Below are 72,089 nucleotides of genomic sequence, written 5' to 3' on the forward strand. Positions count from 1 at the left end.
TGGTATGATTCAGAACATACATATCATATCCACAGAGAAATTTTCTAAGAGAATAAAATTACATTTCCACAAAATAGTGATATAAGGAGAAATTTTGTGGGGTAGAGCACTATGTACCACATCATCACTCCTCCGCATCACTTATAAAAGGATTACTCATATTTTACCCAACTGTAAGCAATTGTGTAAGGAAGCATGCATTGAACATGTATATAAATAAAATTAGATTCTCTATTGTAAAACAAGTATGTTTAAATATATCTTAATATTTACTATGAAAAAGTTCCCCCTCCCTTTTTGCTGGGATAAGTGGGGATTAAATCCAGGGGTACTTTACCATGGAGCTAAGTCTCCAGCCCTTTTTATTTTGAGACAGTGTTTTACCAAGTTGCTGAGGCTGGCCTCCTACTTGAGATCTGACTGCCTCAACCTCCCAAGTCACTTGAAATACAGGCATGCACCACCACATCTCTCTCTCTCTTTTTTTTTTTTTTTTTTTTTTTAAATCAGAGACATTATTGAGCCATTACATCACAGCCTTCTACTTCTCTTGGGGATGCTATTGACAGCTCTGAAGAAGTACCGGGAAGTAAATGGGAGAGAGAAAGCACCTAATATGGCATTTATTTCTTCAAGACTCAATGGAACTAAATAGTAGTAATTCCCCTGGACTGTTTTTGTTACATACACCCTAGAAGCTTCATACCTTACTTATTGATGTCAAAGTTTCCAAAGCAAATGTGAAATCATTACTAGGCTGTCTTTGTGCCACTTTTCTCTTAAAAAATAAGATGTTATTAACATGAGAAGGGCATCCCTACCCTAGGAAAAATAGCAAATGTTATGTTAAAAAATTAAAGATATCAATAGACGGTATAGCTCAGGATAGACTATCTGTGCTTAGCATGCACAAGGCCCTGGGTTCAATCCTCAACACCAAATAATAACAACATTTTAAAAGCTTGTACAGTTCTCACTGAAATATATAAGGATCTAATTGTTCAAATGATAAATAAATAGATTTTTTAAAATTAAGACTCTAAATTTTTCGAGAAGTCTTGTTAATAAAAAGAGTTTTGTTTTCTGTTTGGTTTTGATCCCTGGTTGTGCTCCTGATGGCCACAATAATGATATTTAGCTAGAATATAGTTAGTGCCATGTGCTATTTTATCACTTACATCTCTACAAATCTAATTTGCATAAGCAAATATAAAATCTCCAGGAATTGTAATATTTCCAAACCATACAGTCAAGAAAAACAAGTTTCCTCTTAAATACTTTTTTTAAAGAGCCAATTACAATAGGAAGATATCTTTAGAATACTCTACTGAAATACAACTATATGCACAGCTGAACTCCAATTGGTCCCTTTATGCAGATAAAACTAAAATTCCTTTTTTTTTTGCTTTCTCTCCCCAAATTGTTATTGTATTTGTGCTCAAGGACTAATTGTGGGAAAAACTGCATTTGCCACCATAAAAAATGAAAAGAAACTATAATAAAACAGTAATTGGTCAATGACAATTGAAGCAAAAACTTTACGGTCCCAGTCAGACATGCATCATGACTGATCTTTGTACTGTGTTCAAGGTATAGTGCTTTTCATAAAACAAATCCTAAACTATAAAGTTCTTATTTTATACCAGGTCTTTTTATCCTCAGGTATACAATACTGTAAGTTATATGGCTATTAAAGTTCCTCCTGTTCTATAATACTGCCATCAATAAAAGGTCACTGATAGTAAAGGTAAAAGTAGATTATCTTAGAAACAGAAAAGCAGTTGTTTGTCCCATGGTTTTCAATATAGAGAATTTACAGGCATGGATGTGATTAATAACTAGAACTGGATTCCAAAAAACAAAAGGCAGGACTGACTTGAAATTATATGCATAATTAAACTTTGCCAACTCAAAGCTAGTTAATTTGAGCCAGCATCCATAGATTTTGCCACTTAGCTCAGCTTTCTAGTTACTCTTTGTACAATCTTTTGAAGATTAATTAGGAATTATCACATATGTTATAATACCAAGCTCTAAAGGAAAGAGAGTTTAAGTCACCACAACTACAACTACTGGCCTATTTTACTGGTAGGTTATCTCTTAAAGTGTCTAAAAATTCCTCTGATAATTTTTTACTGCCTTTTATGCTTGAAAAAGAAAAATACACACTTGTGTTAAAAAATGGGGTAAATATAAATATTTGCTAAAGGGTTTTGAGGAGCTGCTAGTCTTAAAAACTTTTTGGGGTACCAACAACACACTAAATAGGCATTGTGAGTACTGAAAAAAATATATAACTACTTTATCAGTTTACCTTTGTGAAATAACCACTGAAGGAATATCTCTTATGGTCAATTTTCAATTTTTTTAATAATGACAAATTTGAAAATAAGTTCACTGCAGAAAGAGAAACACCACAAATTGATTGGTACATGTAAGTACATACGAAATTTTTCTTTAATAAATATTGCTAACTAGAAGCATTATAATTTTATCACCAAGTTAATGTTCATTTTTAGAAATCCGTTATTTTTATTTTGATCTTTCACACATTTACTCAATAATCATGTATTGAAAAGTACTAAGCTACAAATTCAGTGTTGAAAGAGGTAAATTCTGTAGTTAGACACCTAGGTTCAAATTCTAACTCTTCTGCTTGCTAGCTGTGAATATTTGGGCAAGTTATTTAGCATTTCTGTGCTTTGTTTTGGTAATATTAGTACTTATACCACAGCACTACAATAAAGAATTAAATGAGATAATATGAAAGCATGTAACAAAGTTCCCAGCAATAATTAGCCTCAACAACAGTAGCATTTACCATCAAGATTCAGGCTGATAGTAACTTTGATGAAGGTGATTATCTGTTAGGCAATGTACCAGATTCATTGGGAATCATAAAAGAGAAATTACAGTCTTTAATTTCAAATACCTCAAAGATATGTAGTTCTGTTGCAGTCATGAATCAACTGATAAAACATCATGTACAACCAGAAAAATGAGAAATTATACTCCATCTATGTATGATGTATCAAAGTACATTGTACTGCCATGTACAACTAATTAAAACAACTTAAAAAAAATGGTTGACCAATGAAGAGTACCTAAGGGAGGTATGTTGTTCAGTATCTTGTGAACATGATATAGTCTAAGCAGAGGTGAACTGAAAGGATTATAAGGCACACCACCCATTTCTACTCTAGAATTAAAACACAGTGTAGAGAATGTATTAAAAGAGAAAAAAAGAGGAGATTAGTAGAATATTGGAAATCTATTAGAGCCATGAAAGACAGAGTGGAAATTTAGTACACATAGAAGACATGAAGGAAAAGGACAGAAAGTATGCCAGCTGAGTTTGAGGAAAAATATAAGATGATCCTTTAATTCACAACTGGTTATAAGATAATTCACCTCACTAAAAGAGAAGCACAGAGATAGAGGCAAAATATGATTTTATTTTGTACATAAGACAGATGTCCAATGGATAGTGAAAGAAACAGAAAAGAGACAGAGATGGTTAGAGAGAGCAAGAGACTAAGAGATTCTAAATTGTAAACAATAAGTCCTTTCCACATATTATCTCACTTAACCTCACCCTAATCATGTAAAGTTGGCATTTATATCCTCATTATTAGATGAGAGCATCCAAGGTATCTATGACTCCAACTGTGGTCTTCATCATGATGCTACTACAATATTCTGAAATCAACTTGCAAGAATTGGAAAAATGAGTCTGAAGCTAAGGAAAAATGTTAGAGCTGATAACAAATTCCTAAGTAAATATGTAACATTACCTTAAAAGTACATGGTAAAAAGAGGAAGAAGAATGGCCAGAGGGGTAGGAGAAGACCCAGAAAATAAGTATTTGGGAAACTAAAGAGGAAGAGGAAGGGCAGACATTGCCCATGGGAGCAATTCAGATGAGGGACATTTGGCAAATAGCTCATCTATAGAAAACATTTAAAATGGGTTGAAGACTAGAAGAGGTTAAGGAAATGAGATTTACAAATGTAGGATATTTTTGATGAAATGTGGCAGGAGGGAAATGCAATAGTGGTTTGAGGGGGTCACCGGGTATAGCACAGAAAAAAACAAAACCACCACCAACAACAATGAAAACGGTTGACATCCTCTGTGCCACAAACTCTCCTATTGACTTAAAACTTGACTCCTTACAGCAATTTATAAAGTGAGCACAGAGGTCCCTTGACTTGCAACAGGGTTACACCCTGATAAACCTACTATAAGCTGAAAATATCATAAGTAAAAAATGTGTTTAATACACCAACCAAATATCCTGGCTTACAGCACACTGGAGAGAATCAGTTGTTTCCCCTCGTGACTGTGATGCTGACTGTGAGCTACGGACTGCTGCCGCTGTCCAGCATTATGAAAGAATATCATACTCTATATTCTAGCCCAGAAAAAGATCAAAATTCAAAATTTAAAGTATACATGATTTCTATATTATTTTTGTACTATCTTGAATTTTAAAAACTGTACATCAACAAATCTGTCAGCGACCACCTGTATAGCTCCATTTCACAAGTAAGTAAACTGAGATTCAATGATTAAAGTCAAGTAATTTACCCAAGAATAGGTAGAAAAATTTAGAACTGAGGAAATGAGAGCAGCCTTTCTGAAGGAGGTGACTTTACTGTGTTTCTCTTAGTTGAAAAGATCTTCAGCAAGTGAAGCTGAGGAGAAGGAAGGGTGTTAGCAAATCTAGAGGCCAGCAGAATGGTGCTGCCCATTGAAAGAATAGGGAAGGAAAGTACAGGATACAGAACCCGGAATGGTGGGGGTCTGGAAGAGTAGCAAATTTGTGTTTAGATTTGTGTTCAGTGCATTCATAGGTGGCAGGATGAAATTTACTTCTTCCAGGACTTGAACACCAATTCTATTGCAGAGTTCTGAGGAGCAAATTCACATAACATTATTTTATTCATAAAAGAGAGACTTTTGATTATGCTTAAACAGGATTTTTATTCTAGTGCAGAACTAAAATGAACCAGAAATTTTATTCTAGTCCAGAGCTAAAATGTCATGGAACAAATAAATTATTTTAGTCAGACAATTTAACCTTTAAACAATTTTAGATGCTTTTAACTATTTTATTTTTTAAACATTTTACCTTTAAAAAAGCACACTGAGTCCTTAAAAAATTAATATTTAATTTCCATAAGTGAATTAATAATGAGTGGAGCTCTATAGCTTCTATTTAGTGTTTTCCTGAAATAATGTTAACATTCATCATATAATTTCTGTATTCTTACATGTCACAATTTCCAATGAAATGCTTAGGACCCCAAAATTGATACGTCACTCTTGAGGTACCTATCTTTTGAGATCAAACAAAGAACAAGAAAAGGTTTCCATTGGGAAATACATTATTTTGAGGAGCTCCTTGACAGCATGTCCTTTGTGTCAGCTGGTATTCCCCATGATGCTCTGCACATGCCCTGGCACACAGTAAGTGCCTGGTGATGTACAAGAATTTGCAGCACAGTAATTTAATGCATGAATCTTCAGAAGAAGCTGCCTTCCTGTTACCACTATCTCTGCTTTCAGCCTTTAAACTCAGAACTTAAAGGGCAAAACATATAAATATATGCAAAGCTACTTGTGTTTTCATTTTACTAAAGGTATTTATATCATGAGGCATTTAGAGTCATCTGTAATGCTTTGTAAGACATTTAACTGGTACTGCCTTGATTTCTCACTAATTAAAAATCAAGTTATTAGAATATAAATCTACTGGCAGCATATTTCAACAAGTACAACACAGACATGGTATAAAATACAGGGAGGAGTCAGTGTTAAGTTTTATGACTTTGACACACTGAAAATGACTTCCTTATTAAGAAAACATCTTGCCTTAAAGTGCAGTGGCTAGACTTAGGGTTTGAGGATTCACAAAGTAATTGTCCCCATGGCCATTTTTTCCTATATAAAAATAACTCCCTATTTCTGAATATCCATGAAGCTAAGCCAGGGGCAAAAAACAAATACAAATGGTTTACTAACATAATAAACTATATGTTGTCATGGGTAGTATTTAAGAAACAGATGAATAATTAACACAGATTTTCTGCCCCCTACACCTTCCCTCCATTATAAGGAGGAAAAGTATCATTCATGGTCAGTAGGCTGAGATATAGGTTATCTTGGCCCACTCAGCAATCTATGATGTGACTTGTTAGGTAGTATTACTTTATGACAAACTCCTAAAGTCCATTTTGCCCAGTCATGATGCTGTACTAGACATTAACATGGATTCAGCTAAAATCAGGTATATATCTAGGTTGATATTTTCTTTCCAATCTAAGTCCATGCCACTAGGCTAAAAATAAATCAAACCTAAAAACAGATATAGAGTAGTTACCAAAGGATTTATTACCTCCAAAGGTGACTTCATAATGTGGTATATCTCATCATTCTAGGTCCTGGGAATACTGAAGTAAGTGCAAACTAGGACTTCTACATGCCATCTATTCACCTGTAGTTCTATTTATATAGGTGGAAGAATTACATACACTTACAGCTTTTATATTTTTTTTACAAGATAAGGTGTTAAATATCAATAATTCATTTCCTTAAGAAACAAGTTACTCAGAAATATCCATGTGATTCATGAACCCTGGAGGTAAAAAGTTAGGTAAAATTCCATTTGTGATGACAAAGCTCACAGCCAAGGCATACACAACTGCATCAGTGTGAAGAGGAACACCTAACTCACTGGGACTTGCTAGATAGAACACCACAGAGGAGATTTACCCAGAAATATTTAAAAAATGAGTAGGACATTGCAGCACAAAGGACAAGGGTCAACAACATTTTAGGCAAAAGAAACACTTACTGCTGAAGCACAAAGATAGGAGAAAGTATAGCATGTAGAGGAAACTGTAGCTTATTACAGCTGCCGCTCCTGGTGCCTTGTGCATGTGTGGGGTGGAGGAGTGATGGGAAAAGAGGTTGGATAGGAAGGATGAGTTCAGGCAATTCCATGCATAAAAATAAAACTTGAGTCTTACATTGGAAATGCTAGGAAACAACTGAAATATATGAAGTACCAAATTTTAGAAACATCACTCTATTTGTGGAGATTGAAAGAAATATATTCCTTTTCTATTTTTACCCATTTCAATAAATAGTAAAATTAGCCATCTAGATGTTCAGGTACCCAACCTAGGTGTCACTGTTTATTTCTATTTTTTTTCTTATTCCCAATATCTGAAATACATCCTAAATCTGGTTATGTTCATTTCAATTTCCATCACCCTAGGGCAAATCACCATCTTTTCTTACCTGTATTATTGCAGTGAACTCCTAACTTACTGTCAGGGTTTAGATCTTTAATATCCCTCCAAGAGTTCATGTGTTAGGCAATGCAGGAATGTTCAGAGGAAAAATTATTAGATTATGAGAGCTATAACCCAATAAGTGAAGTAACACATTTGATGGATTAATAATCTGAATGGACTACTGGGTGGTAACTGTAAGCAGGTAGAGTGTGCTAGCTGCTGAAATAGGCCACTGGGCATGTAGCCTGGACCTTGTTGCTTTTCATCATTTCACTTAAACATTACAAACTCAAAATGCCTCTCCTAAAAATGTATCTTCTCTTTATTCTAACCACCAATATGACATCATTCTCACCCACTCTGTAGTACTTAAAACAACCTGAAATCATTTTCTTTGTTTCCTTAATTATTATTATCTCTCGCTGAGCATTAGAAGGAGAGCAAAGATCTGATCTATATCCCGGATGCCTGGGAAATGCCAGGTGCATGGTTGGTACTCTTGAAATGTGTACTGATTTAATATAAAAAGTAGATGAAGAAAATCAATTTGGGGGAACTAAAAGCAAAAGATATGCTTTAGAAGACATGAGGGTTTTAATTTAGACAGTAAGACTAAAATTAGGAGTAAGTATGAGATAGATGGTAGATGGAATTGATAAAACTTGATAATCAGCTGGATGTGAAGTTAAAAAAGAAGAAGAAGAAGAAGAACCTATTTAGCATAAAAATGGATCATACATAAAGTGCTTTTGGGGTTCTACCCGCTTAAAGGTCTGGAGCATTTCTTTTTCTAAATAAAAGGATAAATAGCATGTTCTGTTGAATGAATGAAAGGACCATTCTAACGAAAGAGTTACTGAATTATTCATGTTACCTAGGAGAACTTAGAAAATAGTATTAAAATTACCATGAATGCCAGCACTGTGCAGGATATTAGAGGAGTTAAAACAGAGGTAAGAAGTGCTTCCTCTGCCCTTTCTAAATTTGGGACTACTCAGAGAAATGCAAATCAAAACCACCCTAAGATACCATCTTACTCCAGTAAGATTGGCAGCCATTATGAAGTCAAACAACAAGTGCTGGTGAGGATGTGGGGAAAGGGGTACACTTGTACATTGTTGGTGGGACTACAAATTGGTGCAGCCAATTTGGAAAGCAGTATGGAGATTTCTTGGAAAGCTGGGAATGGAACCACCATTTGACCCAGCTATTCCCCTTCTCGGTATATTCCCTAAAGACCTAAAAAGAGCATGCTACAGGGACACTGCTACATCGATGTTCATAACAGCACAATTCACAATAGCAAGACTGTGGAAGCAACCTAGATGCTCTTCAATAGACGAAAAAAATGTGGCATTTATACACAATGGAGTATTACTCTGCATTAAAAAATGACAAAATCATAGAATTTGGAGGGAAATGGATGGCATTAGAGCAGATTATGCTAAGTGAAGCTAGCCAATCCCTAAAAAACAAATGCCAAATGTTTTCTTTGATATAAGGAGAGTAACTAAGAACAGAGTAGGGACGAAGAGCATGAGAAGAAGATTAACATTAAACAGGGATGAGAGATGGGAGGGAAAGGGAGAGAGAAGGGAAATTGCATGGAAATGGAAGGAGACCCTCAGGGTTACACAAAATTACATACAAGAGGAAGTGAGGGGAAAGGGAAAAATAATACAAGGGGGAGAAATGAATTACAGTAGAGGGGGTAGAAAGAGAAGAGGGGAGGGGAGGGGAGGGGGGATAGTAGAGGATAGGAAAGGCAGCAGAATACAACAGACACTAGTATGGCAATATGTAAATCAATGGAAGTGTAACTGATGTGATTCTGCAATCTGTATACGGGGTAAAAATGGGAGTTCATAACCCACTTGAATCAAAGTGTGAAATATGATATATCAAGAACTATGAAATGTTTTGAACAACCAACAATAAAAAAATAAAAATTAATTAAATTAAATTAAATTAAAAATAAATAAATAAATTTGGGACTACTGAATGAAGAATCATAAAATAGAGACTATTCCAAGGTAACATATTATAAATTTTGAAAATGTGTAATGCACCAGGGCTTCAGGAATCAAAGTTCAGGCACATCTTGATTGGCATTCTAGGGTAGAAAATAGTTTTTCTGATTTCACCTCAAATCCTTTCTTATGGTCAAGAATGTCCCTAGCTTAAGCAAGCTATCTTTTGGGGGTTTAAAATAATTGGCATTTCAAGAATCAACTCATCAACATTCAAAAGGGGAGTAGCACAATTCATTCTTGTAAAAGTAAGTGGATTTAATATTTTTAGACAAATGCCAGATTGGCAAACATTGCTCTAATCTTCTATGGGAAGCACAGGCCCAGTTCTAATAGTACAGGTCAAGAAAAGACTAAAAGTCCATTACCTCTTAAGCTGTTTTGTTCTTCTCTGTGATATCTTCTTTAGTTTCTCAGTACTAGGCTGGAATCTCTCCCAGGATAAGCATGGTAGTGCTTTCATTTCTTAAAAGATGTTTCATGGCTCAGAATTTCACTCAACCAGGATTTGCTTATTGATAGATGAGAAAAATACATGTCATCAACCCAAAGGAGAGTGTATGAAGAATTTTTGTTTATTTTCATGTTAAAATTAAAGTACCTGGAAATAGAATGAAATAGACAAAATGATTTCTGAAGATCTTTCTGAAATTGATTAGACAAGGTAAAACACATTATCTGATTCATCATGTAACCTGTATCAGTGTGATAGCTTTGCATGAAAAACTACTGGATTCTTTTTTAAAAAAAATATTTATATATTAGGTGTATATGGACACAACACAATGCCTTTATTTTTAGGTGGTGCTGAGGATTGAACCTGGGTCCCGCCCGTGCTAGGGGAGCGCTCTACCGCTGAGCCACAATCCCATTCCAACTACTAGATTCTTTAAGTCAATTGCATGAAGACCTTTGCAATTGTATAATCATACTTTAGAACATTAATATTATTTCCATGTTACCTCACTTTTTCCCCCACTAACCCTGTAAGGTGGCTTTCTACCAGCAATGGTTTTCATTTAATATATAAGACTGTTAAAAGTTTATTTGGTTCATGGAGAATAATCATGAATCTTGGGTTAGGTGCTGGCCTCGTGGTTCCTCACATTTCCCATACTAGGAATTGTGGGCATTGTTATATATACAATAGTAATTTGGGGGCCTCAACAGCTTAGATTTAAAGGACCAACAGCCACTCCCAACACTTGCTGCTCTTCTAATATTTGGAATCATGAAAGTATTCCATAGAATTACTACTGACAGTCGGTATTATGAACACTTACTATACTGATAAAAATTTATATTTACTCTGTGCACTTGGCAGTCTCAGCCGTGAACACTTCTGTTTCAGAGCAATGCCAAAACACATAAAGTTTAAGGCTTGACCAAGCACTAAAGCAGAAGCTTTCACTCTTGAGACTACTGCAAGAGAGAATTAAATAAACACTCTCATGCTGTATCAAAAGCATCTCTCACCCTCCTAATGAAAATCAAACTGAAATAATAAACAAGCATATTAATGTTATCACCAATAATTGGAAGGTATATATTTTTAAATCAGAATTTGGGTTAATTTATCAGATCTTGGCTACAAAATCCTGCAAGGAATGAATGTCATTTAAAACCTAATATATAATTGATATTCTAAATAATCACATAAGTAATTCAAAAGCAGAGAACAAAGAGTTCCATATGTTTATGGTTTATACCATGCTGAATCCTTTATTAGTGATATCTAGTTTAATTCTTAAAACAACTCAGTGACATTGCTATTACCATCTACATTTTATGGATGAAAAACTAAGGTTTAAGGAAGCTTTAGAGAGTTAAATCAATGCTTCCCACCTCTGATATTGTAAGCTTTACATAAACGAGAAAATCCATACAGCTAGAGTTTGCTCTAGGGTATCAAAAGTACTACTATCAGTCACATTGAATGACTTTTAAGACAAAGACAAGAGAATAGGGCCTCTAAACTAACAAGAAATCTAGCAACAGAGAGTAAGAGTAAGCAACCAAAGCCTATAGAGTCTCTTCTATTTAACCGAAACAGAAGAATTAATGAGTAACCAATGAGTTTGAAGAAATCAAAAGACAGAGCAAAAAACCTAAATACTCTGCTGGGAAATTTCACTCAACTATATGTGAATGTTAAAAGTCATGCTCTAATCTGCGATTGTGAAACTCTGATCTAATGTTCCTCTTTTACCACAAATATTTTGTAAATTCATAAATAATATAGCAGAACTTTTTAAAATCATTATAATGTTCTAGCTATAATATAAGGAAAAAAGGAAAAAAGTGTAAAACTAAACAATGTATTTTAGTATGCAAATATTTGGAATGCCTCTTCTGTACTTCCACAATGTCCCTAGAGGTAGACCCCTATATCCTCAGGGTTAGATGTTTCCTGGCACATGGCATGGACTTTCTCCACTGATCTTACTCTGAGATAAATGGGAAGGAACAGGACTAAGGGCTGTCTGCCCTATCCCTTTATTTTCAAGGAAGTTACTGGTATTTCTAACACGAAAAGACATCTGGTTGAGAAATTAGTGGGAGAGAAGGTTACAGATCCCAAGATATCTCACACCTAATCTTCCGGGAAACTTGGGAAGCTTTTTTCAGGCAATAGGAAGGAACTTCCATGGGGTCTCCTGCCCTTTCTTAGATTCCTTTCCTGACAGAAAGAAGCAGAGGGTTTCGATGCAGGGGGAAATTCAGCACTTACATGGTACAGAAGATGGCTCTTCTGTAAGCTGATATACACTATACATCCCTTCACTAAAAGCTAGCTGTGATTAATACATCTTACACTGCGAAGAGTAAAGGGGGTGAAGGACCTCCCTGACCCTAGCACAGGCTTTCATTAATACCTAAAGCACAGGATTTTGTAACTCTTAAATCACCTCCACTTTGACTGGCTAGATATATATCCAATTGAGTCCTGTCAAATTCCTACCCAAAGCTGGCACTGTGTCAATGACCTCTTGGAAATGGTCTCAGTGGGGTGAAGTGCACAATGGAAGGAAGTATTTCCTTTTATTGGTTCTAAATTTACTAGCCTTTAGCTTCATTGAATTAAATTATGGCACAGGGTAAACATTATAGTTATAACTGACATTTATAAACTGCATTCCATCCATTAATCCTGAAATGCCATGCAAACTGAGTTAACAAAATTAAATATACAGATATGTGCTCCTTTGGGCTTTCTGATGGCTCTCCGGATACTTGTATGTCTTCTACAGTTTGAATGATGTAGAAGTTGCCTCTGTTGATCTAGTTTCTAATCTCCACTTTCCCACCAGAACAATTCTTGTTTGAAGTTGACAGAGTTTCTTAAAAGCTTCTAATTCTTTCTCTACTTGGGCAGAGGAATTATTTACCACTGATGATGTGGCTGGCCAATGATCCTGTGGGTTCCAACAATATTCTATCTCACCTGCACATGCTCTTTTCCTTCCTTTTGCCCTCCTTTCTTCTTTGTCTCTTTGCTCTTTCTCTCTCTTCTACTCCCCATTTGTTTGAGTGACTTTTCTTGTTCTATTCTCTGTTCTTTACTCATCTCTTGATTCACTAGGATTTCATCTCTAGTGTTAAGTTTCCAATTCCCTTTTCCTTACTTCTGAGAGATGAGTAAAAAAGTCAAGTGTGGTATACATTAATAGCTCTTTATTCTCTCCAAACCTCTGTGGTAAGAATAACAAGTTTTTAAAGTAAAGACTGAAGACTGACCCCTAAGTGACTTTCCCAATGCATCCCCACCTTAGGATGAATCTGAGGTAGCATAGAGGAAAGGCCAAAGGTGCTAGTATTAGTGTCAAGCTTCTGATACCTACTTCCTTTGTGGTTTGGGGTGCTTCACTTTACTACTCCAATCTGTACTTTCATTAATTACAAAATTCAAGACTTGGATGTGGCTTCTAAAGTTGCTTCAGTGTACTGTCAAAGTTTTATGCTACTTCATTTCTCAGATTGGGAGGCTTTTATGAAACATGCCTCTTCCAAATCACTCATGGTTTGGATTGTCTCTGAATAAAATCTTAAACCTAACAATATGCATCTCCTAGAACCAAGAGAATGGAAAAAATGTCACCATTTATACATAAGTGACAAACTACCAAGTTCTCCTTGGTTGTATAGCAGGTGAGTCTATGGACTATGTTATTATCTAGATGATGCTAGATAATCAATAAAGTTGCAAGCTATTTCACAACTGTCCTGGCATATGTTGATACCTTTGGATACTCAAGAGATACACATAAGGTACTAAGTGTTTTGTTTAACAGCCAAAGAATGCCACTGGGCTGTGACACGGACAAGCTGGACTAAATAATGAAGTACATGATCATTCCAGGTGCAAATTCCAGAAGTTAAACACTACCAGAAGAAAATGGTATTGCCTTATTGACCAGTAGACACACAGGATATCATGACTGTAATCCCTAATCTCCTCTCTATTATCATGAGGTCACATAGCCACACCTAGTTTCAGACTTGTAGAGGAAAAAAAAGAGAGGCTATCTGAAAGATTGTACATGTTTATATAAGAAAGTGATTTCTAAGTGGACTATTTAAATAATTGGATCTGACAAGACTTTAGGCTATACTTCTAGTTTTATTTCCTTTTACTTTCTGCTAATCAATGTATGAGAATTTGGAATAGGGGTGCTGTTAATTAATCAATTAGAGAATATTCTCATTCTTCAAATCCAAATTGAAGAGCAAGTTTAATTTTGTGACATTAAAAATAAACAGGAAAAGTAAAGATAATACTAGTACACTGATCTCATGAAACATTTTCAGATGTCAGAAAAAAAGAGAATGAAGACAGAACTCTGGTGGGTGGAAATGTGCAAATACACCATTAATTTTAGTGTAGGCTGAGTCCTAAAATCAGGAATAACAGCAATTATTATTCAAATTAATTCATTCATTTAGTTATATAGTTTTTAATGGTTACAATGTGCCAGGCACTACGTAAGGCCCTGGGGATGTAATAATGAGCAAAAAGGCATGGTCTCTGCCTTTGTGGGAAATTAGCTTTGTGGGATAGAGAGAGAGTAAACAGTCATATAAATGAATGGAAAATTGCAACAGTGATAAAGTGCCTCAAAGAAATTGGGCCATGATAATGCATAGTGCCAAAATTGACTATGGAGAGGGTAGACTCTGAAGAGAGAATGATTAGACTAAAACCCAAAGAGCTAATACTTGAAGGAAAGGCTGGATAGTATGGATCCAAGGGTGAATTCAGGGTAGAATGAGAAGGGTACACATAGTATCTACAGTTGGAGAACTGCCATGTAGTAGGGGACAGCCCAAGCCAGATGGGCCCTAAGAAAGGGACTGTGTCTAATCCTAAGAGGAATGCAAAGCCACTGAAATGGTTTAAATGGTGTGTGTGCACACACACTTGTGTTTCTTGAAAACATAAAAATTTCTATCACAATAGAATACTCCTATCCAGAAACATTTTGCTTTTAAGTGGGGTTAGGAAAAATTTTGCAGATATATGTAAGTATGAGTTCGTGATTATTCCTATTACTCAGTAAGTATCATCTAGCATCCCACAGAAAGAAAATATTTGTAGATTTTGAGATTTTACTTTATATCTAATGGTCTATACATCATATCATATATATTACGTTATACTTCTCTTAAAATTATAATGGTCATACTCATCTTTCAATTGACAGATTTGTGTTATTTAGTAATGGGCTTAAGCAACTGGATACCAAGTCTAGAGGATTTTGTTGTTTTTCTAAATATGTTATTCTCATTTTAACTAGGTATGTATTAAATACTACTCTCTATGCCTATGTGTCTCTGTGTTGGGGGTGTCAGACTAAGAAGACAAGGATCACTGAATGGTGACAAAATCTTTTATCCCTAGATCTCAACAACATAGAAAGCTTCAATTTTATTTCTAAGAGTTTCTAAGTTTTCAGGTTCTTAACATACTCAGATTCTAAATAATATGCATATATTACATTACTAAATGTGATATTACTCTTTTGATTTATGATAATTTGCAAATAAGCAACGAATCCTTAAGTCAATTATAGCGTCACCATTTTATATGTGTGTATGTGATTGTTGCTTTACATGATTATAAAAGAAAGATATAATATATATACACACACACACACACACACACACACACACACACACACATGCACACATCACATAAATATGCAGAACAAAACCAAAACAATGGTGGCAGTGAGTGGGAGGTAGAGACAGAGCATAGGCCACAGACACTGACTGTTTATAGCAAATGATAATAAACAAGGACGCCTTTAGATTTTTAATGCACCTTTTTTATTGACACAGATGCATTAAAATGGCCACATCAAAACAGCCAAATCTAAGTTTGCTGAAAAGTGTTCTTTGAGATAATGTAACAAATATATCCAATGGTCAATTTTTTCCATCTTTCAAAAAAGTGTTTTTCCCTTTCATTAGGTTTATTTTAATTTTGATATTTGTTGTTTATTTTATACTGTTTTTTTCTCATATGCTTAAAACAATTCTACTCCTAATCTAATAATATAAGTGCTGATCACTATATTTTAGGAGGTGAAGTTTTCTGACTTCTCTACTACCCAACTCAAGGACTTGGAAGGTCTGCTATTCTGAAGACGGTTTTGGAGTACAAATTCTACTTATGGTAGCACAGTAGACTCAATTCTCTGTGATATATGCGAACCATCTCTCTACCACCTATTTTATGTGGGCACCATAACCACCATATGCACATACACACACTGCTATTTTTTTCTAACCACGGAAAAAAATTATAAACCTTTATATATAGTAAACCACTTGAATTGTTGGTGATTGCTGTGTCCACATCAAGTGTATTTATTTCTTGGGTAATTCATGTGTCTTACTTTGAACAGGAAAAATAAATTAGAACAATTTCAATAAAGAAAAAAAACCCCAGGAAGCAAAAAGGTATGTTTATTTACTCTTATTTTATTTTAAAGTCTAGAAGGCTATATATGTGAGTAAATTATATGATTAATTATAATTCCTTTAAAGATGCATATCTGCTAGTACCAATATAAATATGAAATATTTTAATATTTTTGGTAAAAGAAAGAGAAGAAAGGAAATGGTGTTAGTAATTTTTTTTAATTGTCAAGTCAGGTTGGTATTCATTCAAGGAGGGTAGTAATTGTAAGCTTTTCAAAAGTGTAATTATTAATAATTAAAATACTTTTGAAAGAAAATATTTAAAATAAAATTTTATTTAAATTAAAAATTTTAATTCTCATTTGTGTTATGGCAGACTTTTTTAAAACTCCCATGTTCTTCCTCTCCAGTGTATGTCTTCCAGATAGCAGTTTCCTAACACATATAAAAAGGTGATAATAAATCCAGAACTCATCCTAGACAAAATGGTCATACCATTTCATTTTCTTTTCAGGTTCTTAACATACTCAGATTATAGCCTTTAAAACAGTCTTTATTCTCTGTTCAGATTAAAACTCTTGCATTTTGTCATGTCCTGATAGAAAGACACTGACATAGTCCTGTCTCTCAGTGGCCATATCTTTTCTACCACTCATCTTTCTGCTGGCAATGATAATGCTCCCTAGCCTCACTTGACCTAGGCTGGGCCACATGGTATCTACTTCAGTTACCTATTCCTACATAACAAACAACTCCATAACTTAGTGTCTGCCATTGCTGCAATTTGGTCTTAGAACAGCTTGTTTCTGCTCCAGGTTGTGTGGAAGGAGTTGACTGAGTCACTCATGGCTAAAGCATTCAGCTGTGTGATTAAGGGAAATAGAATATTTAAACTAGGCCTTCAGTCACATGATGCCTCAGCTGGGATGACTAGAAAGGCCAATATGCCCTGCTTTTCCTCTAAGTACTAATAGTCATTACTTACTACTCATCCAAGCTTCTTTACATGGGTAGGCTTTCAAGGAAACAAAAGAAGAAAAGTGCCAGTCCTCTTAAGACCTAGGTATACAAACGGCACAGCATCATTTCTATCATGTTCTACTGGTCACAACAGTATACAATACAGTGCAGATTCAACAAGGATGGGGAATAGGTGCACTCCTGACAAGGGGCACATTATGCAATGCACAGAGGTGAAGGGGATCATGGATACTTAAATATGTAAAGAGTCTGTGACAATCCTTAGTTAAGATGGTTGGTCATGCTGGTTGCCCTCCAAAGAGGTAAACTTCACTTAGAATCAGGCCAAGAAAGGGAAAGGGAGTACTGAATTCCTGCAGCTGGTACTTGAGACCAGCTGAATTTGTTTAAATTAAATTGAAATAGGATTCTATTATTTTCAATCCAGAGTTTTCCAAGAGAAAAATCTCTAAGAAAACTAAGTTACAAGGAGAACTATGTATCTTAGGAGAGGCACACAAAAACTGGGAAAATTTTGAAAAGAAAAATATCAATTTAAATAGAGCCCTAAAGGAAACTGTTTTTGGCTTTTTCACCCAGGTATCAACTTTTTGAAGGTAAAATTTACCACTTGAATTATGTGATTCTTTGCTCTCTAAACAATAATGTGAAAATACAAAACCAAAATTTCGTAACAGTGCTTTCAGACAACCTTAGCATTAGTAACATTGAATCATGCATTGTTTTCAAATGAAGTTATTCCAAGAACTATCCTCTCAACAGGGGTAAATAATACACAGGCACTGCACATTTATCTAGAATTCTAAAATTACAAATGTTAACAGAATTTTAGAGAACTATTTTATTTAATATTCTAATACTTTAATAGTAAGGGGAATAATGGATTATTAATCTATTAATGGGTTTTCCAGCTATGTAACTAATACCATGTAAATGTTGTGATAACAGCAGCTATGATTTGTTCATTATTTATTGTGGGCTAGGCACAATAATTGCTTTATATATGTAATAGAACATAAATTAGATCTTTCTTTTTGTACAAGAACTGTGGTTTAAAAAATCAATAGGGTTAAGATGTGTGTATGTACATACACACACACACACACACACACACACACACACCCCACACACACATAACACATATATAGATTTCTAGAGGGAAAACACTGCTACAAAATCATTGCTAACTGAAGTTATGAAAAAGACAAAAAATAAGTCCACATCATAGTCACTTAACCAGATATGGAATTATTTTTTAAATAAAACATGAAAATCCAAAAATAATATCAAGACTGGTGAAACTACTCTGGGATGTTATGAAAGACCCCGGGTCATCTTGTGTATGTAATATTGATTGTCATCTTTGAAGGATGCTTTCTCCTCTTTTCTGTATTCCATTCAAGAAGAAGAGGAATGAAGAGAGAAGATCATTATAATAATGGCCCCAAAGAGTCACTTTTTTCTAGGCTCCTTTGAGTGTGACACTGTCATTTTCCCTCAAAATGCAAGAGTTCCCTGGGAGTCTGAGCTGGCCTGTGAATTTATTTTATTTTTTATTTTTGCCAAGAGAAGGTGGCTAAAGTAACATTAAATGAGTTCTAGAACATAGACCTGAAGATACCCTTCAGCTTCTGCACTAATCCTCTTGAGACCTTTACAAATGAAGCCATTCCTAGGTCAAAAAACTGATTTTAGTCACAGAATATTCCCTGCACCTAGAGTAAGAGTAATTGGAAATGTGTGCTAGGCTGGATTTCAGAATTACTTTAGGCCACTTATCTGAGGAGATGAGTGTATACAGGGAGGACATGAATCATTGAGGTCAGAAGGCAACTGTGGTAGATAGTTAAAAATGGCTCCCTGTTGGTCAAATCTCCTTAAACTTGTGACCTTGGATACTCCTTCTCCCACCCTCTCACTAGGCTGTCTGGTTCCAAAGAATGTTGTATAAGTGATGCTGTGCTACTTTTAAACTCAGACCTTAGGAAGTCTTGCAGAGTCTCCTTTTGTTCTTTTTCCCTAGAAAACCAAGGAAGGAAGTCCAGACTAGGAAATGAGGGGTCATAGAGAGAGAGAAAAGCCCTAGAGAATAAATAACACACACAGAAACTCAGTCAAGATCTCATTGCAGTAATTTCCCTCAGATATCAAACATGGGAATAAGATTTCTAAATCCTCTAAAGTCATAACATCAGCTGATTGCAAACACACAGGTGAGCATAACAAACGGCACATGAAGCAGAGAGAAACTGCCTACCAGAGCCCAGCCCAGGTAGCAAAATTTTATCAAATAAATGGTAATTTAATTTTTTGTCTTTAATTTACGGAGATGTCTGTGAGATACTATAAGCTAAGCGGATCAGAATGGGAAACAGGTCAGCCATATCAACCTTTTAGCAGGCTTTCCATGAAACGTTGAGACCCTGTGAGCCATATCTTCTCATCTGGTACTAAGTTTTGCAGATACTCATGATTGCCATCCTGACAATAAGCAGAATTTTATAAAAGAAAACAAGGAAAAGAGAGATGAGGATTGTTTTCTCAGTAATCAGCACAAAGTATTGGCCACACTGCTACATTACCTAGAGGAACAAACGTCCCAGAAGTTATTGAGTTCTAGATGTTGAAGAATTTGGAAATGAAAAGTAGTAGAGAGAAATCAATACAAAAAAAGTATATAAAGACATCTTGTTCAGCACTGAACTTTGAATTAAACACAAGATTAAGAGATAGAAGTTTTAAAATCACAAAGAGTGAATCTTCTATGCTTGTTATTCTAAAATATCAAAATGTATGTCATTCTATAACTAAGTGACTTTAAAATTATGGAACGTGACCATGATAGTAAAGGAACTATCACAATTTAGGGCAAGATAATTATGGGAAAAAACTTAAAATTGTTTCATGCTCATAGACAAGTAAGTTAGGATACAATAAATGAGTTATGTACATGCTACCTTAGTATAATCTTTATAACAATCTGATGAGGCAAATATTATTACATCTATTTGACAGATGAGGAAAAGGAGGCTCAGATAGGCAAATCAAATAAATTATTTGAAGTTGCAAAGCTGAAATGTGAATTCAAATTTGTAAGATGCCAAGTGCAGGAATCCTTAAGTTCTAAACTACACTTGTAACTTGTCAGTCTTGCCAGTTGACTTTGTTACTAATATTGTATTTTGAATCTGTCCTTTCCCTGATAATTCCATTTTACTTTCCATATAATTATATAAATACTCAAGAGATGATCTCATTTTTTCTTACATGGCAATTGAAAGGGCAGGAATGATTTTGATAATTTCAACCAAACTTCTTAACAAATAGGGGAGAGATTTGTCAATACCAACCTTATTGGCAAAATTTAAGCAAGGATCCAAGAAGGCAGGGTCCTAATCTCATTTTTGCCCCAGTTCATGCATCTGGGGCAATTTCCTTAAACACTTTTGGTTTCAGTTCTTCATGTTTAAAATAAGATTTGACTTGATTCCTATTGTTTCTTTCAGTTTTAACTTTATAAATTGATATGTTAAGTTCTAATCTTCTTTCTACACAAGTGTGAACTGATTTTTTTCTTAAATTGCATACTTCTTTTCTACATTAAAAAAATGTCTTGAAAAAAGGAAAAGGATCAGATCACCTAGTCCTCAACTCCTACTTGAACCATTTGGGAAATGAAGTATCGGATGCAGAGAGGATAAGTGATTTTAAAATTACATTTAGACATTTTAATACTTCTCATATAGATTAAAATTATATTTAGATTTTTTAAAAATACTTCTCATAGTGAGTTAGAGCTTGGCTTTTTAAATGCTTTTTCTTATATCCTGCCATCAACACTGCTGAATGTCAAAGAAGCACAGTATCAGGTATAAAGTGTGTAAACTGCTAAAATTTAATTTTGTTCAAAGAGCATTTCATTGAAATGATTAAATCACTTTTCTAAAAAAAAAAATGACAGGATGCATCATCTGTCGTGGAAGGAAGTATGTTTTGGTTACCACTTCAGAACTTCTGTTAAGATTGTCCAAGGCATGTGTTATGAGAGGAAGAAGCACTTCCTAGGTCACTGAGCATTTGCTGCTGAACATATGCTATCTCACAATGGCATACATCCACAGCTTTTTATTACATAGTGATCTGAATATTTTATGGATATTCTGAATGGTAAGATAATTGATGATAGAACACTGGAGAAAAGAGCCGATAGCTTTTTTTTTTTTTTTTTTTGGTTGGTAACATTTATCAGATTGTCAATTAAATGCCTGTCATGTGGTAATGGAAAAATATTTATTGCTAAAGCAGACATTAAGACAGACCTTCAACCAAAAGTGTGGTACATGTGAGAAGGCACAGAGATATGCACCTCTTGGGATGATGGATTGCTCTTTTCTATTAACTAAAAGGACTATAGGGTTGAATTGAGGAACAAAGATTGGGGTTGCTTATCTTATTTAAAGTTTATTGGTAAGACACAGCAAAGTATTTGTGTTTGCTTTATAGATATTGTAGGACTAATTTGCTAACTAAAATATTAACTGCCTCAAATCATTTTGGGGATGAGGCAGGGTATAAAAATTTTAAAGCCTTTAAATATTTATGTGCTTTCTTACTGAAGGGAACTATGCACAAATCCAGTAAAACTGGTTTTAAGATGCTTCTCATCTACCCATATTATCTATTTTTATTAGCTGGAAATTGGCTAATTTCCTTGCTGCATGCTCCCACAGCACTCGGTGCTCAACCTTTTGTAAGTTTCTCAGCTTTCTTGTCATTACATTTTGCACATCCTCTTCAATAGATTAAAAACTTCATGGAAGCAAGGATCATGTCTTACACATGTCCAATGCCATGTATTGGGCTCGACACAGAATAAGTGTCCATTAATTTGAGGATTAATTAATAATAGCCTAAAAGGAAGTGTTCCAAGATAAGGATTTGAATGATAATGCAAATAAGTTGATATTTACCACTCACCTTGGTAAAAGTCTGCTCCAAAGTCTATTAACAGTACAAAGTACCTATATTTTTTAGCACAATATTTTATAATAATTAAAGCCTAAATCAAAGGCCTATTCAGTGCAAGAAAAAATTTTCTTTATTTCTTTATTTTCTTTATTTCTTCAGAACACAACATTAAATCATTTCATAATGACAAGCCTAGCTAGCATTAAAAATGATTAGGGAGGCTGGGTATAGTAGTGGTGGCACACTGCCTGTAATCCCAATGACTCAGGAGGCTGAAGCAGGAGGATTGCAAGTTCAGAGCCATCCACATCAGTGTAACTTAGTGAGACTCTTGTCTCAAAAAAAAAAAAAAAAAAAAAAAAAGAGCTAGGGATGTGTCTCAGTGGTTAAGCACCTCTGGGTTCAATCCCAGGTCCTCAAATAAAAATAAAAATAAGAAGTAGTAGTGATAATGTAACTAAAATTGCAACTAAAAAAACTTTTCCATGACATTGGAGAATAAACTTTTCCTTATTTTTTAAAAAATCATCTGGCCAATTGTTTTGATAATGCTCACATACCACAATTATATTTCTATTTTTGTGCTAATACTAATTTTATAAAGTATACAAATAATTAGTTTTTTTTAAATTTCAGGATCTAGGGGGCTGGGGAAGTGGCTCAAGTGGTAGCGCGCTTGCCTGGCCTGTGTGTGGCCCAGGTTCGATCCTCAGCACCACATACAAACAAAGATGTTGTGTCCGCCGAAAACTAAAAAATAAATATTAAAAAAAATTCTCTCTCTCTCTCTCTCTCTCTCTCTCTCTTTTTTTAAAAAAATTCAGGATCTATTTCTTTAATTTCTATATTTACTGGCCACTTTTTAATGATACTTTTGTAAATGTTGTGCTCACTAGAAAGTCTAATAACAACTCAAATTTTTATTGCTTTTTTAATGTCACATGAATAAAACAGGCTTACAATTACAGTTTGCTAAATAAATAAACTTTGAAAATAATCTATATAGAAGTAATCCACTGGGGCTGGGGATGTGGCTCAAGTGGTAGCATGTTCGCCTGGTCCAGGTTCGATCCTCAGCACCACATACAAACAAAGATGTTGCGTCCGCTGAGAACTAAAAAATAAATATTAAAAAATTCTCTCTCTCTCTCTCTCTTTCTCTCTCTCTCTCTCCCTCCCTCCCTCCCTCCCTCTCTCTCTCCCTCTCTCACTCTCTCTTTAAAAAAAAATAGAAGTAATCCACTAATGATATCCTGATATACAGCAGCTTTGCCTTTCATGTTGGCAGTCTTTCTATCACGTTCCACGGCACAAGGCTCTCACAAATGCCTAATATGGTTCTGAAAGCTAGGGCTGTGGTGGGTTTAATAAATCCCAGTCTCTTTAGAGAAACCAAATTCAAAGACATTGTCACGATTTCTGAAGCAGCAACTGAGTCACTTGGTAATAGAGAAAACTGGTTCCAGGGGACTAACTTCATTCCCTGAAGTCAACTAACAATTTTTAGTTTGTTTATTCTTTCCCAGCTACTCACCCTAAATTACAGAGCTTTCATTTCTTTGGTAACCACAAAAAAATGACATCAAACCAAGCAGAGGTCATTTAGTTCATACCTTCAAAGTGTTCTTACAAACCATATTTGAAGGGAAAAGGGCATCCTCAATTTTGTAGTTCTAAATCCAGAATACTTGAATGTGACAGTTTGCATTAATTTTACTGAGAAACTCTTAAATATTTGGTGTCATTTTCCAGATTTTTTTGTAACATACCAGAAACTGATAATTACAGCCGTAGTGAGAAATACGCATTATTTTTATTCTAAAATAATTACAAAAGAGGCAAAAAAATGCTAAAAACAAAATTTGCTTTTTAAATAATAATAGCATTATATTTTCCCTACTGAGAATAAATATTTGTTGAACACTCTTGAGTGCCAGCACCATGCTCATTGACTCTTTTCAGTGACTTCATGAGTTAACAGTACTCAAACCTCTCCTTTATAGATGTGGAAACTGAGGCTTAGAGAGACTAAGTATCATGCTTAAACTTTCACAACTGCAAACTGATGGAACAGAATTCAAACACTGCCAGTATGATGCAGGGATTAATTACTATACTGTAAAATTAAGATTCTATAGACATTGGGAGTTTATTTTAAAACATGTTAAATACAACAACCCATCCCAGTTTCAAAAAGTTAGTTGTTGATATTTCAAGTAGAAATTATTAAACCGTGAAGGCACAAGATAGAAAGTTGAGGACAGAATATTTTAAAATATTCATAAATATTATTTTATTTCTGCCATCAAAATCCTTACTTTAAGCCAAATATTTGCATATTTTAATATACAGACACAAAAACTAATAACATGAGTATATGTATTAAAGGTAATTTCAAATTTTGAGATATCAATATTATAGCTACACAAAAGGCATGATATTTGGTGTATCTGGGGGAAGGGAAAGGTAGAAAGCTATTGTTTGCATCAAAGAATGCACAGTAAGATTTTAAAAGTTAATCAAAAGAAGGTGCTATAGTTTGGATATAGTTTGAGTGTCCCCCAAGGTTTCATGTATTGAAACTTAATAGCCATTTTGAGATACTAAGAGAACAGAAACTTTAATCTGACTATGATGTTTTAGAGGCAGAGTCTACGGAAAGTGATTAGGATTTGATAAGGTCAGTAGAGGAGAGCCTCCACAATTGAATCCCAGTGGCTTTATAGAAGGAGGGAAGATCACACAGATGGACACAAAGATACATTCACACTCCCTATCTCTTTTCATGGATGCCCTGTGCCATCTCAGAACCCTGCCAGCAGGGATATCACCAGAAGAGGCCCCTAGACCTTGCACCTCCAAAGCTATCTGCCAAATAAACTTCTTTAGTTCTAAAATACTCTTCCAATATTTTGTTACAGCCAGGAAGAACAGACTAATGAGGAGATGCCTGTATTAAGTGATGACTACCATCTACAAACCAAGGCTGGGGATACAGAAACTATACCAGGTTATTCAGATGTTTGGAAATGGGAGTAAATGGAAAGCTGAGAAATTTATCTTTGTCAGGTGTAAGCACTACCTTTTTATTTGCTTTCCAGCCCTAAAGCTATGGTATGTACTATTGTCGGGGTTAGTAAGTATGCAATACATTTCCCAGATCCTCACTCTTCAGTGAAATTCTTTCCTGCTTTCCTGTTTAACTAAGGCAAGTGTTTCCAAACAGCCCTCACCAATCTGCAGAGAATCCTACCTCCCACCTTTTGAAGTCTTCCATCTTCTTCCTTTCCACTTAATTCTAAATGCCTTTATACAAGCATCATCTCATTCTTCCTTCCAGAATCTCTGCCTACCAGGGTGAGTGACCCAAGATCACTTTTCAGCCCTTTGGCTCTTTAGTGGCTCCTTCTTATTGTAGCACCCTCCTCTGGTTCTTCCCCAATGTGCCTGTGTATACAATCTTCCCAAAGTATTTCCATGATTTCGCTTCTAGTCACTGGATTTCTTAACTAAAATTAATCACAGGATGTCTCCACGTTCTACTCATCCTTCAGTGTTCAGGTGGTACGCACCATTCAGCCATCCTGGGGCTTCCAGCCAAGCCACTGGCTTCAGAGCTCCTCTCTACTGGCCTGCAAGTCTTTGTTGGTTTGTTTCCAGACTAACCAAAGGCTCTTTTATTACAGTACAAAGCTCGGACTCACAGGAGGGTGAAGACACGGCCAGCAACAAATGCCCTGGTTGGCATTACATACCCATCCCAAAGGCTATGGTCTCTGGCTCCAAAGTGTCCAAGGTGTCTTGAAAAATGCAGAAGGACGCCCCAACTTTCACACCCCTTGCTCAGCCCTTCACAAAACCCAAACTTACGCGGTTGAAGCAGCTGTGTTGGGCAGGCCTGCAAAGCCCAAGTGAAGGGCCCTCACTGCCTTAGAAATGCTTCCGGAGCGCCAGGCAGTACTTCCGGAGCCGGAGGCCAAGGATTGCAGGCTTTTGGGCAGGTGGTGGGCTTTGCTGCTGGAAACTTGCTTGTGAGAGCTGATGGGAAGTACAGGGGTTTGTCAGTCATGGCGACAACCGGCCAAAGTCCACTGGGAACTGCTCCTCCAACTGCTTCTCAGTTAAATCAAGCGCTTCCTCCTTCCCCAGTTCCCGTAGGCCTGGCTGTAAACTGATGTGATGGACCATACAGTCCTCTTCTCAAATCTCTCCTGATATTTTTCTGACACCTTATTTGGCTGTATTTAATTTATTATTAACCTGTCAGATTATCCATTCTTTTATTTAGCAAACACTTCCTAAATACCTACCTAGTGCACTTACAACTAGTGCCACTTTAGGAATTAAAGTCTTGTCTTCAAGCAGTAGACAAAAATGAAATAGTTATAAGAGGGTGTGATAATTGCTGTGGAAAGATAGTTGTGAGGTGAGAAAGAATGGCCTTCCATCAACTTAAGGGAGAAAGGAAGGCTTCGAAGAGGAGATGGTGGTCTGGTGTGATGAGCATCCTTCACTCCTGAAGAAGGGAAAAGAGTCACAAGGTCGTGCCAAAGGTGGCAGGTACACCAGTGTGATTGGCAGGCTGGCTGGGTGGTAGTCACAGGAGATGAAGCTGGCTGGAGATACTATCAGAACATAAATAGCATTTTATGGCAGGCTATAGAATTTGGAAATCATCCTGAAGCTAAAAAGAGTTTTGGCCAGTGAAGGTGACATGATCAATTTTTGTGGTTTAGAAATATTACTTTGGCATCAATGTGAAGAATAAATTGGAGGAAGACAACTTCCTTTATTTAACTTCCTCCTTCTGAAAGGAAATTCCTCTCTAAGCCTAATTTTCTATGCAGTTATTTTACACTTTATCTGGAAATACATATCCACTATCATATAATCAATTGCCATGATAATCAAACCACTCTCAAATGTTAATTCCTACCTCTGGCCTTGTTCCCAAATCAGGTAAATCCTAATTCTTCCTACTTTAAAGTCATTTCCTTTCTAACATGGCTATCTTTCAACATCACTGGTCTTCACAGCTTGGAGACAATTTAGATTGCCTCCTTTTCCTTACATCTATTGTTCAGGCACAAACATGTTTGAATGCTTCAAATTTTATATTGCCTTTTGCATTCTTTCCTTTCCTCTCCAATTCGTTCTTATCAATATAACTCAGATCTAGGCTGTCTAGATTACTGATACTCTTCAGTAAGTCTGTCAACTGTTTCTTCTTCCTCCAGATGTTTGTTCTAAAAATTGCAACACTGACACCCATGTTTATATTAATAAGGATTAGGACATAGAATATTAACCATGAATTAGGAATTTACTCTGACCCCCTCTCAAACTCACATTCTCCTGTCACCATCTAGAAATAATTCCTATCCTTAATTTTGTGTTTATTGACCCCTTCTACTTCTTTATATTTTTAACTACCAATATATGTATATTGTTTATTTGCCTGTTTTTAAAAGCTTTTTTAAAGGATAAAGCATACTATATTCATCATATTATACATATTCATCATACCATATATAATTATACTATACATATTCATATTGTATATATCAAATATATATTCATTCATATGAATATGTTTCATTCATACTATATATTATATATGAATCATACTATATATTATGATTCATACTTTTTCACTTAATATTACATTTTTAGACTCATCTAAGTTGACATACAAGCAGTAGTTTATTTTCAGTGCAAGTAATATTCCATCATATGAGTCTACCTCAATTTTTTAATCTATATTTTTTCTTCACTTTTTGATATTACAAACAATACCTTTTAGATATTCTGATTCAGTTTAGTAGTGTACATGAGGAGGCATTTCTTGGGAGAATGCTATCTGCTAGATTATAAGTTTTGTGTCTGTTCAACTTTACCAATTATTGCCAATTAGCTTTTCAGTTTGGTTATATCAATTTATACCTCTATCCAAGTTTTTCTTGCTCTACATCCTCTACAATTTTATATTGTCCTTTTTTAAAAAAATTGCCAATATGAAGGGTATGAAATTTTTTCTCATTGTTCTAATTTGTGTTTCTGTAATTACAAATTAAATTGAACATCTTCCTTCACTATGAAATTCCTGTTTGCTCACCTTTCTAGTGACTTTAACCTTTATCTTATTGATTTCTAGTTTTATAACATTCTGGCTTTTTATATATATATATATATATTTTCAGACTTCTAATATTTTATTATTTATATAATTACATTATATTTTGCTTATTTATATTATTAACTTTTTCTATAACAAATACATGTTGCCAGTAAAATCTTAGAAGTTATTTATCAATGAAAGTGTAAATTGGGGATTTTCATTCCAAAATACATCAGTTGCCCAATTCAGTGTGCATTCTCTCTTAGCTCTAAAACATAGTCAGGATAAGAAAAGAGCCTAACAATCCCATACAGTACACAAATACCAATAAATAAATATTTATCAAATTATATATGTTTGAGGTTAAATATTGAGATTAATTTATTTTTCTCTTTTTAAACCATGAAAATATTTAAAAACATTTAGTAGTGCTAGTTAGTAAAGTGCTCTACCAAATTTTATACCCATTTATGGTTTTCACAATTGTGAAAACCTTATAATTAACTCTGAGAATATAAACTTGTCAAGTAGACTTTATATGTCTTTCTAAGATATCTCAAAATTAATAAATTTTATTTTGCTGCATGTACATTTTTAATAGAAGTCTATTTTTAATTTTTATATATACTATAACAAGTGTGCCAATCTGGGCTTCTCCTACCTGCAAGATCCAATTGTGTATTTTATAGAGTGTTTACTATTTTCCAATTCCATATTCAATAATGTCATATCGGTTGGCAGGTTGAAATCATACATAATGGGAGTGTTTATATTATAGAAACTGGAGTTTTTGTTTTGTTTTGTTTTAAGATTGTCAGCTTTGAAATTTACCCACACTGCCACCCCTGCCAATCCATAGAAATCACCCTTGGTAAGGTCAACTATGACCATAAAGTTGTAAAATCTAATTGGAGTTTTTACTTACTTTTTATTTCATTTCTCAGTCACATCTGATACAATTGGTCATTTCTTCTTTCATGAAATATTTTTTCCAACTGGATTTCAAAAGTCTTTTCTCACTTGGTTGTCCATTCTTTCTTGGTCCTTTGACCTATTTTCTTTTCATCTCTCCAATCTCTAAAGTTCAACTTTACCAATTATTGCTAATTAGCTTTTCAATTTGATTATATCAATTTATACCTCTATCCAAGTTTTTCTTGCTCTACATCCTTGAAAATTTATATTGTCCTTTTTTTAAAAAAAAATTGCCAATATGAAGGGTATGAACTTTTTCTCATTGTTCTAATTTGTGTTTCTGTGATTACAAATTTTTTATTATTATTATTTTAACCGGGGTCCCTCAGACCCCCAGTTGTCAAAGGTCCTATGGGACACTATGTCCTCAGGGATGATCAGAGAGTCCAGAGCTAGACATCGTGGGAATAAATGTTGGATTCTTGGAGGCTCATTTGTCAGAGCTCTTCTTTATGTAAACATATTCTCTAGGAGATCTCACCCATGCGCATGTGTCTTAATACTCTTCATAAATTGACAGAGTCTTAGGCAGGAAGTTTGACTCTGGGGGTGTCAACAAATCAGTTCTGGCCACTTGCCACAAAAACCAAACAGAGAAAGTCATTGTGAAAAGCAGGAAAGGAATGTCAAACAATGTGGCCATATTGGGAAGAAGAATGAGATGAACCATCTCATCCCTGTTTGGGGGGATACTGATATGAGCTTCTGGATTATACAGATAAGAGGAACTCAGAAATATGTATTGTTGAGTAGTCTTGGTTAAATTGCATTCTGGTTGATCATTATCTTAGAATGGTCAAGCAGAGCCTTGTAAATAAAAAAGTTGTGTACATCACAATTTGGGTGTTAGTTTCAATTCATCACAATATATTTATCAACCAGACCTGATGTTCCTGGAATTCAAGGTAACTCAGAACAAAGGAGACAAATGCAAAATTGAGGCAGAGATGACAAGCTTTTTTTACCTTCTGTTAGTTACTCATTGGACATTTGCAGACCCAAGCAAAGCGTCTAAGTCCTTGAATGCACATACTTCTTAATCTCATATGCACCCCCTGGCCTTAACAGTTCTTCCGATTATTAGGTGAATATATCAACTGTCAATTTGACATTACCTCATGCATACCTAACAGACAACTCAAAATAAGTACGCATGAAAACCAGCTCTTATTATTCTTTCCAAATTTGTTCTCTGGACTTCCCTATCTCAGTATATCACAATTGTATTTTACCATTTACTTACCCCAGAAACCTTGACATCATTCTGATTCCTCTTTCCTCTCATTTGTCACCTTGATCCAAACCACAATCTTGTGGCTCTGGATTAGTATCTCATAGCATTCTTGTTTGTCTCTTTAAAATCTATTTTCCACACAGTAGACAAAGAAATCCTTTCAAATCACCAAAATTTGTTTCTATCTGCTCCTACAAATTTTTCTATAATCTGACCATCCCCTTTCTCTTTGACCTAATCTCCTATATCTCTCTACACCACCCCTCATAACCCCTCTAGCCACATGCCAATTTTCAAAAACAGAGTCCATTCCTATCATGAGACCTTTATATGTGGCTAGCTCCTTTACCTGAAATACTCTTTCCTCCAAGAACTACAAGATTATCTCATGTGACAACTCATGAGAGACCATGCTGACTGTACCCTGGTAATTTTCTACTATCCCCTCTCCACCTTGCTCTTTATCATGTTTCTTTACAGGATTTCTCACAACCTGGCACATTGTTTCTTAGTTGTGTTTCTCCCCATTAGTACCTAACTAGAAAAAGAGCCCCTGTTTTTCTTACAGCTATATCCTAATAACTTATAAAAGTGTTTGTTTTATAATATAAACTCAGTATTTGTTGCACACAAAAAGCTTAAAATAACATTATATCTCTAGTTAATTATTTTTCATATATAGATAATCAAAAGAAAAATGGATTTGACTGCTGTGCTCTTGTTATGTCTCTCCTGTTCATGTTCTAAAGAGAATATCAAATATGTGAAGGGGGTTTTGTGTAGTGAGGAATGCTCCACTCAATTGCCAAGGTATCCAGCACAGGAAATTAAGTGTGGAAAAATGTAATAATGAAACCTGAGTGAATGCCACAGATTTTTCTATCCCCTTTATTGAATAAAGAACAGTCCTGGATAACTAATTTTTCTAGGTGCAGAAGAGCAATCTGATTAGGCACCTATTGGCTTTAATCTTGTTATTCACACTGGTTACAAAAGTTTGCTCATCACCAGGGTAAAAGTACCAGATAGACACTCCATTATTTCTGTGAAAATTTTCTGAAACCCTCTACTTGATATCTTCCTGCCAAATTCCTGCTGACTGCAAATGAGCACAAAATGTCAGCTTTTGTTATTTGAAGCACTAATGATGGATTTGAAATATTACTCTTTGATTCCAAGATTCACTTTTATGATTGAACTGATGCAATATCCCAAGTCTTCTTGTTAACAAAGGAATCAGAGTACAATAGGGAGCATGATCAAATCCAAATAGACAAAATTTTGGGAATTATTTTTTGAGATTTTTTCAGATTCTAATAAAATTTTTAAAATTATGCCCCCCTCAAATATGTTGAATTTTCTAGGGAATGAAGGGTTCAACCCAATTGTTAAGAAATATTTTTTTTCATTTGTGGTTTGAATTTTATACACTAACATGGATAACAACCAATCAAATATTTGATAATAGATTAAAGAAATACTTAAACTTTAGAGTTAAATAAAGTCATTACTTTTATTGTTCTTACTATTTGAAAGACTCTTCTTATGTGGTTTTGGTACTCATCAGAAGATACTAATAAATTAAAAAGTATAATGCTTAGGCTCTCTTAGTTCAGCTCTAAATCTGTTTCCCTGAAGTATGGTTTAACTCATGTGGGAGCTCATCATGCCTTGTAAAAATTATGTGTATAATTCATTTCAAGAACAATGAAACTCAATTGAAAGGTGATGGCTATAAGGGATCTCAAAACAGAAGTCCAGTCTCCATAACCCAATCCTAGTTTTGAATACACCAGAAGGTTGTTCCTGGAAAATTTGAAAAATCTGATATTATATTATAATGACTGTATTCATAATAATAACACATTAAAGTGTTATTTTTCTGAATATCTGAATTTTACATTTAACTATATTTACTTGATAAATTTGGCAACCTGACTCCAGGTCATTGACCCAATTCTCTTTTTCCTCGTATGGAGCTTCTTTCTAGTTGATGATGCTAAGTATACACCAATTTTTGCCATTTCTGACATCAGAAGCTATAAGTATGGTTAAACAGAATGGTAATATTATGGGAGTATGGCATGTACATAGGAATGCCTGATTTGGCTGATGTTGTAGTAGTACTAGTAAACTGAGGATAGAAAGACAAATGAGGGAGGAAAGAGTATGCTGGTGCAAGAAAAGCATGTATCAGGACACAAAGGTATTTGAGAACATAGTATAGTCAACAGGAACAAGTTGTGCAGTATTGCTAGTGTTTAGGAGGTATATGTGATAATGAGTAGGAGATCCAGCCTAGGTTAGTTTCTTGAGCAAAGTTCTTGGCAATCTTGCTAAAGAATTTGGCCTTCATCCTGGAGGGAAAAGGGAGTCATTATCATTATCCAAAGTACATGTATGAAGACATGAATTGGTGTGAACATACTTTATATACAACCAGAGATACGAAAAATTGTGCTGTATATGTGTAATAAGAATTTTAATGCATTCCTCTGTCATTTATTTTTTTAAATCAATTAAAACAATTTTTAGAAAAAAAAATTAAGAGGAAGCTGAAAGGTCAGGGCTTTGACTGGATTCATTGGAAAGCAAAGCCTGAGACAAGGACTTGGGTGTGGGTACTTTATTTCGGAGATAGCCCCAGAAAGCAGGAGTGAGGGAGCAGAAAGAATGAGGCAGAAAAGAAGGAAAACCCAATATGAGAGTGAATTGAGTGAACCACTGCTGTAGACAATTGGGGCTTGACTCCATCAGGATCTCTGAATAGGGTACAATATGAACTTCTGGAAGGATAAAAGTTGGGGTACTTATCAAATGGTTCCCATTTTCATTTGGTCAAGAAGGGTGGGGGGAAACTCCTCTAGGGTTTCAGGCCTACAGTGTACAGAGGCCAAGTAAGTTCCAGTGACTTTCTTGGCTTGGAAGGCAGAAAGCAGAAGTGGGAACATAGCTTGAAGTGCAACACTGCATGAATCTGAGATTATGGCTAAAATTAGAGAAAGCCGTGGGGATGGGATTCAGGACACCAAAGTATCTGCTATAATCAGAGATTTGTCTATAATTTACATAGCAAGAATAATTTAATTGCAATCTAATCACAGGAATTAAAAGGGAATCATTCACAAGAAACCCAAGGAGAAGAAAATATTAGTTGACACAAAAGTGTTATAATTTATTATTTAGAATTTAAATATTTTAAATAATCTTATCTATGATGAACTTGTTATCTAAAAACCACAGTGCTGCTAATGCTTCCAAAACTATAAAACAAGCCAAAGATGCACAGAAAGAATGCAAACATTGTAAATCTATATGAAGAGCAAACTTGCTTTTTAAAAATAGGAAGAGTAAAATGCTTCTTAGTATGGTTTATATGTAGTTTTCAAAATTGTGAATGGATGTTCAAACATAAATAAATTGCTTTTAACTGAGTTAGCTAAATTTGTGGAAGTTAGAGAGATGGAGAGAGAATATTGAAAATCTTCTCTATGAGGATTTTTTTAAAATATATTTTTTAGTTGTAGTTGGACACAGTACCTTTATTTTATTTTATTTTATTTATTTTTATGTGATACTGAAGATCAAACCCAGGGTCCTGCATGAACTCTACCGCTGAGCCACAAACCCAGCCCCACGAGGATTTTAATATGTGTCAATTTTGTACACTTCATAACTACCTTAGGAGTAGGGATTATCATTCTCTCTAAATATAAAGTAACTGAAGTTCAAAGTGATTAAAAGACTTGCTCCTAGTTATACAGCTAGTTAATGCAGAAGTCAAATCCATATCTTCTTGCCTCCTCTTTCCATTTTATTTTGCTATCTTAACAACTAGTTATTTTGCAAGATAAAGCACTGAAATACTAGTAAATCTTTAAAAAATAGGATTACAATATCAACAGATACTATTGCAGTGTTATATGCTCATATAATATGTACTTTCATATTTTTATAACCAAAATAATATTTATAATATAACAGAATCTATTCAGGCCACATGAAAGCAATATGAAAGTGTTTCAGTGTGGAAAAGGTTCTTTTGGCCATGGGCAAAAGTTTAGTGAATATAAAATTATATCAGTATTTTCAAAAATAGAGGGGGAAAATATTTTCTGTGGTCATGTTTTCCAACTTTAAGTATATTTGCTTATCATTTTAATATAAACAGGGTGTATTTATATAGCCTAAAGCAATAAGAACCAGATTCCTTATTTTGAAGATGCCAAAAATATATCTTCAAGGATGATAAGCAATAACAGAGAAGAGCGAATCAAAAATATCAAGTTTCTATCTGATTCCTGACCAAGATTTAAGTTTTATTGCACAAATATGCCACGATGACACATACTTACAGTAGTACCACCCACCCAACCCTGAAGCAAGGAAGGGTCTGCCAGCATTCTCACTATAATCTTTAATAGGAATTCTGATGTTTTAATGCACATGAAATTGGCATTTAGGTCCTCAGCAAGATGCATTTTTATCTTTAAAAAATTAAAAACGTAAAGAAGGAACCTAAATAGTATCAGCTGACTTTGATTAGAAGGCTGAGAGCATGTGAATTCTGGTGAACCATTAGACCTAATGATGTCAGGGAAATTCCTGAACTTATCCTGGTGACACTGAAGTGCAGCCAAAGAATAATGCCTGTGTTAGTGAGCTTTTTTTTTTCTTGCTGTGACTAAAAGGATCTGACCAGAACCATCATAGAGGAGGAAAAGTTTATTTGAGGGCTCACAGTTTCAGAGGTCTTAGTCCATAGAAGGCTGGCTCCACTCTTCAGGGCTGGAGGCCAAGCTGAACATCATGGAGGGAGATCATGGCAGGAGAGTGTGGTGGTAGGAAGCAGCTTAAGTTGTGATGTGAGCAGAAAGCAGAAAAAGAGACTTCACTTGACAGATAAAAATATATATACCCCATTTCCACCTCCTCTGGTCACACCCTACCACTTCAGTTATCACTCAGTTAACCCCTATCAGGGGATTAATTCACTGATTGGGTTAAGACTTTTACAACCCAATCATTTCTCCTCTGAACCTTCTTGCATTGTCTGGCACATGAGCTTTTGGGGGACATCTCACATCCAAACCATAACAATGCCACAGGAAGGATTTTTATTTCCAGGAGTACTAAGAAAGGTGCAGCATCTAAATTCTTCAAACTATTCCAGAAACTACACAGTAATAAATGATCATTGAATCTTAATTTAAATCATTCTGCTTTTCATTTCACAAAGTAAAAAGTGTCGTTGTTGTTGTTTAGAAGGCATATTTCATTATGCTAGAAACAGAGGCTCAGAAGCAGAATGCCTTTGTTTGGATCCCTGATACATTTAATTCTTAACTAAGTGATCATAACTATGTTGGCAAGTTACTTTACCCCTTTATCCCTTCACTTCCCTCTCTATAAAATGAGCCTAGTGCTAGTACCTGTCATAGTTTTGAATGTTTAATGAATAAATATGAGTAAATGCTTAGAACAAATAATAAACAGCAAGCATTCATTAAATGTTGAAAACTAAGCCAAAAGTGATCCATGTTTGTATCACATGTGAAGTATGATGTTCTTGTGTGTGTGTGCTTGTGTGTATATGTATGAAAATGTTTTTCTCTATAAACTAGTGGTCCTCCAAAAATCATCGTAACTATAAATTAAAACTTCTTTATGAAGATTATAAAAATAATAGATATATTTCTTAGAATTTATAATGTTATAGTGAGAGAAAACTTTAAAAAAATATTTTTAGTTGTAGACAGACACAATATTTTATTTTGTTTAATTAGTTTTTTATGTGATGCTGGTGGTCGAACCCAGGGCCTCACACATGCTAGTGCTCTACCGCTGAGCTACAGCCTCAGCCCCAGAGAAAACTTTTATAATGCCAAAATGTATGAGGCGCTTAAGCTGGGAGTGAGGACAAAACAACCAGCAAATTCATTCATTAGATATGACCCTCGTCTAAAGGAGTGTTGTCTGATAGAAACAGAGGAGAGCTACTTTATTTCTTAAAGTCTGTCTCAAGCTCATCATGACTTTAATTTCTTTGCAGATAGAAAGTAGAAACATTCATATAGGCATTATTGTGGGAAAAAATATCAAAGACTCCTAATGTAAAGTTAGAATTTATTGTTTACTTTTAATTATTTTGAAGAGAGAAAAGAAGTTGTGTTCACTCCCAGAGGGCCTTGACACCACAGTCTAGTTTCTTAATCTATCCACTTTCAGGATTTCTTTTGAATATAACTTAGCCTAAGAATACCCTTCCGATTGAGATGAGGGCTGGGATCAGGAGAAATCATGAAGTTCTGGTTAGCAAATGCAAAAGTCAACCTGTAAGGGGTGGTAATAAACATACAAGTGAAGGCATTTACAGTTTGTACAGTAAAATATTAAGATTTTTCCTTTTCCTGAGACTTTCACATTTTCTCTGGAAAAGTTTTACAGCACAAGTTTCTGTCTCCTATGGCAGCCAGGACTAGGGCTGAAGGAGTGCAGATGGGGGATGTGGATAGCAAGGCGTATAAGGGTGGGGGCATATGCACAAATAGTTATTTGTTCTGCGTTTCCATGTAATTCTAACTCTGTGGCTTTCTTGGTCTCTTGTGAAGACTGGGGAAAAATAAAAGCATAAAGGTTTTTACCTTGCAAATAGTATAATTCTAACATGTTAATAAACTCTAGGGATTTTTAAGCAATCATATTAAATGATTTTAAAATTCATTTATTAACCTGATTCCTGTGTAGACATGCCAATTAAAATTATAAGTAATTCAGATAAAGTGTTTCTAATGAGTACTATTACTAAAACAAGTTAAATTTGTAAATATGGCAAACCTTAAACTTGTTTAAAGGCTTCAACACTGAACACAGACATAATAGGATTCCAACTTAAAATCTCAAGTCTAAATTAATTATCCAACTTCTTAACTCACATTAGATTTACCATAAAAAGATAACTAATGTTGTGGTTTATAATCACACAAAATATCAAACATGCATATTATTTCTTAATTAAAATATCTTAGTATGTTTTTGAGTTCTTTATAGATACATATTGTGTAAAATTCAAATCCTCTAAGAGTTGGTAGATACTTGACACAAGGAAAATAAATACCATTGCAGTTAATTGAGGTAATCAAGTACATGATATTCGGACTAAGATGTTGAAGAGATTCTAATCCACAACCCCAATGAGATACGCTATTTATAATCATTATATCAGTGGTTCCATAACTCACAAAAGAAGTGATCCCTTCTCCCACTTCCCTGGGTCCTATTTATACACATTACCTCATTTTTCTGCCTACTCAGAATTCCAAAGTGTTTGCCCATATGATCCTTTGCTTTAAAACAGTATTTATTTTGATTCCTAATTTAGGAAAATGAATTCTCCTTTTAACTTTAACTAATGTTCAACTTATTTTAAAACTTTGAACTTAATGTATTCTCTCATTTTAAAAATATTCTTGGGACTATATTACTGATGTGGATATTAGAATACTTGATTACATTTTAATTTAACGGCTTTGTCTTGCTAAGGATCCTGACTTGAGGGGGTCTTTCTAATATCATATCCCCTTCAGTCATAAGTGTCTTCTTAAAGATTTGGCATTCTTTAATTTCAATATTGTTCATTGATAAATAAATGAGTCAAAAGTACCACTATGATCAAGTGAAAAGATTCAACAAGAATACATATAATTTTTTAACTTAAAAAATTTTTAAACTTTCTATTTGTTTAATATTGCAGTCTTATGGCTTTTTATACATTCCATTTTTTCAATCAATCAACCATAGTTAATAGTCTCCTTTTGATGCTCACACTGTAGCAGTTTTGGCTAGTAGGAACCCCTTTAAAGTTGGCTCTTGTGCCTGTTTGATATAGCCCCAATAATCTTTGAAAATGTTTTGATTTCTTGCAATGGTTGCTTTAGGCTCATTCTGTTCCTGCTCCAGATTTGAAGTGAGCCATTTCTTCAGATTAAGCCCAGATTTCAGTAGGGGAAAAAAATAGCATCAGGGAGAATGATCTAATGATGTAGGCACTGAAATAAATAATATAAAACATTACTTCTGGGCTATATCACTGGACCAAGCTCAGGAAATATACACATACTGATGTTTACTTCTTAGTTCTAACAACAGAACATTTCTATGCTTTTAATTCTAAAATTATAGCTCTGTTCCTCTTTAAATGAAAATCTTAGTTCTTTGGGAAAATAACAAAAGTACTTATTTACCTGAGAATCTTAAACAAAAAATTCAAAATCATGATGCTAGTCATGCAATTAGTAACATTCCTAAATTAAATTCAAGGTTTTCTATGTAGTCCTTTCTGTTTTTTAACTGCACCCTTCTGGATAGTGGTATGTGAAGATGAGGGAGGGGTAGGAACTGTCTGCCCAGTGGGAGAATTTTATTACTTACACTGTTAGTACCCAGTGATAATAAACAACAAATCAACTTTTAGTCATTTTTCATTATTGTTTCTCAATTCTGTTCAGGTTGTGAACTCTTACCATGAACCTAGGTTCCCCCACTTTCCAAGCCCCTACCTTTGCCCCCATATGTGACTGTGACAGGTAAATACAGCCAAATCTCTAGACCCCCTGATACATTCTCATTTAATTTTGCCATGTAAAAGCGTCCTTGCATAGTTGCCTTAGTTTGATTTGTTTTCCATTTAAAGACTTTGGCATCTGTACAGCTGACAGTTTGAAGTTCTTAGTAGGTGACTGCTTTAAGCTGCTGTCTCTTTTTGGTAGCAGAGCTCACCTCATGGAAGGTGATGAAGCCCCTCTCCCATTCCACCTTCAGAACACAGAGAAACGTGAGCAGCTTAGTATCCAAAATTTGGTACATGAGCTTTATTTTCCTACCATCTGGTTCATCTACAATGAGATAATGTATATTTATAAGTGCAAGATTTATATATTTCAGTCCTGGCTGGCACACAAAAGAAGAAAATCTGCTTCCTACTATTTAATTTCTAGTGATATTAGAACTGTCATACTTTCATGTATTCAAATACATAGCAAATTTCTTTTCTAAATCCTATTCTGATATTAAAGCTTTTAAATTTATCTTGCTCCATTTTCAAATCCACACTCTTTTCTTTTTTACACCATACAATATTCCCTTATCAACACAATATTCAAGCTATGTATTATAATAACAAAGTTGCAGAATAAAGATCCAAATGGTTTCATACTTAGAGTTAGACTAGCAAAGAACTAAATGTAAATACAGGCTCTTAAGTTTTTATCCAAAAATATCCTGTTTTGACTCTTATCAAAACAGAATATATAAAATCATCTTTATTTTAATTTTTAACTTATAAATGTAATATATAATATTACATAAATATATAAATGCATCTGTGTAAGTGCATATATTTATATACATACGTGTGTACTGGTTTTGTGTGTGCGTATATACATATATAAATAGGTTAAATTTTAAATATTTAAATATAGGTTTAAACCTCATACACATGTGTTCACAATATCACCCTGTTTTGTTGGTTAAAAGCACATTAATATCTGCTAGTAAATAATCAAATACAAACTTCTTATATTTTGTTTTATACACACACACACACACACACACACTAATTTTAATTAACAGCCTTAGAAAAAAGCTCAAAATTTTTGGTGCATTTATCCTAGCATTTCTAATAAATTCATAATTCTAAAATCTAACTAAAAGAGAAATCTGGCATCTATCAAGACAAAAAAATAAGTGAATAATTAAATAAAGACATGTATCACTAAAATTTTCTACAATCATTTAGTAGTAGCTTCTGCTAGAATTAATTCACAACAAAATAAATTTTGCTACTGGTAAACCCTGTAATTGCATATGTTTATGTTTTGCAAAATATTAATATAAAACTTTGGATATTTAGATTTTAAATAGAAATTCAATTCCTTCATTTAATCAAAATATGCCATTTGCAAAATTTCTACTTCTGCTTTTTGAAGTAATTACATTAAATTCTACATAGCAAAACAAAAACAATGTTATTTAAATTTAGGTAAAACCATTACTTTTTGCAATTTTAGCATATATTTTAATCTCCTAGTGATATTAAAAGGCCCGAAAGATTAATTAATCCAAAGGGAAGGATTGGTGAATGGGCTTCTAATTACAGGTGTGCTAATGGTAAAAATCTAAAGTGACCCTTTTTTTCTACCTCAGTTTCCTACTTATTCCATAGCGTGAGGACTGTTCTTTTCATCCAAAAGATAATTTATCTTTTTGGCTTTAAATCTGGTAGGGTCAGGTTAAAGAATTATTCATTTAAAAATAGGTTTTAGCCTCATACACATTTGTTCACAATATCACCCTGTTTTGTTGGTTAAATGCACACTAACATTTGCTAGTAAATAATCAAATGCAAACTTCCTATTTTGTGATATTAACAATTGAAACTTCGGGGTTTGGATTGGGTATTTTCTAACAATTTCATATAGTTAATTTTAAGAATGTTTGTAGGAAACTTGGCACTCCAAGATTTTTTGGAGAGAGTTGCTTCACAATAATAAAAAAAAAGTTTAAATTTCAATATGTACTAAAGTCTTCTTCTAGAAAAGGATCCTCTTGAACACCAGAAATTCTTTATTCTGGTTCTTTTGTAAGGTAAACTTATTCTGAGGAGTTACTCTAATTTTATTTATTTGTAATTGTTGAAATTTTAAGGTTCAACAAGGAGAAAGAAAATTTTCTGTTCCAATAGACTACTGGGGAGGTAACAGGTTTTCTAAGTCCATTATTGGTAGACTATATCCAAAAGTCCATTATTTGTACAGCATGTCAAAAGTCTCAGTGATGAAACTCAGAGGACAGTGTTCTACTTCTACTTCCTTTCTCCCTTTCCCTTCCTTCCTTCCCTACTTTGTTCATCCATTCCCTTCTTTTATTTTTTCCTCCTTCCGTCCTTCTTTCCTTCCTCCTTTCTTCATCCCTTCTTTATTTCTTCCTTTCCCTCTTCCCTTCCTTCTTCTCTCCTTCTTCCTTTCCTCTTCCCTCCCTTCCTCATTCTCTCCTTCTTTCCTCCCTTCATTTTCTTCTCCCCTTTCCCTAAAGTCCTTAATGCAGCTTTATAATCTCTGCTGGTCTCTGATGGAGATAATTAAGAATACATCTTTTTTGTAAGCTTCAGTTTCCAACAGACACAGACAACTTCAAGATTGAGTTATTCCAAAGTTTTTCTTGGATCTTTGATAAAACCAACATCCATGAGAGTTCATTTTGGCCATTTCGGATGCCCCGTGCCAAATTTTAGAAATCTGGGACCCCAAAGGTCCAATATGACTTAAACAAATACTGTGTTCCTCTTTGAATTGCTAAACTGAGAGAAACCCATGATAATGTTGACCCAGGCTAGGGAGTAAAACAAGATACCCATGTTTTTTAAATAAAAAAATTAAATGTAGGTTTGAGCGGCCTAGAGGCTAAAAGCTACATGGACAAATGGACAAGTTCAATTTATTTTTCTATCTAGAATGACAATGTGTTTCTCAACTAAAATGAGCTCATGCATGAATCTAATCCACAGTTGAAAAGATATGTATATATAGTAAGTTATATCCATATATCTTTCTAAGAATAACAGGATTTTAGGAAGAGTCAGTAAAATAAGATAGTAAAGGATTTCACTTGGGTTATTTTATGCAAAATAAATTTTGTCTATGACTGTTCCTGGAACACATGCATATACAATTTATTTGTAAGGAATAATATTGAAAATATGAACTAATGGAAACTTCTTAGAGCATCAGGGGATTTAAATCCCTGATGGTACTCCCAATTGTAAATTATTAGATATGGGAGAAGACAACTGAGTCCAGGAGGTTGTGGTTTAAGGTTAAGAAAACATATCCAAACCAGGCGAGGTGGCAAATGACTGTAATCCCCAGTAGCTCAGGAGGCTGAGGCATGAGGATCGCAGGTTTGATGACAGCCCCATCAACCTAGTGAGACTCCGTCTCAAAATAAAATAAAATAAAATAAAAAGGGCTGGGGATGTGTTTTAGTGGTTAAGTGCCCTTGGGTTCAATCCCTGGTTTGAAAAAAGAAAAAAAGAAGACATATCCAATGGATGGAAAAACATCGACTGAATCCAGGTGGCAGAGAAGTCTCAGAGGAGTCCATCAGAGGAAAATGATGCTTAGGGAAGAAAGATAAGAGTTTCTTCTGATAGTTTAGACCCCAATCTACAAGGACTTTGTCATTCTGGTGCACTGTGGAAAAGAACTGCTTGTGAGTAGAGGAGGACCTACAAGATTATGAAATGTGGGGCTCAGACAATTTTGCTTTAGAGTCTCTGACAGAACATTAGTCATGCCAGGAACATCTTCCTCTCTACCTTCAATATCTGCTCATATTCAGCAAATGGCAGAGACCCACACCAAGGACAATAAGGGATGGAGTGAAGGTATATAGAGAACTGGACTTAGAAGCCTAATCTGTTTCATTCTTAGCATCAAGAAAATAACACAGTTTCTGTCTTTAGGGAAAGTAGTTCCAGCAGTTGCTAGCTCTAAATGGTCTAAAGAGATTTGGCATGACCAGCAACTACTGTAGCTCCCAAGCAATTGACTTCCTGCAATTTCCCAGCATCAAAAAGGCAGTGTCAATGTCAGTGAAAAATGTCAGACTCATATGTCTCTTGGTGACAGACTGGTATCTAGGAAGGTCTGTGGGTAGCAGTAGATGAAAGACGTGGATATTCACAAGAAACCTATAAGACTCCATACCATGTCAAGTGGGAACCAAGGAAAGTTACTGAATTTTTACTAAATTGCTTGTGGGACCTGAAATTGTTATGCATCTGTGACCTTTTATTATTCCTATCAGTTGGCAAAGTCTGTGGTACATGTTTGTTTCCTGACTTTTTGATTAATGAATTATAAGTTCATGTAAACATTTACCATCATTTATAAGCATTTTATCAAATGATTTTTAGATGCAGTGTGATATCTATCAGAAGGACATACAACAATTCATTTAACTAATCTTCCTGATTTGGGAATTTAAGTTTGTTTCTATGTTTTCATATTTTAAATAGTGGTTCCATAAAGATATTTTAGATATATATTTACAGATATGCCTTTGTATAAACTCCTAATAATTTTGGAATTTTTGTAGCTTTTTTAACTTTCACTTTAGTGTCTGTTCTTTTTTCTTTTTTGTGTTTAAAAAATATCCTTTCATGGGGCTGGGGTTGTAGCTCAATAGTAGGGTGCTTGCCTAGCACTTGTGAGGCCCTGGATTCAATCCTCAGCACCACATAAAGATAAATAAATAAAATAAAGTTATTGTATCCATCTATAACTACAAAAATATATATATTTAAAAAAGTCTTTTCATGAATACTATACTTTCAAAAAGCAAAGGAATTTAAAAAATAAATGAAGAAAAAAAGAAAAATAAAAGATTTTATGACTCTATGCTTAGTTGCTTTATCCCATTCATGTCATACATATGGTACTCAAATCTATTTTCACATCAGCATTTGACACTGATAATTAAGCCAATTTTAACAAACATGAGGAAATTTTTTTTTCCTGAAGACTTCCCTCTCATTTTCACTTATCAAAGATGCCATTCTCTCAAGGTAGGTGAATAGAAATTGAAATCACAAATATTCAAATACATTAACAAAGAGAATTATGAATTATTGTTTTGTTAAGTGACAATATCCAAGTATTCCAATATAGTCACATGCCTATTTGTCTCTCTAAGGACGAACTTTTTACTGCATGAATTAGTAGTCATACCCCAATATGAATGTAACTTTTGTACAAAAAGTCATTTTTTGAAGCATTTTGGAAGTAAATTAAATATTAAAATTCATGCCCAGATTTTTTTCATAAAGCTGTCAACTTTCCTTACCTTAAAAGTAAACTATGTGAGACAAAAAATAAATAACTAAAAGCTAGACAAAGAAACACCCAGCCAAGAATTTTGAATTAGAGGAACAGCACTCAGCTCCTCTATATGGCTGCAAACTGCCTAGTTGTTAATGAGAATAACAACAGCTACCACATAAAGAGTTCTCTGTGGGGCATGTAATATACATTAACTAGTTCTCCAAAAAACCTTATGAGGGAGGTTGCTATTGTCACTACATTTTAGATAAAGAAACTAAAACTTAGAAATCTTCAGAACTTTTCCCAGTACCACATAGCAAGCAAATCAAGGTGTGTAGAGTTCTAGAATGCTAAACCATGCAACTGTGCCCAATTTGAAACTGGTATAAATTTTAAAATATCATCTTGACATAGTAGACCTGCCTTGATGTTCACTCTTATGGCTCAGGTTGGTCTTAATCCAGGAGGCAAGAAAAACAAATATAATTATCTGTACATAATTAATACAGTCCTGAACTCTGAAACTATTGAAAATGCATAGATATAATACTTTCTTAATTTGCTTCGTGAGTAGAGAAAGAATGTTATTTAAGAAGACATCTGATGAGAAAGGACACTCAGGCTGGTAGCTCTTCCCCTACTCTCACAGGTACTCTTTGCCTTTGGCTCCCTGCTCTCAGTTTCTACCTCTCTGACCAGGCCAGTAGTCATGCTCTCCCCACAAGACTCCAGGTGAAGAATTTAGGATGGAGGTTTAGCCTATTTAAGTGTTTGAAATAAAATAAGAACTTTTGTGATTAACCTTATGCTATCTTATTTCCTATGCTTGATTATATTAAAATACTTCCTCAGCCTTGAATTATATTTTGAAATATAATGATGTTGCAGAAAGCAGTATTGCCCCAGGGAGAGATGGGAATTTGGGGGGGGGGTGAGGAAAGAGGTTGTGAAGTTCTCCAGTACCTTCAATGAGCTGGTAGGGAGGAGCAGTGGGCAGGAGAAACTTCCCAGTGTCTCTAAACCAGCACTGACCTTTTCTAACACTAATGAAAACCTGGGAGTTGAGCTAGCATTGACTCACCTCTAGTACCACTCCAGTACCACTTAACACACCCTAGTATACCAGCCCCTCAGGTTGAAGTTGGCCAAAATGCTATGGATTGTCCTTAACAATTGATACCTATCTTTGTCCTAAAGTGCAGCACTGTGTAAACATCTCAGATTGTCTCTTTTCAGAAACCAAGAGACTGTCAGTTCTTTGACACTGAGGGTGACAGTATTGCTGTGGAAGCCAAAGTCCTACAGTGGCACCCAACACTGATCGTGTTGCTAGCTGGAGAGTGCTGTGTAACCTAGCCAGCCCCAGAGCCCCTCCCTCCCTTCCTCCCTCCCTCCCTTCCTTCCTTCCTTCCTTCCTTCCTTTCTTTTATATGACAGTGGAATGCATTATAATTCTTATTACACATATAGAGCACAATTTTTCATATCTCCAGTGTATACAAAATATATTCACACCAATTCATGTCTTCATACCTGTACTTCGGATAATAATGATCATCACATTCCACCACAGAGCCTCTTCTTATCTGGTCACAATACCCAAGATTTTGGTCTGGATCACAGTTGGTCAGTGTGGAAGTTGAGTTTCCCTGCACTACTGCTTCCATTTCTGTTTGGCAAAAGCACCAGGCATTTCATTACTTCTTGACTTCATCATTTCTGTCTCGCTGCTAACATTCAATAATACACATGGCCAGACATCTTTCTAAAGAATTTGATTTTTTCTCTTAGAAATTCATCTTTATTTACCCATTACCCAGGAAATGGTCCAACCTCACCTTCCTCCTAGGTGAACTTGCTTGAGATCCAAATTAGAGATATGAGTTGTTTTTTAGAAAGAAATATCAATGTATAAAATTAAAGATTTACTACATTAATTAATTAATAAAATTAGTAAACATTAATATATTAATTAAATGATATGCCAAATGACATACCAAATTACTTAACTGGATCTTATACATCTCTAATTCTAATAAGTTTGCTGACTACTTCCTAAAGAGGTCTGTCTCAAGGAAACAAATTATGTGGGAAACTTTGCTTATAAAACCCATGGTACTAATAATATAATCTGAACAATACTACTAAATGTGACATATCTGACAGTAGCTGACAGATACAAATGGACTTAATTAAGTATTAATAGTAATAAATCAAGACAGGGTTTAAATATGTGATTGAATATGACTTTTCTATCAATAAAAATCTGTGATCTTGCTGTCCTCAAAAGAGATAAATTTCTATTGCTTAGGACAGTATAGTAACTACTACATAATGAGGCTCACCTGTCATCAAACAGCACTGACATCTTCAAACATGCATGATGGCTCATTAACATAGTTAAGTATTTTGTTCACACACCCAAGGATCGGCCTATTCATTTTAAGAAAGTGGAAAATATTCACAGAGCTCATGGAAAAAGTAAGAAGGCCTGTTGAATGCTTATGAAACAATCTTGAGTGTGTTTGTGTGTTTATGTGTGTACAACTCTGTACATATTCCAATTTATAAAGCAGAGTATAAATGCTCTAGATCCAGAGACCACAAGCTAGTGGTCTTGCAGGCAAATTCAGCTTGCAGACATGAAGACATACTTTGTTTGGCCCATAGTGTTTTAAACATAGCGATGTTTCAGGCACAAAGTCTGGATTTTTAAATTTCATTTTGGCAAATCAGGCAATACTGGGCATCTCACATAACAATAGTTGGTTCATTCTAAGTAGAAGCTGTTCCATCTAGGTACAATACCCTCAGATTTGATATGTTCTTCCCTCCACTCTACTCTATTCTAGCTCAACTTACTCATTTGCATTACCCACTTGGCCCCTGGACCCTGTAGGAATTTGAATTTCTCTCCTCTGTTCTAGACATTCAAAACTCAAACACATAAGAACACAGAAGAGAATAACTGGTCATGAAAACTAGAGTATTTGAAGAAAGTTTCATGAATAAAGGATTTAATTTGGAAATTTAAAAGTTAATTTAAGTGACATGGGATAGTCAACATGGAAAAGAAACATTCTAAGTAAGGGACTGTAGGATGAGTGAAGACATCAAGGCATGAATGATCTTGGTATGCCGACTTCAAAGATTTGGGTAGGTGTAAAACTCACATTTCACATGAAGAAGATAGAAAGTATTTGTATTAGGTCTGATTTGGTCAGAAATTAGGGTCTACCAAAAAGAAGTAGCACAAGGAAAAGTGGTAATTTATAAGTAATTGTAGGCAAATGGCTGTGTTGGGAGAGGCCACATTCAGAGACCAGTTTGGCAGTGGTACAGTGATTAGGTGTAATATAGGAGGAAGACCTGGCTAGAGGTTTGTAGAAATGGGAAAGAGAAGGAGGCAACAGATGGGACATTTTGAAGAAGAAAACAACTGGCCTTATAGAATACTTTCCCATAATCAGATTGTTCTTAGGTAAATTGTTATCCTACTTTAAAATATCGGGTGTATTTATTTCATAAATTGACTGGTATAGTCCATTTTTAAACAAAATCTGTTTTTTATGTTTTACACGTTAGTAACTTTTATTTAATTAAAGCTACTTTTTTATAATGTTATTTTTTCATTATTAATGTTATTTTCAAGTATTTGTAAATAAATATGTCAACTTATTTTATAGGACTGATAATGTGAAGAATCATTATTAAACTGTTGGTTAGCTGAGCATCAAGTGACATATTTCTCTTGCTATTTTATGCAACAACTGAAGATAAATCCCTGAAGTTGGTATATGCTAAATTTGTATTTGGGCTAATATGCCTTTACCCCTATGCAAGTCTCGGGTTAAGCATTGGTCCTGATTCAAGGTCTGGCTAAAGGACCAGCCTTCTGTGCCTGGCTCTGATGCATCTAGCTAAGAAGCAGATTTTAGTTTCATTAAGATTTATAGTTATTTTAACTCACATATTAATTAAAATGCCTCCTACCTGAATTGAAATATTATGGTATCAACACATTATCTAATAAAACAATTTATACACAAAGAAGATTTTATTCTCTCATTTCAGAAGATCCGCCTCTAAATTTTAATGACTTGACTGGATGTCAGCCAGTGTGACTTTCACTCCACAGATATCATAAATCCAGATCTTTTAAAGATGATTTCACTAGATGTTGATGGTATCTATGCAAGCAAGATCTATCTAAAACAAAGTACCAGTCCATGGTGATTCTTCTGAATGTGAGAACAAATTTACATGTAATTTGTGACAATATATTCATGGGTTTAGACTAATATGTACATATAATGAACTGTCTAATTAAAATTGAAATTATGATATATTCTATTTTGAGTCTACAAGGATAAAACTTAAATTTAACATTTACAGTGTATTTCAATCATAGAAAATGTACAAAGACTAACACACATAATTACATTTAAAATATATATATACATTATAACAAAATATTTTACTAATAGCAATAACTTTCAGAAAAAGGGCATACATTAATTGTATTTAGTGATATCTTTGAGTGTCTTTCTGAAATTATCTTCTGAGTTGTCTGTCTTATTTTAAAAACTGATGCTCATTTCAAGAAACTGAAGTTTATATACCATGCACATCTTCTATTAAAAAATATATTCTACTACATAACTCTTGCTTAGTGGATAGGAAAGTGTCAAGCTTTCAAGTTGGATGTTCAGAGGCCTTTGCATTTTTCCTACTATTAAAACTGGCAGACTTTTGGTTCCTGAGGGCATCATTGCTACCTAAAACTGTTTTGAAAATTAAGAAACAAGAACTTCTTTTGGTGGAGTACTAATATGCTATTTGAACTATATCTAATGTGAATTTGAACTATATCTCTGATACATTTTTGTTTCTCAGTTCCAAAATGCTAGTTATTTCAGTAGTTTAAAAAAATCTGAAACCTGAATCCTTTATGAGTACAATCCCTCTTCAAATTAGAAGTTATACTCATGTTGTTGCACGTACCAGTACTTTAATATTTTCTATAGCCTTGGTTTTTAAAAATATCACTAGGTGTTGGCATCTAATAGATAAATTTGCAATATTGGTTTGTTGGCTTGTCAGTACCTCTACATGAAGGTGAGCTCAATAAGGACAGAGCCTTATTCTGTTATGTTTACTGGACTCCCCAGTGTTTACAGTGCCTGGAACCCAGTAAGTGCTAAGTTGATGAACTTTAAATAAATTTGATGAATTACTGAATTTTTAAAATTTACTTTGAGGTATGGGACATTGTTCCTGTCAATTGTTTTCTTCCCTATCAGGAAGAAGTGATATATGTATGTGTGGAAATAAAAAAAAAAACTTAAGCATTTTGTGAAACCAATTCATCACATCATCCCCTTGAGATTTATACCACTATGTAGAAAGTTTCCATGATACAAGTTGAGGAGGATAAAGGGACAGAAGTCAATGTAGCCCATAAAAAGATGAGACCAACTAACTCAGTGCATCAGAGAATCATAATAATGGTAATAAATCACTTATGATAAATTCAAACAACATTTACTTTTGGCAGGTAACTTTGTGCCAAGTATTTATCCTGCATTCCCTTTATTTATGATAAAACAAAAGTGACATTACACTTTGTCATGAAAGAATGCTGTAAGTGATGCTTTTAAAAATATATACACTGTTCTTGAAATAATATCTTCCTGATTTATGTTTATAGATGTTGCTATGCACATGCTAGGGTAGATGATATAAAGAAGAGTTGTGGTCAGAAACCATATGAGTAAGAATTGATGCATTTCTCATTAGATTAGAAGTCTTAATTCCTTACTCCCAACAGGAATTGATCTTATCATCTTTGTAGATATTAATGATAAACAGTGGAATAAAATTCAGATGACTTCAGATCTGTGATGTAACATATTGTAATTACACATGCTATACGAGGAGATTACTCTTCTGGGAACTCCTTAGGGGGTTCTCCTTCTAGTCCCACGTTATTTTTCAACATGTAAAAATCACAAATTTCAGGCTAACAGTACCTTGACTTTATTTGATTATATTTTTATGTTTGTCATAGAAAAGCACATGCACAAGACCTAAAGGAGAAAAAAAGAGAGAGAGAGAGAGATAAAGCAGATCTTCTGTATAATTTCAAGGTGCTGCTGGATTTATATTAACTCATGTTACAAATGAGTACAATTGTTTATGAAATGGTCATGTGTTTCATAACTTCTCCCCTAATTTATAGACTTTGATCCGGCAAATGTTGGTTTTTATCTAGATGAAGACTGGGAGAAAATAGTAAAAATATTTTATGGTCTTAGACCTTCTATAAGAACATATATTGGGCTGAAAGTTCTGGTTTTCCAATTATATCAATTGGGCTGACAGAGATCCTATCTGTTATGCCCCCATCAACCTCTAGGTCTCTTCTGTGTTATGGTATGTACTCGACCCTCTAGCAACAATTGGTCCTCTTAGGAGAAAGGATCAGACTTATCCACCTTTCCTTTTTAACGGGTGTGTTACCTTGGGCTAGTCTATAAGCACTATGGAAACAGTTTTTCTTAACTGTAAAATAAAGGAACGAAGCTGGAAAGATGACTTCAAACTGTTCTTCCAAGAAAGAGTACAAGAGAGGAGAGGATAGAATAAGCAGATATTGCTATGGTTTTTCCATTCTCACTGGAGCAGATCCTCTTTGATTTATTTTACATATTGAATTTTTGTTTAATAAAACATTCTCAAAATTAATACAAGTTTGGAAATAGCTGGGCTAGATTATCATTAAAACTCTTCCTAGTTTTATTTTATTTTATGATATTATCTTAAAGCATCTTTCTGATTTGTAGATTATACAAGCAGAAAAGTAAAGAAAATTAAAAGTATACTGAATGGTAAGATCATGCAGAGTTTTTAAAGGTTTTATTTTTTGTATGTTTTACAGTGAAAAAGCATTGCTATTATTATCCAAAAACTAATACTTTGGAAAAAAATTAAAATACACTTTAAAATACCCAAATTTTAAAGAAATGTTTAATTGAAATATATATATATATATATATATATATATATATATATATATATATATATATTTATGCACACATACACACAAATATACCTATATATACACATTAGAGACAGAGAGAGAAAGAGGCAGAAAGACCAGTAGATATAGAGAAAAAAGTGCATATAATCATGGATTGATTTTTCAAAGCATGGCATTTTAAAGATCATTGTGTATAGATTAGAACATAAATCATTACATATTTTATGTAAGCAAAATCAGCCCCAACTTGTGTTTGTTTCAGGTGCTTTCTATTGTTAGAAAATATTTTTGTACATCTACTTGACATTTCTGAATATATATTAAACACTAAGATATTTAAGCCCAATATATTTTTTAATAATTCATCTTTTAAAAACTGAATAAAAGAAACATTTATATTGCTATTATTTAGCAAATGAGAAATATTTCAGATCATTAAAGAACAATCCTGTAACTTAAAAACCAAGAAATTATTTCTAGAGTCCAGTCTAACTCTTCGAAAAATAATATACATTACACTTTTTATCATGTACTCAAGTTGAACCTAATATTTTAAAATTGTTTCTAATAAGCCATTTTCTTAAATCATTCTGGCTTGTAGAGTAATCACTATTCAAGCTCCGATGAGCAGTGGAGCCAAAAAGCATTGTTTTAGTTTTTGCTGCTTTTAAAACCAGTTTGTTTTCCTGGAACCAGTCTGCCAAAGTCTTTTTGCAGTTCAGTAGTTAAGTGAGAAACAGATTTGCCATTAAAATGCACAGTCGTGCCATCTGCATAAAGATGTATAGAGCAGTAATGACATATCCATGTTAAATCATTAATAAAAAGAGAAAAGAGGAACGGGCCCATGACTGACACTGTTGCTTAATAACTGGAAGGAGAAGGAGAGGAAGACAGCCCTGTGAACAGTAACAGATTGATGTCTGTCGGAGCCATTTCTTATCTTTTGACAGCATTTGGGCTGGAGCCATGCTCCCTACCTTCTGTAGTCAAAGCCCATGGTTCACTAGGCCAAAGCAGTTTGAGAAATTAATAAAAAAAACATCACTTAATTCATAAGTCCCCTTCAAGAATGTGTTCATTAATATTAGGTTGTCATGAAGTGACATATGAAAGGCTTGGCAAAGTCCTTAAAGTCTTCATGTGTGGAACTCCTGTATATTTCTCTCATCAGCATCTTTGAACCTTCCAAATAGTTATTACCAGGATTAACCTGATACAGATAGGCTTTACTGAATGATTTCTTACTTTATTTTGTATTGGAGAGATAAAGAGTTTCAAAAGTGAATGGGTACATGATATAAATTTTAAATTTTAGAAAATCTCTTTGAGAAGGAAAGGAAGAACAAATAAATGAATTCTAATCTTGGATAAAGTTATACTTTTTTGCTCTTCTTTTTAATGGTGCCAAAGCTGTTAAACAACATTTATTTTTACATAATATTTGAAGTTCCAAAGGAAATGTAGATAGCCAATGGGATCACTGGTCCCTAGAAATTAAAAAGTTAAAAAGAACTCCTAATCCAAAGTGGGGGAAAATAAACACACACACACACACACACACACACACACACACACACACACAGAGAGAGAGAGAGAGAGAGAGAGAGAGAGAGAGAGAGAGAAATGCACACACACATACACACATGTGTATATATTATATGTGTATCAGGCATCAGAGTTATATAAAGGAGTTGATGACTAATTTTGGCTATGTCACAATGGGGATATAAATCTACAGGCATCCTGGATGGGTGGGAGTAAAAGGATTCAAGTGGCATTGGTCTAGGAAGAGTAAAAGAAGACATAAATTTGGGGACATGCTGATGTCTCTCTCTCTTTTTTTTCTTTTTGACAGTCTAAACTTATCTTCTACTATAATTATTAGTTGTCAGTCATCGTTGTATAGTTAAATATTCAATAAGATCTGAAAATGGGTAAAATATCCTTTTCACCTATATTTCAAACATTTCCTCTAGGTTCTAAATTGACATGTGCAATGAGAAGATCAAGGGGTCATAGGTTAAAGATCCAAGTGTTCAATTCCTTGTAGATTGGGTGGAATTAAGAAAGTCAGCCTCCCTCTGCAATGTAATTTTTATCTTTTAAATTTAGGTCACTTCATTCCAGAATTCTATTATAGTAATAGCCATCATCCCATTGCGAGGATGAAACATATGTCAAAACTTTTCCCTGACCATTGTTGAGAGCTTTACAAATGCTTCTTGGTGGGCTCCATAGAAGTGCAAAGCACGGCTGTTTGTAAAAGGGAACCATCACGTTTCCCTTCCTCAATTGCTCTATTCTGAGAGAGTTCAATAATGTGCAGTGAGAAATAATACAAACCTATTTCCTACATTTATGGAGCTCTTGGTTCTGGGGGCACATTGAATAAGGGAATAAAACAAATGTATAAATGTTATATTAACTGATTTGGAAAAAGGTACAAAGAGCTAAGAGGAATTAAACACAGTCTGTGCTTTAGGGAAGCCATTGAGAAGAATTGGCTTGAGTGGAGAAGTATATTAGAAGCAGGAGTTAACTGGGAATTGGGTATAAACCTTAGAAGTAAAGAGTGCTGGAAGTGTACAAGGCAAAGGAAACAATAAGTGCAAAGGCCCTGGGCACATTGGAGAAACCATAAGAAGGCTGGTGTCAGGCCTCTGGGGGAACTGGAGCAGCAGAGTTTGAGGTCCCAGCAGGGGACATACCATGAATGGGTTTACAGGTCAGGCTGTAAATATGATGTTGATTAGTTGGTGAGAGACAGTTCTGACACATTCTTAGGGATTCCTGGAGCACCTTCCCACTTCTGTGATGGAAAGAAATGGTGTACATTATCTCAGACATCATGTTTGATTCATTGCACTCTGAATGAACCCTCTAGGGTTGCTTGTTTACCAGCATAGAGAATACTGGATGAATCTTCTGACGACTGTGGCAAATAATAATAGTAAACCAAAGAGTCTGAGCTTTAAGAATGCTAACCTAAAGTTGTCATTTCCAGGAAAGAAAATAGGAATCAATAATATTTACTGATCAGAACAATTCTGAACTATAGAATCTTCTTCCCTTTATTATTTTGTTTTATTACAGGTGAAACAGAAACACTTTACTGAACTATTTGTAGATTGTGCTTTCTGAGAGACTATAGATCCCTGATATTCGAAAGGTCATCTGCAATAGCAGTACTGGGGGTTAGAAATGCAGAATCTCAGGTCCACCCCATCTCACTGAATCTGAAACTGCATTTTATCATGATCTTCAAGGGGATTTTTTGTGTACATTAAAATTTGAGAGCACTACTCTAAGTCCTGGGAAAAATGAATTTAAAATAATTTATAAATTGGGCATCTAGAGTAAACTTAAAATTAGCTCCTTTGTAGTTAATTATCGTTTTAATGTTAAAATGTCCTTAACACTTTCATAAATTCTAAGTTAATTATTGTTATGGAAAATGCTTCACTAGGAAACAATTACTCTAGGCACAGTGCCAAAAGTTTCAAGGTTTAAAATTTACTCAAAACACAACAAAATATTTTGAGTGTATACATATTTCCTGGTAGGGCAGAAATAACCATGCAAAATATCAACTATTGATTAGTGAAATTTCCTGTAAGCAAACTATGTTCCCCATAGTTAAAGGCAAAGCAACAATTTAACAGTTAGTTCTTTGTACTAAAATTATTGTAGAATAATCATTTAGTCCATAAGACCCTTCTAGTCAAAATCAGAACTATTTATGGGATTCATGTTTGAAATTTCCAAGAGTATTTGGATTTATTTGGAACTCATGTTTATATAATAAAAACACATTCTTAACAATTTATTTAACTAAATTTGGAGAAGCTCTCAATGGATGTATGAATCATGGGAAGCTTGCCAGATGTTTTGGAGTGTGGAATTCAAAATGCATTAGCAGCATGGCATGTCATGAAGTTTGATGCAAAACATTTCTTCTCCCTTTGCAAAAGCCTTGTTTAGTTTCTATTGTAAGGCATGAACTATGGTGACAGTTCATCGCTCTAGGGAAACATCTAAAATCCATAAGTAGTATCTACCCAGACAGTGGAAATATGAGGCAATTATCTACATAATCAACATCATAAAAAAGCCTGCCCGCCCAGCCATAACCAGATAACCAAGTCCAAAGTGGATATTTACCTGTTAGGTTTATTTCATTTTTCAGAGCCTAATGTGGTATACAAGATCTTCTTTCCCTTGCTTTATTCTCATCTCCACCAAAAGAAACTTTCTCTAGGATACAACTGTGCCATTTATACTTTCTTTTTTTCTTCCATTCCTTTCCTCTGAATCTCTCCCTTCATCTTTCAATTTTCCTCCAGCATCTAATAGTATTAAACAGTGGGCTTTCATTTAATAGACGTAAAATGAAACCTGACCTCTTATATATCTATAAATAAGATACACCCATGATTTTCTCTTGACCCTCTCTTTCCCTAAAAGGACTATTTAGTTTTCCTTCTTTTCTTTGTATTGGACCTCTTGAAAGAGAAATCAATGCTCTCCAGTCTTATTACCTCCTTAACCAGTCCTCTCAAGTCAACTGAATTATCTGGTGGTAGTATCCCAAATTACCTCTGTATTATGAAGTTCAAGGGTTAGTTTTTAATAACTTGCTATGCTCAACCTCTCTTTAGCATTCCATAGAATTTTCTCCTTAAAATTCTCTGCTTTTTCCTTCCCCAGATTCCCAGGTACCACTCTTCCCATCTCTTCCCAGACCTTTTTACTTTATTTTTTCAGTTCTAGCCACATTTCCAGAATTGGGCTCCTTCCCTCTCTTTCCTGTTCCTTGATTAACTTGGTCTCTGATTTCCCTATTAGAAATTTGATCCTTAAAAACTGTTTCTCTTTTACCTAAAAATCTACTAATGTCCCATTAATTATGAACAAAAGTTCCTCCTTTACTTAAAACATTAATTATCACAAATGGCAGTTTATAAATATTGAAAGGCTTTTGTCAATATAAATCATGCCTATGTAGCAATGTTGGGGAAAATAACATTCTCTAATGGTTAATACCTGGCATTTATTGAGTTGATGTTTTTGGCATTATGCTAATTACTTTAAATGTATACTTTAATTCTCACAATAATACTATAATTTTATTCTCATAATTATTTACTGGCCATAAAATTTAGTGACTTGTTCTTAGTCACTCAGAGATTAAGTGATGGATCCAAGATACGAAATTAGGCATAATTTCAGGCTCCATGATTTAACTAGACTCTACATGGTCTTCTGTTATGATATTTTTGCAGTATCACCAGTCTCTAGTCTTGCCAACAGGACCCCCTTTCATCAAAGGAAGAGCATCAGGTTCTGTTCTGATTTTTCCCCACAGGGTCAGGGATCTGTGTTTCAGAGTCACATTGCACCCCACACACATGTGCTGTCTCCTAAAGAATGCTTGAAGTACCTGAAACTGGAACTGACTTCCTGACTCAGTGACATCTTCCAGGGTGCAGGTAGGTCTCTTTAGTGTTTAGAGTCCAACCGATAGTTAAGCCAGGTGTTGCCAAGGTGCAGGCTGGTGTCCATCCATATTCTGGTAGCCCAAGGATTCTAAAACCAGGTCTTCCAGGTAATAGGTAAAATTTTCCAAGGAGGAAGACAGAGAATATTTTTTTTTATTATTGTTTAGCTTGATCAAAAGTTTTCAAGACTTACACCTATAGTATATGGACCTCAATTATCTACTTGTCCCAGGCAAGAAATTATTAGGTGTGGCCCTGGTGATTGAGTTTAGTGTTTTTTTTTGTTTGTTTGTTTGTTTGTTTCCATTTTCCCCCACCCACTTAAAACTACAGTAGATTCATCATCACAAAATGATTTTCTTTTCTTTTCCATGCATGGAAATGTATTATATAGCTAAGAAAATTATTTTGTTTAGAATGGACAAGAATCAAAGGGAGCAATAGTTTTCAAAATTCAATGTATATAAGAATCACCTAGGGTTTTTGTTAAACTGTAGACATTGACTTGACAGATAAGGGATTGGGCCTGAGACTCCGAATTTCCCACAAGCTTCTCCAGTACTGCTTATCTTGTCTGTCTTTGGACCACATTTTGAGCATCAAGGACCTATAGCACTTGTTTAAAATGCAAATTCTTGGGCATCACCCTCAGAAATTCTGATTATAGAGCTCTAAAAGGGACCCAGATGGTGAGCAAAACAGGAATTTTTCAAGAAGCAACCCAGGTGGTGCTGGTAAGGTGGTCTGTAGCCCACATGTTGAGAACAAATGCTTTAGAACATGCTTCTCAAACTTTCATGTACATATGGATTCCTGGGGATCCTGTTAAAATGCAGATTCTGATTTAGCTAGATGCTGTTTTTCTGGTAGGCTCCCAGTGAAGCCTGTGCTGCAGACCTGGCAACCTCTCTCTGAAGTCCAGGCTTCAGGGGATCATCTTGGGGTCTTCTTCTTTCGCTCTTTTCCGTACAGTCTATTTAATTGTGAAAATAAGGGGTGAGGAAGTAATGTCAGATCTAATGTCTCTGGACAACATCTGCAATCCTTTTTTTTTCACAGACTGCATACCAATAATCTTCAAGGTCTTTGTGTGACACCAGAATTGCCTGTGGTCTCTTTTGTGAATTTCTGCTAGTTATCCAGAAAGCTGGTAAGACAAATGAACGACTTAAGAATGCAAAGGTAAAATGAGCATAGAATATTATAAAAACATTTCGGTGTGGCCCATTTACATAAGGGGGTGAGGTGTGGAGAGCTGGGGGAGGAGTTTGTTTTTATGCCCTTAACTTTAGGGATTTCTCCTCATCATCTTAAGTCATACTATGGGCCTTGGGAAGTGCTGTGTTCCCTTTTTAAATGACAGAAAAAATAATGAACGAAGGTGAGAGAGTTGTTTCACAGCATTAATGATCTCAGTTGAACTGTCTGGCATTTATTATTTATGGTATTTCTCACATTTATACTTGGCACAATAGTATTAGTAGATTGCATACTATGGGCAGAAAGGAGCTTTGGAATTGAATTTATTTCTTGCAAGCTAAAAAGTTCAGACTGATTTATACATGTACAAAGGAATAAGATTCAATGAGCCTTGATGAGACAAAGCTGGAATAATTCAGAATCAGGAGCCTGAAATATTATGGGCTGTTTGTTCATCTCTGAAATCTCATACTGTTATTTAAATTCCTCTAAGTTCATTAATCCCATTTAATAGCAGCTGATGCAAATCTACTAGGACTTTTGGGAGGGAAAAAAAATAATGAGCCATAATGCCCTCATACCACAGAAAATAATACAATTATTTTTACTTTTCAAGAGGTCACAATTGAAGAGTTTGAGATTTTGAGCTGCCATAACTACAAATTTAGCAAAAAGTAGGCATTTAATGATAGAGTTCACTTTGGTGGTTTAGGTTTTATTTTGAATTGTTTGTTTTGTCTTAAAAACACTAATGCTGAAATGTTGTCTCAAATCTTTATTTTCAAATCACTTATTATATTACCATAAATTACAGGGTTCAGTAAAGGCCAGATTTAAAAGAAAGCACACTTTACTGTCTCATTTTGCTATAAATAACCTGACACTTTATGAAATAAGAATTATCATAAAAGTTGCTCTTATTTTTTTCTTCTATAACTCCAGTTGCAAGCACTGAGTGAATGGCCTTCCTCCAAGTAGCTCAGTGGACTAGTCCAAATATAGGCGTATAATGGGTAGAGGTTAACTGTAGGAAGTCTGAGAAAAATGGTAATCTATAATTTTACCACAATTATAATGTTTCCCTTAAGTAATAGTTCAGTCTATGGGGTGAGTGCTAACAAATACCTTTTAAAGATGCTCTTATTACTTTCATTGTTTTGATGCTTTGGCACTCTGCACACATGCCATGAGAAGCAGTAAAAGACCTGGGCCGTGACCCACTGTGGTTTAGAGGTTGAGGGTAACAATCAGGTGGAGGCCTTCAGACCATCACAGAGGGTGGAGTGCCTTGTTATCTGGAAGGTTGGGCTGTGCCACATTTACAGGAAGCAAAGCTAGCAAAAGTTAAGAGACTTTGTCAAGATAACCAGGCTTCCATCAAAGCCCCACAGAGGAGAAAATGTTTGCCTCATTTGGGATGAGTTAGAGAAAAACCTTTCTTTTTTCCAGTAAGGAGGTAAGAGAACTCAAATGCTCCAACTTAGTGATGGCTTTGTGAAAGGAAAATGTAAAGTAAAGCTGTCTCTTAGGTAAAGGATCCAGTGGGTCATACAGACAGCAGCATGGGCACAGCATAGATGGAATATGTTCTAGGTCCCAGGAATCAAAACCAAGCACGTGAGTTGCCCATTAAGAACAAATGGTGGACAGCGAATGGGACAAACATCTCCACAATTTTAAAGCTCAGATGTATTGTTCCCAGGCTCCAAAATCTGTCCTCATCTAATATCTTGGGGACAAAGAACAGTCGGGCTGGAGGAAAAGTCCTCCCTGGATCAGTTGGCAAAGGGAACAGTAAAACAGACAACTGTCCTGGGTAGATTTATTGGTATATTTCAGGAGCGTCCTTCTTCTGTCCCCACTGTCACACACTGTACTATTATGGATTGTGATTAGGGATGGGATCATGCATTTTGCCAAGTTTAAAACCCACACAAAATTGTAGGGTTAGAGTCTGGAACAAAACTCCAGTTTCTTGGTGTGGAGTTTTTCTACTTATGGCAAAATGTGGCTTCCGGGAGGGTGAGTAAAGATGCCTCAAAGGGAAAAAATTCTTCCAAGGGAACATTTTGATAATTCAAGTGTAAATAAATATAAATCCAAAACACATTTTTAATTAAAGGGAAATTGCTTAGAAAAACACATTTATATCCACTCCTCTTCCACACAACCTCACTCCCAATCCCCTCCAAATAAAGTTCAAAAGGGGTAGCTTTGGAAAGAGAGGGTTTATAAACCCACACTGGATTGCCTCTTTCAGTGAGTGTTTCAGAATCAGGCTCTTTGTATACACATCAGATTTATTAAACTAGTGCTAAAAAGTGTTGCTCTAAATCACAATATATTATGTTAAATAAAACAGAAGTAACTGGTGATGGAGGCCATGCTGTTATTTTTCTATATTGAACACGCTGAAATTTTTGCACTTTTATCTTAACAACATAGTAAGAGATCTTTCCACAAGTGGGTTTTTCCATTTCCGAAGAAGTCTCTGTACTTTAACAGCCACAATTTCTCTGCATTTTCACCTGTTCTTTTACCATTCCATCATATCCAGGGCACTTGAATTACTGTATATGAACTAGAAATTTTTTTGTTGTTGTTAAAGCTTTATTTTTTTTCTTTTAGGCTCTCTCTCTTCTTGTGGCTTTTGTGGTATCTTATAATTGTTTCATAAAAATGCTTTCAGGCCTATCTTCTCCTTATATAGATATGTAAAAATACATATAATAAGCAACCATTCAGAAGGAAAGAAGACAGGAACAATGGGAAGGGGGAAATGTGAAAAGCAGTATTCAGTTACCCTCAAACATTTGTAGTATCTATCCATGGCCCAGTATTTTTTTTTTCTTTAAATCTGGCTTCAAAAGGAAGCCCAAAGACACTGATAATAATCTCTTAGAGAGCTCTCACCAGCTGCCTACAAGGACAAGCAGAATTTAGTATTTGTTTCCCTATTTATACAAAAAGGCTAGAGGAAGTTAGTTTGTAGAAATAAAGTAATTAGAAAAAGCACATAGAAGCAAGTCTTGAATTTTTATTCTCAGGAGTGTTTCTACATTTTCGTCCCCTATCCCCATATAGACATCTATCATCCCCATGAGATTAATCTCAAGGGAAGAGAAATATCTTACTTTAATCTCCTCACTGTCTGTCTTTAGACCTGGAACTTAAAAGAGGTGCCCAATAAACACATTTCAAAACTTTTTTTAAAAACACATATGTTTGCATGAGTGTGCATGTGTGTTCCTTTTCCAGGCCCCATAATGACAAAAGAAATTTAGCTCTTTGAAATCCCCCATAGTATTGAGGACTATAATGAGCAAAAATACCAGAGTGATAAATAAAGCCCATTCATCCATCACATGAGCACTCACACAAATGCAGCTAACAACTGACCCAAACATTCCAGGATCTAAATACTTATAATCACCTTTGTCATACAATTTATTACTGTTTTCTTAATACTCACAAGAATATCATCTGTTTAAGACAAAGTAGATTTGCGATGTTATTTTTGTTTTATTTACTAATGGCACATACCAGTAAAAATGAGTTTTAAAAATGAAATAAGAACTGATTTTAAGTATAGCCAATATTTTTTTTCCAGTCTTGAAATGTATAATCCAAAGGCAAAATTAGTTAATATGTTATTTATTTATCTGAACTTTGAATAAATTATTGTTATTTATATGTGAATCTAAAGAAATTCAGTAAAAGTGCATTTTGGGGATTGCAAGAACTATACTACCCCACACTGAAATAATCATAATTAAGAAATCAAAGAGTTGTTTCCCAAATCAGAGTTAAAATCTTTAAATTTTAAATTTAATCTTCTCCTTATTTGTGGTGGGGGAAGACTTTTGTATTGTTCTAAAATAAATCTCTGGTATTTGACATTATCTGCAGAGAAGTTTCTGCTTTAAAAACAAGAAAACAAAAAATTCACTATTTAGTTTTGGTTGGTGGTCAATGCTTTCCATCCACTATTAGAGAGGTAATTTAGCAACAGCAATGAAGACTTAACTATTCGTTTTTTCTTTAACTGAATTTCTTCTGTTCAGGTTAATCATTAAACACATTGAGTGGCATAATTGAGGGAAAATGATATTTCCCAGGCAATGAATGGTTTTCTGATAGGTTACAAATGTATTCTGAACAGATAAGCTACTGTATTTTCAATTGGACAATCAAAATATCATTTTACTTCAAAGGAAAGAGAGCAATAATTGAATGCCTTGACTGACTTCATATTTATGGCTATTTTCTCATTATGGAATACAATTGGACATAGTTTTATACTACTATGAACTGAACACATTTCTTCTGCTCACAGAATTCACATCATGAAGAGAGGTATTGTATGGCAGATACATGAGAGGCATGTAAGAATCAGGTCAATGGCAATAAACCATTCTTGTTAAAGATTCAGTCACCCTCTCAATGGAGTAAAGGCTATATTGGTTTACCTTTTCTTGGAATCACCTCCTTTGCCCCTTTAGATATCCACACATTTGTGTTTAAAGACATTTTACTTTTCTTCAAAGATTCTGAGGAATAGGGGAATATACATACTTAGGTGATACTAAAAATTTTTAAATGTTATTTGGAAATCAAGAACTTTATAATGCAATGAAATAGCAGTCAATTCATCAATTTGTTATGTTAGTAACTGTAGATGTTTAGGAGGAAATTTAGAGAAGTGAACAAAACTGTAATTCAGCTGTGAAGTCCTTCCTCTAATCGTGGGCAATAGTCCCTGAGCTAAGAGGAGTGAGGATGCCCTGCACATGCTTCTGTAGACCCAGGAGGTCAGGGGTTAACTTTCCCACCTCGCACAAGCTTATATCTGAAACCAGACTTTAATTAGCCTCATTGTTTCATTATAACATTTATCAAATGCCAGTGATGCACTTTATGATAAATAAAGCATCAACTGGTCTCAATGAATCCTATGTGTTGTTTTATGGAAAAGGCAAACTCAGACTCCTAAGTTAAGCATAAGAACCCAATTGATACTCTCCAAACGTAATGCTTGAGGCACTTGTTTGTGACTCTTCTGGAATCTAGGACTAAATAAACTAAGTTTTGCTTCTGCCAAATCTTTTGGTATACCTTGTATGTGCTATAACTTTCTTGGGTTCTCAATTTATGCTTTTAAAAGGCCTAGAGCTCAAGAAGTCTATCTCCTGGGGAACAGTTTGGTATTAATGCAAGGAAATAAAAATTGGAAACTGTGAGCATTCATTTTGGTATACAAAAGACAGGTTTAGAAGGGCTTCATAGGAACAGTTCATTCCTTCAACAACATCCCTTAAGTTTATACAAGAGATGAACAAGATATTAATTCTGGCCCCCAAAACATACAATCTAAGAGGCGGAGTAAACAAAAATAGAGGACTGTGCTACAGCCACAGAGAGACAGGGGGTTGTATACCTGGGAACCCCAATAGCTAGAGTGGGTTGGGTAAGGAGATAAAATTCTTCCCCAAGGAAGAAAGTGGTTAGGCTGGGTCTTTAAAGATTAATGGCAATTAGCCTGTTTGAGGGTGGAGGGAGAGTGCCCACAGAGGAGAAATTATATAGGTTAAGCTATAGAAGCAAAGAAGAGCCCAAGTCATATGGGAATGGAGTAGACTGGGACATGTAAGGCAGTGGTCCCAATAAGGCTGCAGCAACGAGGGAAATTCCAAAGAGCTTTGTAGATACTTTGGGATTTGTACTAACAACACTGGGGGCTGTTGGACACATTTAGACTGGTGAGTGCCATGAGAATTTTTATTCTTTAGAAATATTTTAGGGAATTTCTGCAGAAGAGAATACTGAAATGACTGAAGATTAATAATGGGTGCTTTAATCTACTTTGAGATATCACAGTAATTTACCCCTTTGGGTCTAAAGGCACCACTGTTTGGGTGGGATCTTTGAGAAAATATGGACTGCTGCCACACCTTTTGGAATTCATACCTACATAGTCACTGAACTTCCCAGAACCACAACAGTTCCTGTCCCAAAGCAGGCATTGTTCTCTTCTTTAGTGGATGGTCCCATCAAATGCTATTTGGTGAGCCACTTTACTTCCCATTTCACCATAAAAATCACTGCCACAGTTTCACTATCAAGATTACCTAAATACTCCTTTGATGCCACCATATCCTACCAGTAATCCTGGTTCTTCAACAATATCATTATGACCAGTAGCTATAAGTAATATTTATTTTATGCTAACAATATGCCAAGCACCATGATGAACACACACATGCATTATTGTATTCAATTCTCTAAGAAGGTTATGAGGTAAATATCCTCATATCCCTACTTTGCATAGGAATACACTGAATCTTCAGAAAGCAATGTGATCTGTTCTCATGCAATACCAGGAAGTGGCATACCCAGGAAAAAAGCCCAGAGCCCTTTCACCCCAAAGCAGCTGCCCTTGATAATCTCTATATCCTGCCTGTTTGAACCAGTTTCCACTGAAACTTTTTCACATTTATCTCTTGCTTCTAAAATATTTCTCTTTTCACTATCCATCAAGTGAAAATATTGCAGCATCTGCAAGACTTGTTTAAAATAAACTCTTCAGAGCTTAGTTTGTTTTGTTTGTGTCAATTGGCTTTTTCAAAGTCTTTCTTTTGTTTTGTTGCAATTTTGGCTTTACTGGTACTTTAAATCAGGACGTTCCTTCCTGTGGAGTCCACACAGGCCACTCTTGGGACGTCCTTACATTGCAGCAGAGGCTAAAAATGGAAAAGTCAGGGTCCTTAACTGGACTCTGGCTTTATAATTGCTTCTGCGGTGCTCCAGCCACATTCCCAGATGTGTGAGAGAGACAGAGCGGGCAGGGAGGGAAGTGAAATGTTAAAACAAGGCTAAGCAAACAGTTTGCCCAACAGATGTTAACCCAATTCATAATTTAAAAGTTCCTATTTTTGCTCACTACTCAGACAATGAAAATTTTAATTTCTCCTCCAAACACTGTTTGTGAATTATGTTCAGAAAGCTTTAGTCATTAATATTTCCATCAAACTTTATTCCTCACCATAGGTCAGAGAAACAAAAGGGGCATGCTTTCTTTTTACTTGGAGCCTGGCATTATTACGAACCCTTGTTAGGATTGAGACAATTTGTTTAAACATCTCCTTGGTTAATATGGTTACCAGGACTAGATTTAATCAAAATTGAATAACCTATTGTTATAGCACAAATCCCACTAGAAATGCAATGCCCCAGAGTTATATTTACATAATTTTAAATAGAATAATTGAAATCAACTATGACCAGCTCCCCCAACCCCCAAGCTACTCTTCACAGTAACCTTAATCCCCAGATGGAATATAGGAGACATTAAGAAGCCCAGTGAATTTAATGGAAGAAATCTGTATGGTTTGCTATTAAGGTATGATAGCAGAACATTTATAGATATTTACAATGAAGAGAAAAAAAGAATATTTGCATAAATTTTTAAAATTCTATTCCGACAAATCATTTAGTTGGCAGAATACAGTCTAAGCATGTTTTTCCTAATCTCCATCTCTACACTCAAGCGGCGAAAAATTTGCACTCCCATGTGTCCCCACAATCGACCTATACCACAAGTCCCACAAACAGGACTAGCTTATAAAGGGCAGGAAGTCAAAGCTGCCACAAGTGATGGTAAAAATATTGGTAGTAAAAGTAAATGTACATTAGAAGAGCAAAAATAATTGCAAGCCTCATGCTTGTGCTATAAAAGGGCAGTAAATAAAGAACAAAGGAATAAAGAAAAGAACAAAGAAAATAAAAGCCCTGAGAAAAGCTTAAAAACCATCCAATGTTAGAGGAAAGCTCAGGTGTTCTCTAGAGAGAACATTCCTTCAAAGGGGGAAATTTCTAATCTTGTATCAGTATATGTTCAATTTTATTTTTCTTTCTTCCTTTTTTTGGTAGTGCTTAAGTATATGATTTTTATAGGTAAAAATCATATACTTAAATAGTAACTTAAAAGAAGACTGACAGAGGAGAACTGAATTACTGGGGAAGGGGGGAAGTGGGTGGTGTGAGTATCCTATTTATAATTGGAGGTGTATTTACCACAGCAACAGAAGCCGGATGCCAATGAGATGCAGCTACTGCTGATTGAAAGACATTTTGTAGAATCATCGGTTTGAAGGCCTAGATATGACTTTAGCGAGTAAATCCTCCAAGTCTTGTATTTCACAGATGAAAGAAAAACACCACCGATTACTAAGGATCAAATCTTTTAACTGAACATATTTACATATTTCTGTTCTGGATTCTCTGTTGTCCTTTCAATTATAGGATAAACCTAGGTACGTCACAGATACTGAGAGTATTTAAATATCTAAATACTTCAAGCAACATGAGTATTGAGCTGAATCACATTTAAGAATTCCATTTCAAAATGTTTTGTTCAACCATATCAAATTTCTAGTTTCTATTTTCCCCATGGGAAATGTCTCACCTTTTCCAATGAAAGTAGCTTTGGAATAATTTGTATCTTATCAGTTTTTAAATCTTGGCTTTCCACACGTGTGTGACTATAAAAGCATTATTTTTCCCTCCCATTTTGAACGTTTGGTGGGAAACTATAGTTATAAAGAAATACATGAGGAAGTATGGGGAATTTCTAGGAAACTATGGCATAAGCAACCTTTGTAAGTAAAGCCATATGTATAGGGGTTTTAGTAAAATTGTTTGGCAACCACAAAAGATTTTTAGAGGGATAAATATTCTTAACATTGATTTTTATTTACAATATTAATGAACTTAAGAATCTGTGAAAATGAAACTGAATAGTCAATGTTACATTTACACTCTGTATCAGTTATATATTATCATTATATTCTATAATATCAGTTAAATATTTTAAATATACATTAATTAATTAGAATAAGGCCATACTATAGTTTTTTTTGTTTGTTTGTTTTTTTCTTCTTCTGGTAATTTTAAGCTTTAAGACCATGTCTCATTATGACTACTATAAATTTTAAGACTTTGGAAATCTGATGATATTTTTAAAGCCTGTCAATAGAATTTTTAAAAAATTTAATGGCATTTTCCTAGTGATACCAATAGAGAGAAGGATAATACCAAATTGGTGAAGAGATGTTCCACACTAAGCCTACTGTTCTCCTCATTGAGATCCTGGGCAAAAACAATTAAATCTTAATTAGGTAGCTCCTCAGAATTGAGAGAAAACAGGGCACACTTTCATTCCCCTTGTGATATGTTCCAGAAACCAAAAACAAACAACCAAACAAATATTCAATAGAGAAGTAAATAAACTGTTTTCCTGTTGATTCCCTGAGCTCGGGAGTCACTGAGCAGAAGAAAAAATGGGTAGCTTAGTGCAAGAGAGGGGCACACATATTCAACAAAAAAGCCACATGATTAGAGACTTTGTTACTAATTACAATTAAACTGAAAAATAAACAGTTGCCTTTTGACTGGGTAATCATGTGTTTGAAGGACAAAGGCTGTCCTGAATGATCCTCCTTGCATATTGTTATTAACTTAGCAACAGACATTTTTAGACAATAAGCTCTATGTTCACAATGAAAGTGAAATAATTATAAAAGATGCAAAACCAGCTTTGAAAAACTCTACTTTCCATGTCCTATATTTATAAGAGAAATGTGAGAGAGGAGGGAGAGTAAAGGAAAATGTGTTTTAGATCATCCACAAGACCTGATAAGCAATGGAACAGATCATTAGGTTAACGTTTAGAATTTCTTAGCAGTAACTAAATCTAATTCTATGCAAATTAGTTTTTTTTGGGGGGTCAAATATATGAAAATCTAAAGGATGCATTTTCCACATATCTGAGGTCTAAAAGCTAGTTACAGATAAGCTGTGCAAAGAGAAAGCAAAATAACCATTATTGTGTGTGTGTGTGTGTGTGTGTGTGCGCGCATGACTTGATCTTCTATACATTGTTGATTTTAAGAATTATTCAGGTAGTAAATGAAAAGGTATTATTGATTCAGTAGATGGCAGTCTTCCCACTGAGCGAGTAAGAACCATTGTGGAAATCATATTTTAAAAGAAAGAAAATTGTATTTTAAAGTAAGATTCAGTTTTTCTAACACTGTTTATTAGGACTACATTTAGTTTGAAAACTCAAATCCTGATGTTGATGTAAAACAATTTAAATTAGCTCCTAAATCAATGAGCAAGTTGGAGCTATTGTTCTAATTGTTAGAAGAGAAATGACAAGAAAGATGGATTTTCCCCTCAAATGTCTGAGGACTCACTTGTTAGGTAAGAACAGAAATGGATCTGTATAGGCCTCTAGAAGTTGAACTCAAGTTCCATCATCCTCTCTCACTATACCTCCTCCCACCAAACGAAAGAACAAGAAAATTGAACCAAAAAACTTTCTTTTTCTGTTGCTATGCTCAACCAGAATTTAGAGGTAGATATGATTGAAAAGCTCAGTACCCTTCCTAGAGAATGACACTTTGTCCTGACACTTACCTTATAATCCCGGAGCAGGTTACTTAGACTCAGCTCAAGTCCTCCCTTTGTGAAAGCAAGGACAATAAAACCACCCTCATGGGATCGCCATGAGGATTAAAATGACTTGTCCTAGACATTTAATAAAACTCCCTTTCCCTCTCTCTCCCTTTCTTGCCTTTCTTTTCTTTTCTTCTTAAAACCAATCTTGGAAAGCTACAAAGATATATATTTATATTTGAATGCTTTTAAAGTGAATTAAAATTAATTTTGTTCTGATAATTTTAAGCTTTCGTTATGAAAATTGGTACTATTCCTTAAGGGATGTGGAATCCAGAATCCAAAATTGGGGAACTTAACGCTATTTTGAATTAAATGTTTTTACATTATAGCATGTGTGCAGTATACAGATCATTTATTATGTTTATACTATGTAGGAGCTTGTGCATCAGAGAAATGCAAATGACCTTTTTTTCCTATTAAGAACAGGTAATACAAAGTTTAGTATTAGAAATGAGAAACTAAAAATAGATCTAGTTGGTGTGGATACCAAAAAAAAAAAATACCTCTTGGAAAGAAAAATTATAAATATATCTATCATCCTCTTTTATTCTTTCCTCCATCCAAGTAAAGTACAAGGACTTGGGATTTGTACTCTAGTAAATGGGAATTATCATAAAGCAACAGACACCCTTTGCTCCTAGATGTACTAATATTTTGTTGAACATTCTTATAAATTTTATATCAAATGACTTCTAGTTATATAAAGAGTAAGTTATTTTATATTCAATAGTCCATTTCTTAACAAAAATTAATTAAAAAAATTCTTTGCCCAGTGAAATGTCTCAGATTATCAATTGCAACATTGAGCTTGAATTCAGGGCTCCTAAAGGAGGCACAGAGCTATTCTCCATTCCACAAGTCTCTTTAGAGTCTCTCCTTGATGCCTTAACCCTGGTGAGCAGGGAACCTTACCCCAGCAACAACCTGAGAAAGCTGATTTACACTACTGAAGGACGATCCTTGTTCTAAGTAAACAATTTGGATAGTTAATGAAAAGACAGACAAAGCTGTTGTTCTGAGAGTACAGCATTTATTATAGCTAATCTCAATGGGAAGAGCTGGAGAAAATGATTGTTTTATATCATTGCAGTAGCAGTGGCTGCCTGGCACAGGCCTAGTACTCAGAAATATGAACTGAGCTTCCTCTGCTGTTAGGATGTCTACCAACTCTGAATTGTTCACCAGAGAGCTAACTGCTTTAAGGAATGTTGTCATGAATTTTTTGTTTGCTTTTTAGGGGTTTTAGTTTGGTTTGGCTTTTCAAGGTAAAGTAAATATGAATCAATACAGTTTTAAAATTCTATTCCCTAAAAGCTTTCATGCGAATTCTCTTACCTCTTCAGGATTTTTGCTTTCAAAATAAACTAGCACATATTTAAAAAAAATAATAAGATGGGCTAGGGGAACCTGGAATACAGATCCAAGGGGATCTGTATTCATGCATGGGCTTTCTAAAAGTCAACAAAGGGGAGATCTCTACAAATAACAAGAGAATGGTTATTAAATGAGACAAAGAAAGCCTGCTAGAAGAAGTGGCTTTTCCTGTGATTGGCATCTTTTTAATTCACTGTAGTAAAAGTACTTAACCATTTCTCGACCTCATTTCTATAAATATAGGTATAGTTCAAATGTGTGGTGTTAGTTAACAACACTCAAGATGTAATTTACTGAGAATGGTGAGTTTCATGAATGTGAAAATGCCTAATCTCATTTTTTTCTCTAAATTCTCCACTCAGAACTGAATGCCTTACACACTGAATGCTTTTGAAAAATAGCTGTGGAAAGAAGGATGAAATGATATTCACTGATAATAAACTTATGGGGATTTAAGTTAACTCAGGATAGAGATTGTTAATCTGCAGAATCAACATCCTGATATTTGTATACTATGTCAGTTACTTAAGAAGCTTACAAACACTTTTCTATCCCCAGCTATGATGGGAAGTCATTTTTATTCACTTGCTTCTAAAAATCATCCATTAAGATGTGGTTTCACTACCCTCTATGCTATGAACCCCCTCTTCACTTAAAGTCTGTTGACACCCATTGAAGTGAATTTATACTAGCATGTAAACCATCTAAACATTGCAAATGCCCTTCCAGTATGCAGGTCTAATGGCAATAGACCCCAAATTACAATGTTTTGTTATTTTTTTTACCAAAATTGGGAAAATATTTGATTATATGCCATTCTAAGTCTCCAGATAATAAAGAGACTTTGGTTGATGATATATTGACATACAGCATTTCTAAGCTCAAAGGTAGCTTTACTCACCAGATTGCTAATTAGGGCCAAGGCCTTTTGTTTCATAAACCAAATATCTTATTGTGACTATTATGAGCTATAACAATGATTGATAGCAGGATGTGGCTTAAGCCCATACTTTTAAACAAACACAGGAACAAAGAAACACACCCAAGTAAGCCCTGGGAGATAATTAGTGCAACAAAGACATCCTTGGAAGATTCTGATTTGATCAGAATTGTTTTGTGATTACTGGAATGATCCAGTGATATGCACTTTCAATCCCTGGATTTCTGAATTAGATTATTTTAACAAAATGGTCAAATTTTGATTCATTCAATCCATCTAGCTTTTTTGAACCCATTTTGTGAAGTATATGCATACCTGTTATTCTCAGACACAAACTATTAGGCTTAGTAAAATTCTTTTTTTGTCATAGCACTAGAAATAGAACTATGGACCCAAAGAAGCAGGAAATGTAGCTCATCATTTCCCATTGAAAATAACAGTACTCTTAACTCGTCTTAAGATTCTCAAGGTGTTTTTTTTTTTTTAACTTCTAATTTTGGGGCCTTCTCACAATTATACCTAGTACTTTTATATTGGACATGCAAAACTATGCACATTAATAACCAAGGACAAAAAAGGGAGATATTTCACAGTACTCTGAGAATTGAATCAATGTGAAGAACATGAAATGCATTGTGTTGAGGCAAGCAAACCATTCAGCAGAAGGTCAATTAAAGTGTGTGTGAGAGAGAAAGTACATTTGATATCATATCTAAACACCCTTTTCTGGGTTTCATTTTATTTGCTCTATATCCTACTAATGTGATGTATTTGATCTATGGTTTGAGCTTAGATCAGATGTTTGATTATCTACCCTTTTGGACTTCAGAGAGAATTCATAGATTGATGGTACTGTTATTTCTGCCATTGCTTTTCCATTATTCTGTGTTATGGAATAGAGTTAGGCAGGTGTAGTAGAGACACTGGCTTCATTTGGTTCTTTCTAAAATTAGAATCCCCACCACCACCATGGTCTTCTGAGCTAGGGCTGTGGCCATCCTGCATCACTGCTGTCCCCTAGTTATAAGCTTTACAAGTTGGCTCTAAAGGACCAGCATGAATGCTCCAGGGGCAGATCACTGTGCCAACAGATCACC

The 72,089-nt window shown here is 34.7% G+C and overlaps 1 non-coding gene across 1 annotated transcript; it reads right to left on the minus strand.

The window, feature by feature from the left end:
* Window positions 1–29,618: 29,618 nt before the first annotated feature.
* LOC113190176 (small nucleolar RNA SNORD88) lies at window positions 29,619–29,711 on the minus strand. Its single transcript, XR_003301752.1, has one exon. It is a non-coding gene; the product is annotated as a small nucleolar RNA SNORD88 (small nucleolar RNA).
* Window positions 29,712–72,089: the final 42,378 nt, after the last annotated feature.

Source organism: Urocitellus parryii, chromosome 1, assembly GCF_045843805.1.
Source record: "Urocitellus parryii isolate mUroPar1 chromosome 1, mUroPar1.hap1, whole genome shotgun sequence".
Classification (NCBI taxonomy): domain Eukaryota; kingdom Metazoa; phylum Chordata; class Mammalia; order Rodentia; family Sciuridae; genus Urocitellus; species Urocitellus parryii.